The 60948-nt window shown below is 38.5% G+C and overlaps 2 protein-coding genes across 2 annotated transcripts; one reads left to right on the top strand and one right to left on the bottom strand.

The window, feature by feature from the left end:
* The first annotated feature begins 343 nt into the window (after nucleotides 1-343).
* Nucleotides 344-19937, top strand: LOC145777240 (beta-1,4-N-acetylgalactosaminyltransferase bre-4-like). Its single transcript, XM_082588569.1, has 7 exons — nucleotides 344-709; nucleotides 1111-1291; nucleotides 2785-2882; nucleotides 8694-8810; nucleotides 13648-13784; nucleotides 14470-14555; nucleotides 16810-19937. The coding sequence occupies exons 1-7, from the start codon at nucleotides 379-381 to the stop codon at nucleotides 17132-17134; spliced, it is 1275 nt and encodes a 424-aa protein (XP_082444695.1). The 5' UTR covers nucleotides 344-378; the 3' UTR covers nucleotides 17135-19937.
* Nucleotides 19938-20904: 967 nt separating this feature from the next.
* LOC145776966 (protein transport protein Sec24C-like) lies at nucleotides 20905-39700 on the bottom strand. The gene is made up of 23 exons (XM_082588219.1): nucleotides 39476-39700; nucleotides 35915-36072; nucleotides 34802-34983; nucleotides 33836-34152; nucleotides 33516-33639; nucleotides 33320-33414; nucleotides 32751-32856; nucleotides 32126-32202; nucleotides 31563-31751; nucleotides 31129-31245; nucleotides 30286-30489; nucleotides 29904-30001; nucleotides 29061-29169; nucleotides 28551-28667; nucleotides 27885-28039; nucleotides 27574-27686; nucleotides 27179-27324; nucleotides 26821-26966; nucleotides 25829-25997; nucleotides 25177-25299; nucleotides 24810-25001; nucleotides 24212-24301; nucleotides 20905-23556 (listed from the first exon to the last, which is right to left on the bottom strand). Exons 1-23 carry the CDS (start codon nucleotides 39626-39628, stop codon nucleotides 23416-23418), a joined length of 3321 nt encoding a protein of 1106 aa, XP_082444345.1. The 5' UTR covers nucleotides 39629-39700; the 3' UTR covers nucleotides 20905-23415.
* Nucleotides 39701-60948: the final 21248 nt, after the last annotated feature.

Here is a 60948-nt window from a genome sequence, read left to right as displayed (position 1 = left end):
ACAGTTAACGTTGAAGTAATCAGCAAACATAGACTTGAAGTAAGTTTTAATATGCAAAGATGAAACAAGAATAAAGTTGCAGTTTATTTTTGGTGAATAGTCTACAATAAAATTTGTATCAGTGTGTATTTCCTTGTACATTGAAGTAGCAGAAACTAATGTATACTGTAGAGATCTATGCAAACTTGCAATTTCACCTGATGTTTTTTCTAGTTTACAGCAAAACTTAAATATAGTAAGATGAGACTTCCTGTTAAAAAGCTGGTGGTTTTGTGCACAATTTTGATTTTTCCTACTTTCGTACTTAAGATGTTTCGCATCAAACCAAGAAGAATAGAAAACGTCGAAATTAAACCCACGAAAAGCACCGATAATCTCATGGTAGTCGATCAGGAGTGCTTGGTGAGATTTCGAAGTCCAAAATTGCGAAAGAGACTTTCCAGAGCATTAGTCTTAGGGGATCCAGACGTGTTCATGAGTATCATGCGAAAGCACCTTCCCATGTGTCAACTTAAAGAGACTGATTACAATTCTTACGGATTTGGATTTATCGAACCTCGAGTATCTGTAACACCCACTATAGGACAAGAAAACAGCACCACTAATTTAACTATGGAGGATGATGGATGGTACACAAATTCAACGCTAAGGCACCTTTGTCCACGCCAGTCTCCACTGCTTAAAGGCCATATTCAGGTTGATACACCAGGTGAGTGAACTAAAAATAGATCGGACAATCATGCATTGCAGTTTGATTTATTTTCATGAAATCAACGTAAAGAATGACAGATACCTTTGCTGAAACCAGAATTGGGGAAGGAGGAACATTTATTTCAGTAACACCAGTGGTTTTCTCAATGTCTCGCACTCGGCTGCTTAGAGTCAGCAAACCAGCAAACTGTTTTATTTTACTTAGAATTAAAAAATATCCAAAAAATACTGATTTTCTAGCTAAGCTACCATTTTACATTTGACATGTTAACGCGAGTGGGGTAGTCTGTTCCTTTCTCTCGTCCACCCATAGAATGCACGCATCAATCCAAATACACTTCCGATAAATTTAAATAGTTTTCTTCGAATGTCTGCAATTTAAGGTGTTTTTTAATTTAGAAATATCTGAACTGCGACGTGTCAACGGAAAATACTTGAACTGGCCAATGACATTAGAAGAACTGGCAGTTTCGTATCAAAGTCTTCAATTAGGGGGATTTTATCCCGGACCCAGTGGATGCAGATGCAGAGGGTTCAACGCGATCATTGTTCCTTTCCGAGACAGAGAAGAACATTTAAGGTAAGAACGTTTAAGACTTTTGCTTATTATCAATACTGCGATTTGCGCATTACTGCGCATTGCGCATTATCATTACTGTGAATAATTTATTGTGCACCATACGACTTTCCTTGTAAACATCAGAAAATCAATGTGTTATAATATTGTGTTTCTCGGCAGTCGAGTGTAGCAAGAACTCAGCGATAGACACTTGCTTTGCCCATGAGGCTGGGCTCATCAGTACCGCACCACTAGTTCCGCACCACTAGTTCTTGCCACATAGTTTTCAACCGCTGCTTTTGTCAGTCAATTGAATTTTTACCTTCGATGTTCTATAGTGAGTAGTCAGGTAGTGCTGACGCCAGGAAGATCGCTCCTTCTCACCGTGTTATCATATTTTTACGGCTTTTGAATAGAGCTACTGTATAAATTTTATCTCACATTTTTTTCATTAAACAGTATAATTATGTTAGGATCAATTCTGAAAAAGATCTGATTTGCTGTCAATCAGTCGTATTTGCGCAGTGCTGACCGCAGTTGGCTTGTAAATTTGTTGTAGCAACTTTATTTAATTATTATTGTAAAATAAAAACATGGTTACTTATAATATAATTACTAGGGCCATTTAAAGTCATTAAAGTCATATTTTTTTCTATGCATCAGTAAGTCGTGAAATCAAATTTAACGCAAAAACCGCATCCCTATGAGGTATATTAAAAAAGTTATGAAGTCATATAAAGTCATATTTTCCTGGTTAGGTCATATATCAGCTTTTTAAGTTATATAGTCATATTTTTGAGTTATAAAGTCATACCGTTGTATACTTTAAATTAAAAATACCAATTTAAGCGGTGAAGCAATTAAGCACTAAAAAGTAAGGCAATTTCTGATTGAACGAAGGCAAACTGTAGGATTAGCCTACATAACACTTACAGTCACAGACCTATATTTTATGAGGTCACACATTGAGGTCAACTTAATACTCAAAATGGAAAGTTGTACGTACACCATCAAAGAGGCCCATGCTGATCTAAATGCCCTTGATTTCGGAAAAGATCCGCTTGAGCTCAAAAATTACATTAAGAAGCGATTAGACAAAAACGATGTGAAACAAATTATGGAGCTACAAAGACAAGACATTTCACCAGCGCTTTATGCAAAACTGCAGAAGTGTCAACCCACGTCAGCGTCTGTGGAGCGCTCATTTTCCTTACTAAAGTCATTTTTACATCCAAATCGTAACTTCAAAGACTCTTAACATTCCACACTACATGAAACTGTACTACAACAGTGGTTTAAAATAAAAATGGATGTGTATTACTGTTATGTTGCGTATGTTTTACTCTTTAGTTCCGTGAGTGACGTTGTTCGTATGTAAAAATAAACGATTTTCACATAAAGTCATATAAAGTCATATTTTCCAAAAAATAAAGTCATATTATTGATTTTTTAAGGTCATATAAAAATGGCCCTAATAATTACTGTCTTAGAATGAGATTGTGTTTGGTTTTTAGGTATTTTCTTTATTACATTCACCAACTGCTGCACCGTCAACAGCTCTGCTACATTGTAATTGTGTCTGAGCAAGATGATGACCACGTGTTCAACAAAGGTAAGATTTTACAAAACGCTACAGAGATTTCAATTGTGCAAATACAAAATCCCTAACGAGAATTGCCTTTCTGTGGGTTTTTCTGTTTGTTTTTGTTTGTCGTATCCAGGCTTACGCCGGGTGATTGAAGATTTAGATTAAGTGGACGGGAAGGCAAGAAAGCCAATCTTCGTTAGGCATTTTGTAATGCTTCGAGATTTAAATTATGCAAATACAAAATGCCTAACGAGGATTGCCTTTTTGTGGGTTTTTCTGTCATGTCAAGAAAGGAAAAAAATTATGTGTTAACCACGAGTTAAAAACGATCACATGTTTCTGAGCTTAATTAACAACCAAATGAATGCGATAAAATTCTGATAAAAAAGAGGTCCAACTCGTGCCAAACCTTTTTTTTTTGAAATCTTGTGAGGTGCTTGGAAAAGTCGTGAAAATAGGTTTGTTTGACCTTTCACCAGACAGCGAAATCTGTCATTTCACATTAATTCACCGTCTGCAGACGTTGAATCAGTGAATAACGGATTTCGCTGTCTGGTTTGCCATTTATTTTTAACAGTATGATTTCCATATTTCCTTAATCCTTTCATGCTTATGGTATGTCTAGTTTAGTTAAATGTGTTTCTGAAGACAAAACGTGTTAAAAAGTAGCCTCAATCGGTCGCGCAAATCTAGAAATGCTTGTTCTTGGAAAAAGTTTTGGCGTTTGTTTGCGGTTTGATTACGTTGCATTATTTTAAAAGTAACGGTCCGCGTACAAGCAGGCATTAGTACAGTTACTGCCTGGGAGTGAATTTAAGAAGAAATTGTGTGCAAGGCAGGACGCATACTTCGAACACTGTACATTTTTTGTGAAACACAAAGCTGACTTTTTCGAACCTTCGTCCAGAAACAAGAATTGTATAAAATCAAATGCCAGATTAAATTTAAGTTTGTTAGCCTGAAGTATGGGAAACAACGCTTTAAATTACAAAAAAAAAATCAATACAACATGCACCAAAAGCTAATGCTTCTGTTTGCTCATCGAGATGTTCAATGTAATCTTCATAGCATTTGTTGGTTGTTTAACTTTCGTGTAAACTTGTTAATTGAGCTGTGGCAAAGTATTGAAATCCTGCTTATGTAATGCTGTGTTAAAAGAGTGTTAATAGAGCGTCATTCATGGGAACGATTATAATTAATTGCAAACGCACTGATACTATCAGTGATGATAATAATAACATTTGCAGGATATAAGTCACACTCACATCCATTGCGCATACCATTCACCTAGTTCGAGGAAACTACTAGCCTACACACGACAGTAACAAAATTTTAAATTCTTTCAAAGTTTCTGCTTTCTTAATGTGATCAGGCAAACAATTTCAGCAGCTAGCAGCCGCAGCTGGGAAGCTACACTGCTGCCATTGTACGTTTTGTATGAAGGGCTGCACAAGAGCAGTTGATGTAACAGTTGAATTACATTGCACTCGTTACTGTTTATATTGTCCCGATGAGCAGTAGCAATTAATCACAGTGTATTGTATATTGCATGATAAATTTATGGCCACACCCTGTTGTCATGCCTTTCAACAGCAATAAAAAAAATTTTGAGACAGAATTTGCCGAATTGGCAAACTTAGATGTAGGCTACACGCTGAAATCAGCATGAAGCGAGTACAAAGATCACTTCACTTGTACATTGTTCTTTGGCGTATTTGTGGTGATAGGAATTTATCACTTTAGCGCGAGAAGGCAAGACTTGAAACAATGACCGGTGTCATGGTTTTGTAGCTGCTGAACCTTAAATAGAATTTTCTTCCATTTATTTTGCACAATAACAGCACAGTTGCAACTGTATTGTGTAGCTTAGCCTATGACTAGTTTGGCACACATAAAAGTGAAACGTCAATTAATCACATGACATGGTGCCCACATCAACTCGTTAAAAGTTGTATTTTGACCAAGCTAATACATTTTTTGCATGGACTAGGAGAAACGATTTAATATAGACGAACAGACTGAAGTACATTTTTCCAAATTGTGCTTTTTCGTTGTATTTCACGAAGTGATTTTACTGTATCTCATGCAAGCATAAAGTAGCTTGGCAATGCATAGAATTTCTTGTGGAAATGGATTCCAGTGAGGAAAGTCTGTAGTGGACCTGAACGCAATTTGGAGCACCACAGTTTCGTTTCTAACGGTAACCCTATTCAAAAGCGCATTGAAGGAGCAAAACGCCAGCTTAAAACGCAGATATACGCTAAGCTCTCCGACAGGCAGTATATTTCTTATCTTTATCCAAAAATCATGTTTCTTTCACTGGCAAGATACTGGTTATTACAACATTGAAGGTCGGGGCACAAGAGGTCCAACACAATTTATCATTTTTTTAACACTTATTGAATAATGGGCACCAAGCCCACATTCACCAAATGCGCAACTTCTATTTATACGTTTCTTCCGCTGTCATATTTGCAGTTACAAACAATTGCACTGAAGCGTAGCTGATTGAGTTTGTTTGAATTACTGGAGAAATGCTCCTATACCTCAATGAATAGGGATAGGCTTTTTAAAAATTAGTCAAATTAAGGTAATTGTTTGTCGCTGAGCCGATGCTTTTTACTATTCAAGGTAACTACAGTTTGTTGTATAATTGGAACAATTAAATCGAGCTTGTTGAAGGCGTAGGAAATTGTCTGCTATTTATGAAATATATATTCAGTTGAGTAACACCTTCGATCTATGGCGCCTGGTTAGACCGAAGAATGTCATTAAGCCCCAAAGTGCCTATGTTTATATATAGGCGTACTCATTGAATGCCGTTGTTTTGTTCTTGGCCCACGCTTTTTGCTGCGTTGAATAAATGCTTGACCAAAGTCGTTTACCAAGCCATGCCAAGCACAACAAACTGTATCTAAAAATATACATTTGTTGAGTAATTTGTTGTGCACTTGTTAACGCTAAAGCTTTTGCTCAAACTGTAACTGTTAACTAACAATGACATTGGAAAGCAAGTTTGCAATAAACTCCCACCACAGTCGTTGTATGCTAGTAAGCAGTCAAACAATGTTGTCTTGTGGTTTGGGGACTGGTGATATGAAATACTGATGTGAATAATTTTGACTGTTAAAGTTTTAAACTCTTCGAATCCATCAAACGAAGAATAAGTTTCGGTTCGGTCTTTCATGCAGACCTCATGCTCAAGTAGGTGACTTAAACTGCTAATGCATTGCGCAACAAATAGAAGTCAGTATTTCTTATAATACAAAAATACTAAAAGATCAAAATCTGCATGAAAGATAAAGTTAAGAGAAAGAGAAAAAGAGGCAGACCACCAAGGCCACGGCATGATAACTTCCAGGCATGAACCGAATTCAATTTGGCGAATGGCGATGCTGGGCGAGTTAGCTAAAAAACCGTCATTCATGGAAACAGATAACCCATGATGATGCGCAATCTGCTTCAAGCGGAGACGGAGATTGATTATAGTATATTTATTAAAACAATTTTCTGATTTATGGTCAAAAACGTACGGGACATACAGTTTCTTTCAAATGGAGATAAATTGGCATTATTATTATTGATTGCTTTAAAGTAAAATTGTACACCGCCAAACGTATTCGAGAGAAAACCAATCAAAGAATTCTTTTTACTTTAGCTGTATCGCATCCTATCGCATAGTATCGCACCGCATCACAACGCAAACTGCACCCCCTACTACTTTCTTGCTCCGAAAAGCCTCCTTAGAACATCGCACGGTACGACCTGCGTTGAATGTTGCGGCATCATGATTTGTAAATTGGCTGACTCAACGTGAAGAAATTGCTTGGGTTTTGAAACAACAACGGAACTATGCGCCACTGCAAAACTTTTATCAAAAATATTTTGTTTTGAATAACGCTGAAAAGTTTCAAATGAAAGAAGTACTTTTATTTCTCAAAACGTTATAACTTCTGCTATGTCTTGTAGGTTTAATGAACATTTTTTTTAATCCACAACTTAGAATGATGCAGCCTGTTGTATTAAGTCAGTAAACAATTGTTTATACTCCAATGCAACAAATTGCGATGATAATTTATGGGTGAAGATTTGAAACGCCTTGATAGACTACACGCTGCGCTGCAGTGCACTCGTGTATTAACTGCGATGTCCGTTGATAACGCGTCCTTACTTTGCTATTTCTTTACTTCATTTTGTTCAACTAAAATAATACGAGTAGGATTAGATTACTTTGATTCTATTTAACTAATCTAAAACAAACTTGGATAGGCAACCCATGCCCTTCTCTGTGACAGACACCAATGGGCTTGGTCAGGCCCGGATTTAGGGGGGCAGAGGGGGCAGTTGCCCCGGGTCCCCCGACTTTTCAAGGGCCCCCCTATGTGGTTAAAATGTGATTTTGTGTTATTTTTTTTATTTTTGGCCTTTAAAGTTTCTGCAAAATGCTGTGCACTAGGCCTACTGGACTGATGCTACTGTACTGTAGACGTAGAGACCGTTTTTCGCGCCGTAGGCGCAAAAAATTTTTTTGCATGGGGGCCCCCCATCAGCTAAATCCGGCTCTGGGCTTGGTGATAGGACAACAGACACTTCAAGTCAATTTTATTATTCTCTGTGATAATGTTTACACGGTTTGTGCAAACCCTTTGTTAATTAACAAATTAACGTGGCAATCTAATGGTGCTGGTACGAAGCCTGATTGAACAGTTTTGTGCAATCGAAATTTATTCATCGCTCAACGCAAATTCTTGTTGTGTGATTTATTACATCATTAGGAGCCTGGTGCATGTTCTTCTAGCACAGGGGTCACCCAACTACGAATCGGGGTCACCAAGCCGGAATCGGCCCGCAAACTGATTTCATCCGGCCCGCCACGTGCTGCGGAAATAACAGCTGCACTGTTGCTGTTAGGGAAAAAAGTTAACAAACTTCTTGTAAAGGACTGACGTTGCTGTTTATTATTAGGCCACCACAAATGGGGACAGCTTAGACCAAATTTGGAAAGATGTAATGTTTTTTCAAGAGCATGATGCCCTGTAGTATATCACAGCAGGGGATAACTTTTCCAGCAACCCTTCGATTTTCATCACAACTTTGCTATTTCACCGCTGACTTTGTTATTTATTGTGCTCAATTCAAGTCAATGGAGATTCTAAATAGTTGTGTATTTGTTCTGCAATCTATAGGCTACTTAATATCGTTGCTGCAAACACTTTATTTCTGTAAAAAATCTGTAAATAGTCCTTGTTTTGATAATCCGTTACCTAATTACAATATGTGTGTATTAGTTTGTTTTTGTGATGTTGTTAGGTTCAGTCGTGTTCTCATTGCTTTAAGAATTGGCGCTCCAGTTGTTCCAGGAACGAGGAGGCGACTGATTCTTTTAAACTAATTCATCAACTTCTTTTAAAGTATCAGGTTTGGTGGCCAACTATATTTATCGATGCATATACCGCAATATTAAATCCTTTCATGCACGTCTTAAACCATTATGGTTTTGCCACCTTTTCCTTTTGATGGTTTTGTTACTGTATTTCTTTTTCACAATATCATTTCTTTTGCATTCTGACAAAGAAAAATAAATTGAATTGTATATCTTTTCGCAATTTGCATCCGGCCTGCAGCTGTTAATCTCGCAGCAATCCGGCCCTCAGAGAAAAAGTTTGGTGACCCCTGTGCTAGCACAAAGAATCGGCAAAGTACCAGTATTTGCCTAACAAGGTAATATCGGTATTAATATTGGCAGTCTCCGTCCTACCTACATTTTACATACAAGTTCCCAAAAGTTAGGTTTAAAATATAAGTGTAGATAACGTAAAGTTATTTCACACTCAGGTCAACTGATGAACACTGCGTTTGAGTATGCGCGGGAGCTGATGTCTTTTGATTGCTATATTTTTCACGATGTTGACGTCATAGCAGAAGATGACCGGATACTGTACACGTGTAGAGGTAAGCTGCAAGATTTCAACCATAGGTTAATGTTAACTGCAGCAGTTTCATTTGTAATACCTTTCTAACATCAGACTCAGGTATATAAAGTGTGCCATTCCGGTCTCAAAAACCTTCACAACATAACAACGATATGCTACATCTTACCACCAAACTTACGCAGACTCACATTTGGGCTCATGCGGTAGTACAGTGTCATGGCTGGCTGCAAAGTTGTCACTTATCACCTGGGAGTGATAAAAGTACAACAGGCAAATACCTTCAATAAATCACTTGAAAAAAGACATGTTTAACTTGGCAGGAATGCTTAAGTAGCACGCGGTAGTAGGAGATTTTAGAAGTGATATTTGTAGCTCAGTCTTTAGCTACTTTATTTGCATTTTTTAATTATACCTAGTTTTTTTGTTTTTTTTTCGCGCAACAGTTGTACCTAGTTGTACCCATTGTGTATTGTTGTATCTATTGTTGTACCTAGTTGTACCCATTGTGTATTTTCTTGATAACTTTCTACCTACGGCACGGCATTTTACTTAGAAAAGATTTTTTTCGATTGCTGCGAAGACGGGAATGTTTGTAGCAGTAATTTGATCGTTGGGAACTTATTGGAACAGCGTTTTTTAATACATGGTTGATTATAAAAATATTTATTCCTCTTGATCCTGACGATTTCGTATACTTGGAAAGGCTTTTAGCTGTGTACGCAAGCCCGGTCACCTTCTTCTTCTTTCGAGTCTTCTAAAGTTCGTTGATACACCACAGATTGACACATTCTTCCGCAACGGAGTTATACACTGACAGGTCCCACCTACTGCACCGGGTGGTAAGCCGAGGGCAAACAAGAAGGTGGTCCGCTGTTTGGAGCTCGGTGCCACAGATGCATGCAACTGGGCCCGCGTTGTAGCCCCACTCCACCATTGCCCGGTCACCGAGATTGACCGAGTGAAGTCTCTTGTCGAAGTGTTGTGGCCTGTGAATCATTCCATCCATTAGGCGCAGCTGAATGGAAAGCTGTTTTTGAGATGCGTTGCTCAAGCGCACACCCCGAGAGTCGAACCAGCGCCGCTTAATCATGAAGTTTCTTCGTTCATAAAGTTAGGCGGTCAAACAATGAGCTATCAGAGCGGACAGGAAGTGTGTGGAGAGGAAGTGGAGGTGGGAATAACTTAGCTGGTGCCATTATATCATACGGTAAATGAGTGAATTTCGTCGTCCATTGTGCAACAATGCATTGTCCAAGAGCATAGCCAACTTGCTGCGTGCAAAACTATTATGGTCGCTAATTTTTTCAAGCTGTGCGATGGTAAAGTAAAGGTGAGTTCCATACTTGATCCATCATCGGGGGATGAGAACATAATGTTCTCATTATATTAAGCCTTCGGCACTAACGAGAGTAGGGTGGCCAGTTCCTTTCTCTCGGCCGTCCTTCCTGCAGCAACTATGCCCACCCAATTTAATACACCCTGGGTAGAGGTAAGCGGTGTTTATCAACAACCAGCTGAAGCCGAGAGTCGAACCATAATTGCACGATTGGAATGCAAGAATGGAAAAAAATAACCATGTTGATACTTGCTTGGCAGTTGCTTACTGGGCGGCGGTACTGCTTCGTTTTTTTGGCTGGCAACTGATCGGGAAAGACAAGTTACGAGAACACGATTATTATCATTTGCAGATCTTTCTTCTGAAATATATTGGCATAGTTCCGTCTATTAGCTCATATTTGTAGCGTAAAGGGAAAGATTTCTTACCTGGATTATTTATGAATTTGGTGTTGCTGCTTAAAAATACACAATGAAAAATTCTTTTTTTCTGATGGCCAAAAACCTTTTTTACTCAGTAATCACTTTCATCATAAGCAAGATGGCTGTTCGTGGAACAACGATTCGACGCCCATAAAAGTCTTTTTTTTTTCTTTAAATTAATTTTTGCGGTGCAAAAGAGCTTTTAAAAAAAGTAGGGTTAGGGCAGCGTTTCTTAACCGGGGGTGCTGGAATAGACTGTTCCAAATGCATACAGTATAATATCCAAAATGCCATTTTACTTTTCTGCATTTTTTCGTCTTTCTGCCAGTATCAGCAGATGCGCAAACGGAGTGACGAATACCATATTTACTTGATTGTAAGCCGCGCTTGATTGTAAGCTGCCCTTGATTGTAAGCCGCATGTGATAGTGTTAAAAATTTAATGTAAGCCGCCCTTGAATGTAAGCCGCAAATACTGTTTACACGCAAAGCTGAAACTGTTTACTGTTAAGTACCATAAATAAAACTGACAACTCCTTTTTTTCTTTCGAATGCACGTCATAAATGCATGTGACAATTTAAACTGCACGTCACAACTTCACAATTGTCGGCATCAGACAACGCAGTACGGCAAAACATCTATGGCCAAGTCGACAAGGAAAAAGGCAAAAAAGAAAAAACGTAAGCCGCCCTTGAATTTAAGCCGCAAACATGATGGAAAAAAAAACTTTATAAGCCGCGGCTTACAATCAAGTAAATACGGTATGTCAAGTATGGCTTCACTTTATTCCAATCCTGGAGGACCAGATCGGGCACAGTGTATGACCTGCCATTTCGTCTCTTGCAACTCAAATTCGAAGTCTGCTAGACTTCGGCAACACCAGTTGAAGCATCCAACTGCAGAACGTGAACGGACTCTCGAGACCCTTTTTACATTGCTTTCCTTTCAATAATGCAGGCCAAAGTTTAATGGCGGCGACGAAATTTTGACATTCTTTTTGCTCGCTAGCGGTAGGCTATATTTTGTAGTGAAGTTTCTTGTCGTCTAACAAACTGTGCTGTCGTTTTAACAGAGTCGATTACCAAATCTTGAACCAAAACAGCAGCACAGTTTGATAGACAACAAGAGACTTCATTACAAAGTATATAGCCAGCGATCTGAAGGCATGTCAAAATTTCGGCCTCTACTAAACTTTTGGCCGGCACTGTAGTACTTGTATGTTAACGATGGTTAGGGGGTGCTAGACTGTTCAAGCCTGTTTACAGGGGTGTTAGAGTCAGAAAAAGTTAAGAAACGCTGGGTTAGGGTTAAGCTTATTTTTTATTATGATTGCAGAATTTCATTGGCAAATAGTTTTTTCTGAATCTGAATCAACCAATCTCTCAAAACACTTTCGGAAAATCTTACTTTTAGAGTGACCAGAATCAATTTCTTTTCTCAACTTTTTTAAACTGGGTGTGTCTCCAGGCTTTCTTTTTTTCAAGTTTAATCTTTAGATTTGGACCTGGAGGGCGAAAATTGGCTGCTGACTTTGAAAACCGCGCGAAAAAATGAATCGGTAAAAACAGTTACCGCGCGAGGTAACCAGTAATGGCTACAATTACAGAAATATGCAAATGAGACAGAAAGTTCGTGGGAAAAAAATTCAAGTACGGGGGGCGGTTAACACGGCCTTGTGCATAGCACATTGGCTGAGACTGGGAATCTAGCACACACAGCACGGTTGTACAATGTGGCTAGGCGGCATGGTGGTGACTTGGCAACGTTGATTATTTATAGTCGCCTGGGTGTTGCCACTGAGCTACCAACATTCCAGTTGCTGTTTACACAATGTAAAAACAATTTGTAAATTTAAGGAAATCAATCGTCTGCAGACGTTGAATCAATGTAAAAAATGATTGATTGCTGTCTGGGGTGAGACTGATGCCATCTGCAAATAGTCAAAAGGCCATCACCTTTGTTTGGAAACAGCTTTGGGCTCATGACTCATGAGTGGAATTGTGTAGGAAAATTAGGTTATTAACTTAGCTGTAACGTTGATTTTACGTAAGCTTGTGCTTCAACATGGTAGAAGAATGGTTTTGTAAATAACTTACGTACAACGTTTTTTGGAGTAACGCATGCTCGCGGAAATAACTTGGTTGCCATGTATGTACAGAAACTTTGCGCCCACGTGGCTACCACGTGATTTTAAAACCTGGATGCAATCGCAACTTGTTTTATCCCTTGTTCACTCACAGATTTAAACTTGTCCCTCGCTATACTCTGTGTCGCCATGACAAATTCAATTTAAATGAAAAAGCAACAATGACATTTTTATGTTTTGTTGCAAAATTAAATGATTCAGTAAAGTCAGAAAAGTTGCTTGTTGCATTAATTGAGGTATATTCACTTGAAACGTTGAGGTTGAAGGAAACCAGCTTTATCGATCACAAAAAATTAGTACAATGAAATTAACAACACTGAGTAATGAAAGCCATTCAAACCGGTTAATAAACCACCAACATACAGAGCAATTGTGCACACAGATACCTCTTCCCCTTGCAAATTTGCTACGTATCAAAGCATTCAATGTCTGTAGACGTTCAAACAATGTAAAAAAAACGACTGATTTGCTGTCTGGAGCATTGACCGGATATGCTGAATCTTTTACTTTGATCTGCGTTGTTCACTGCTGCCCAGCAACAATAGCATAATCTTGTGAGCTAGAAATCCGTGATAACTTCCGTAGTTTTTAATAAGTGAAAGTGCGCCAACTGGTTAATCATATCCAGTCATCACTATGGTAACAAATCCTGTTCTTTCTTACCTTAATATAACATCTGCAGACTTTAGATCAATGTAAAAATGACTGGTTTTGCTAAATGAACACTGCATTTGACCACATTAGTTTATCATATGAATTCTATGAACACAGACTCTATTCAGCTCGATACAAATTTTAATTATCTCAGTCGTTTATTATTATTATTCACAGCTGTTTTTAGGTTATTTCCTGATGAGGGCAGAGAGTTTTGCCGAACAAGTTTGAATTTAATAAGTCATTGTTAGTATCGCTTTGCTTTTTTTAATAATGTCTGTCTATGATAAATTTATAGAAGACAAAATCATGCACTACGCTCCGTACATTGACAAGTACGACTACAAGTTCGTAAATGGCCTTACAGTTGGTGCTGCTGTCGGTTTCACAGAAGAGCAATTTCTCGCAGTCAACGGATACTCGAACGAGTACGCGGTAAGCAAACCTTGTTGCTGTAAAGTAGACTGATTCAAATGCGTCGTTTTTACATTAATTCAAAGTTCGTAGAGGGCAGTTGTCAAATAAATCCGTTACCAACTTTTGTAAAGCTTCTTAATCGACACATTTCTGTATGTTGAAATAATACTCTAGCCTAGAGTCTAGAAAAGATATTATCATAGAAATCCAAGCGATCTTTTTCTCGTCTCGAACAGACCAACTGCGCAATTCTTTTGCTACAACGCATGTTTGTAGCAATTGCCAGGTAGCCTACTTGATGTCGGCCAAGGGCAGATTCCCTCACAGATTTCTAGAACTTTCTAGGCAGGCTGCCTGACTCTGAACTGGTCATACGGCTACACTCCCGCATAAGATTTTTTTTATTGATGCAAGCATTTTCAACCAAAATAAGCCAATTATCACCCCTTAAAAAGATGAAGATCTTTGTGGGAGATCGAAAATCTGGATCAACAAATTACTAATTAATTTACAAGTACATAATCAAACGGCAATTACAAATTAATAAAAACCAAATCACATCAACCTCTAGTCATTATGATACATGGCACGTTGACAAAGCCTGTGTTCATTTTTATGCTACAAAAACAATCCTCTGTAAAGTTGAACTGCTTGCATCTTTAAACATCCGTTAATGCTTTTTTCCATTTCCCATGGTTGATAGGGGTGGGGTGGAGAGGATGATGACATGGCTGCCCGAATAACTATGAAAAAAATTCCAGTTTGGAGATCAAAGGCAAATTACACAAAGTGAGTATAGTTGCTTTCGCCATAGTAGTTTGGTACCAGTAGCGGATCCACGAGAAAAACGTGTAAATTATCTTGAATTTTCTAGTTTTGTTTCTGTCGTTCTCCTAGCTAAAAAGTGTTATGGTTTTATTTTTGACGCTCTACAACAGCTGAAGTCTTTTAGCGACAGAGTTCATATTTAATTTTATATCAGGTTTACGATGTCGTCACATTATTACCCGACTGATTCCCTTTGCGTAAGCAAAAAAGAACACGATTGGTAGTTGGTACCGTTTTCAAATTCAAATTCTTCGGCTTGAGCCGACCCGGAATTGATCTCAAATCTACCAGCGTCAGAGCCGAAACCACTCGCCACTGAGCTGGTTTCTTTTCGCTTAATCTTTTACCTAACCGGTGCAGAAGCATTTAATGAATAGCACATTGCGCAGAAGAATTTAATCATGTGTCTTTCAAAAACTTGCTCATTGACCTACAGTACTGTATATTGCCTTAAGTTAGTCTATTCGAGTGTCAACAACCAGTGGTGTCGAAGTAGGGGGGATGAGGGATATATCCCCCAATATTTTGAGTTTTGACAGCATTCCCCGCAATAATTTAGAAAAAAATAGTTATGAAATTTTACTACGATTGAGCTGTTTGCAAGCATCTCGAATTGCTGTTGTTTTTCTTGTATTGATCAGTGATCACAGTTCTAAAGTATCTTGGATTTGACGCTGGACAATGAAGGACCTTCATTGAAGGTATTAAGGACGAGTTGGAGGCTCGAGACTCGATTGGGTGGAGGCTCGATGGCAGCTACTGCAGACACTCAACTGCATTATAAAATACTTTACAATCAGTTTATGGACAGAGTCTCTGAACTGACTGAACGGTTTGAAAGTAGCCTGAATTCCGATTCGGCAAAGTATAAAGAAATTGCATGAATTTTCAAGACCGGCTTAGTTCCTGAAATGGTCAAAAATTATCCAGAGCTGAATAAACAATCGATGAGTTATCAAATTGATTCATTCAGAAAGGCAACAGGAGCAAAATCTCTGTACGATGCTAAAAGAGCTTACCAGGCATTGTCCGAGTTGGAAAAACCTCTCTATTCTCAAATACTCCAGCTGATTAAGATCTTCTTAGTTTTCCCGGTAAGCTCTGCTGCTTGTGAGAGGTCGTTTACCAATCTTCGTAGATTGAAAACCTAGCTGATAAATACTTTGGGACAGAAAAGGTTGAATGCTAGCGTTGTTTGCAACATTCACCAAAATATTCTTAATGACATCAGCATAAATGACATTGCTAATGAGTTTTCACTGCTCTCTACCGTAAGACGCAATATGTTCGGTTGTAACAAGTTCTTGTGATGTGTTTGAAAGTTATTACTTTTATCATAAATTTGTAGATGTTCTTCTGTAGCTTCGATTGTTTTCAGTTTCCCGACTAGTGACTTTGTCCTAAAGTGCACTAAGTGTAGTGATTCTAGTGAAGGAGAGGACAAGAAGAAAAGTATATCTTCTATTTTTTCTTAAAAAACTAAGCATTCATTGTAAAGTCATAGGTTCGAATTCCGCTGGAGGTACCAATTTTTCTTTGTTTGTTTCTTAATCTTGCAGCAGTCATTCACAAGAGAAATGGCATCACTTTTATCTCTATAATTTCTTATTTGTATATTATGCTGTTAGCAGCTAATTTACCAAGGTCCGGTGATTGTTTACTAAACTTAATACAGGTAGGCCTACCACTAAAGTTGTGTAAGTTATAAAAATATGCATCCCCCCAATGTTCAAAATCGTCTAAAGTTTGATAAAATGTTGATTTATCCCCCCCAATCCTCAACTTACTTCGGCACCACTGTCAACAACAATATAGTGCAAAGTATGCCGTACAGTAGGCCTACATTATAAACCAGTGGTTTTCAAATTGTGGTGTTTTCCAAGAAGACCAAAGTGAGACAACATTTGTTAAAAGTGTCTGAAGACAGCGCCATGACAATTTTTGCATTGTTCATTTTCATTTACTTACAGAAAATGTTGATTCTCGAAACGTTGGCGCCCTCTAAGTTGGTGCCCCTCTAGATCCGCCAATATTTGTTACCTGCCTGGCGTAGCGTCATTGTCTGCGCGTGATAATGTAGCCTATTGGTATTTGAACTGTTTATGATAAGTAAACAGTAAAAAATACCGTTTGTTAGGTTTTTATTTTCGCATAAGCTATAAATCTTACTTTATACTTTCAACGTGAAGTCTCAATGTAATTTTATATTCCTTAGGTTTCGAATGATCAAACACGGGTCGGACCAGGGCAATGAGATAAATAGGCATCGTTACGAGCGGTTGAAAATGACCAGAGACCGTCAGAGGTTTGATGGAGTCAATAGTTTAGATACCTTACTGGTGGACAATATCCAGTATAAGACTCATACACGGCTAAAAGTGAAAACTTACCAGACTGGACTACAAAAAGAAATGGAAAGAAGCAGTTCAACCGAAGTGCATCAAAAAAATAGATTAGATGTGGGCATACCATTAGCTAAAAGAAACGGTGTTGCGATTAATTCAGTGGCTACTATTTGGAAAGTAAAGAAAAAAACGTAGTTTTTATCAGTAAAATATAAAAAATTATTTTTTGCTGTATATTTTTTTTCTTTATAAATGTGTTAATATTGCATTTTTATATTTTTGTATGGAATATTTATGAATCGTTCTAGGTGCATTATATTTTTTGCGGTAACCCAGTCGATAGCCCACGTGACTGGGCCTGCGTTAGTGATTCTAAGCCTCTACGTCTACACGAAACTTCCAGGATTAAGCTCTGCAAGAAGCTTTCCCAGTCCGAGGATAAAGATTCAATCAATGGAGACATTTTTCCGCACTTTTTAATTTTTTTTTGGGGCCTTGAATAATCCCGGCCATGATAACCAAACATTTTGAAAATGAATCCGATTAAACTTTCGTGCTGCGTAAGTGGACGAAACGGGTCAACAACGCATGAATTTACATATCTTGTTACCAGTTAATTAACATTTTTTCATTCAAATCGCTTTATCTCATTGTATCAAGTGAAATTAATGATTAATAGCTACATGATAGCTAATATTAAGAATAAGAAGATCTGCTTGTCTTGGATATTGACACCGAAAATTGGCTGCTCTTCAGCAACTTGTTGGTGTAGTCTGAGCAAACATTAACAACCTGGGTGATGTAAAAACACACGCTTGGTATCCAATGGCAAAAACCCATTTTCAGCTGGATGGCGGTTTGTAAGAACTTTGGTTTGTAACAAAACTTATATGATGTTCTTTGTACCAGACCCAAGGATCATGGCTCATTATTCTTTAGTTTCGAGTTGGAAATTTTATGTGACTGAGGTTCTTGGGATTAGAAAGCCTCTTTTGAAGCTTATTAGGCAATTAGCAGTTTTAAATAAGTAGGCCTACTTGCAGAAGAATCTAACTCACCCAAGTAATCAAGCAATTCAATGGTCAAGTAATGTGTAATAAACTTGCCCATCCACTGATTAACCACTCAAGAAAAGCACGTTTTTTGTGGGCGTTATTAATAACATCACACATTTCTTATCCTGAGATGAACAGTTGTTGCTTGTTGTAGCCTATCTATTTCTTTGAGAAATCCGATCGTTTTTGTTGTAAGGAGTAAGGGAACGTTCAAATATTACGTAACGCTTTTTTTCCGAATTTTTGACCCCCCCTCCCCCATGTAACGCTAACGTAACGCTTTTTTCAATCCCCCCTCCCCCATGTAACGCTTTTTCACTACAAATTCAGCACAAAAAACTACCATTCCGTACTCGAAAGCGTTACGTAACGTTTTGCTTGAACCCCCTCCCCCCCCGATGTGACGCTAACGTAACGCTTTGCATAACCCCCCCCCCCCCTCCCCTTCGAAGGCGTTACGTAATATTTGAACGTTCCCTAAGCTATTGAAGGCTATCAAACCTTTTTTAAATAGCGCAATTTTTTAAAGTTTTTCTATCGTAACAGTTTGCTTCCACATGTAAAAGTTTTCAATATATTGTAGGTAGCATACAGCTTCTATTGCTATGAAGTTTTGTAGATCGGAACGTTAAAAGTTTCAATGGCACAAGACTTCTTTTTCTATTTATGCCCCTTATTGCATTTGCTACGTAGTTTACCAGCAGTCCTAGAAACTAGATATTGACTGTCGAGACGCTTTTTTGCTACTAAATCACACTGATTATGGTTTGCATTCAATGTCTTCATCGTTATTGTTTTTTGAGCAAAGTTGCAAGTTATCATCAGCTGAAGCCTAACCACTTTAGACAAAATTTTATTTTTTGTATTGTCGTTGCATACCGTACTGTATTTGTTTATGTGTGCAAATCAAACGCTTCCAAAGATTACCGCAGTTTTTTCAGAAGCTACTTGAAGTTTGAGATTATTTATGAGCAAGCACAAACGAATTAACAGCACCACGTCAAAAAATCAGTATTTTGAAATTTTGTGGGATGTAGCCTAAAGTTGTCTGGTACAGGAATCGTTTCGCAAAAGGCTTTCATTGGATAATGGTGAAAATTAAGTTGAATATTATGTGGATATTGCATGTACGCTGATATTTCTCCGGAGCCGATTGCAACAAGAATTGACAGCGATAGACATGTGACTCGCCCATGAAGCTAAGCTCATCAGTATCGCACCGCCAATGCATGCCGCAGAACTTCCGATCGATACTTTTGCCGGCCAATTGAATTCTTACAGAAAAAAAACATCTAAACCAGCTGAAGCGCTTATTTTACACAGTATTTACGCTAGTTAAATTATACTTGTTCTCGTGCATTTTCCAATTTTATTTTCAGCAAACTTTGTAGGTAAAGGGTAGGCCAATTCGCATTTACACCAATTTAATTTAGAAGGTTCAATTTTGTGAAAAACTACAAAAGCAACAGCGTTGCGATTGATAAAATGCAAACGATGATAGCCATAGCTTCAAGTTCTGTTAAAGTTGCAATTTTAAAGTGGTGCAAAGACCTTCGGTTCTACATTATGGCATTTGAAGGTACAGTACTATGCAACTGGGCTGTAAAACACTTTGTGGTTTGATTTGCACGCTGGACCAGAGGTCATCAATCTCGGTTACTCTCTAGTCTAGAATCACATAAACAAGATGAAGAATTTTACGTCGATAATATGTTTGTTCTTGCAAGCAGCCTTGTAAGGTGTCATTGATACACAAGGTCATGTTTAACAAGTCAGCATTGATTGTTAATCTTTCGTGGCCTAGCAACGTTTTTGAATCATTTAGCCTACCGTATTTTTATGCCTTGTGCAGGCTTCTGCTTCAAGTAATGCTTGCGGTTTTGCGAGCACTGTGAAATTTCTTGCTTTTGCACTTGTTACGTTGTGTAATAAAAGGTCGGAAAACTTTGTATGTCGAACTTGCAATCATACACGGATTTGATCGTGTAGTCTTGCTTTTTAAGACTAAAGTTAGTTGATACGGCAGTTCAGCGTTTGCAAGAAATCAATAATTGTGCTTTGAAGTTAAAAGATGAGGTTGATTTTGAAAATTTTCTTTTTGCCAACTTAAAAAACGTGCAATGTGCTGAGGTATGTAGGCTAGAGCTTGATCCTGAACATAGTTGGCAAACATTTGATGCAAATGTGGAATCAGCACCTCTAAATCTGTAAACCCCAAAAGTCTTGCCTGGCAGTGCAAATGCACACTATTCACATTGTTTGTGCACTCGAATGAACTTTCGTTTCCGTGAAGCACAAAACTATCATGTTGTAACTTGGAATTAAAGCTCTGTAGTCGGTCATGACGTGTGTTGACGCATTGCACTAAAAACTAACCAATCACGGATGTCCATGAACAAAATATTGTAGTAAAAATTTCTGTTTACATAGTTATGTCAAGTTTTGCTAATTAGTTCATAAAATGTTATGAATCAACAATACCGGGAGTGTCCATATTGTGATCTTGAAAAGCAGGAATTCAAAATCATCAATTGTGCTTCGAAGAAGCCTGGTCTTCATCCGAAGCAACAGGTTCGACCAGTTGCAGCGACTCCTCCTTTATCGTTGGGATCTTCAATTTTCAGGTTTCTTTTTGTCATGTCATTCTTCATCACGTGATTTTGTCATGTCATCCCACGTTTTCTTTGGTCTTCCTTTTCTTATTTTTCCTGTCACAACCTTATTTTAAACGCGCTTTGTCAAATTGTTCTCATCTCTTCGTTCAAGAAACAGAAATTCCAGGTAATAAAAAAACCACTTTTCATTGCTAAACTCTGAAGAGGTTGAATCGATGTAAAAGGCACGGATTTTGTTTGCTGGAGTTAGCTGGTATGCGTGCAAAACAGGAAATTATATTCATCAGAAGTTCACTTTTATAACCAGATCAAATTTATTTTCTATACAACGAAGCGGTTGTGGCTGGGTACGATTGTCCAGCAACTACACTGACATCTAGAAAAGAAACAAAGCTCTTTGCAAGGTGACGCAACATTTATAGGCACTTGACAGGACCCCAGAGAGCAAAATCCCTCATTTTTACTTTTTTTTAAATGACGAATTTTGCTGTCTGGGAAGTGACGATAATGAACAAAACAAAATTATAAATTTTATATAGTTTCAACGTTCGCTAACGTTTGGCATCAAAGGTGTCCGATTAGTTGACAGATTCAACAAAATAGCTTGTACAAACAACAGAAGCTTATATATTGCAATACAAAGAGCGACTGTGGTTGCGTACAAGGCATTTTGCTATTAGTTGAAAGCCCACACGAAACGTCCAGAAATGTCCAAACATTAAGCGAGCTTTTCTGACATTCAATGTCGCAGGCAACAAAAAAGTCACTCCTTTTTATATTGATTTGAAGTCTGCAAACGTTAAATCAATGTAAAAAAGAAGAAAATTTGCTAGCCACTCCCCAGACAGCAAATCAACCGTTTTTACGTTGATTCAACATAAAATATAGACGTTGAATCAATGTAAAAAACGACTGATTTGCTGTCTGGGTCACTGACTTCTCGCGACATTTATTTCAATTACCCAGCAAGCAAATTTCCCGCCGCTGCATTGTTTCAACGTCTCTGGATGCAGAGCGATGTGATATCGGTTAGTTTTCAAATTTGCTTGCAAACCCAACAAAGAAACGCAATAAGCTTCAGGCAGCAGAGAGATGAAACCAGCCTCCCTCAACCAAACTACAATGGAGCAAATAAGACAACGACTCGGCGATCATGCTCGCCTATAACCTAGTTAGTCAAATCAACATTTTTACATTCCAAGGTCTAGTGATGCAAAAACGCTAACCCTAGCTGGGAAGCAATTTCACAGAGCAGGGCATCCCTGACAGCAAAATCTGTCATTTTCATCAACGTCTGCAGATCAATGTCAAATGACCGATTTTTCTTTCTGGGATGGCAGCACTGGAAGTCACAGCGTCCATTTTTAGATGGTACGTCATTGCCACTCACTTGAACGCAAGATTGTTGATGCAACAAAGATATTTGAGCTTATTAAAGTAGACAAAAAAGTTTTCACAACGTTGTTCAGAGCCAGGTTAGTGTTGCACAGAAGTCACACATCTCGGTTCATCACCTTCATTCTCAAGTTGACTTGAAAACGTTACATTGGTGGAATGCATTGAGTATGTTTGTGATTTTAGTAGTTATACAGACAACTGAGTATGAGAGAGTTAGTAGCAAACGTAAAAAAAAGTCAGTCAAACAACAATAACACGAGCAGCATATGTACAAAGTGAAAGCAAGCATTCGCAAAGGACAAGATGATGAATTGAGTTGTTTTCCCAAATTTTCATTGAGAGACCTTTGACCAAACATTTGAAGCAAAACATCGACTGCTCAACCTACCCTTGATTTTTTTTTCTATCGATAAATCGTCTACAGACGATGAATCAATGCAGACAGTTTTTCTTATTTTGTCAGCTCGTTAACCGCTCGCTGTTTAGTTTCTGTTGCCGAAAGGTTTCTCGATCAACGCAACAAGAACCGAAACACACAAAGTTGCCCTTTTTACATCGCCAGACGTTGAAACGACGTAAAAACGGGAACCTTTTTCTTGCAGGGAATGACTTTCATCACCTCGTCTTTGTCAGGTATTGCACAATATACGTGTTTACTTCCCTACAATGTGACACACCGGGCAATATTCCCCAGACAAAAAATCAACCGTTTTTTACATTGATTCAACGGTTGATCCACTGGTGGGTCCTTCGAAATATGATTACATGGCACACGCAATCATCGACAGAAAAGAGAGTCTCCTCCCCCATCAAGAGGTTGAGCCACAATAAAAAACCCTCCCAGACAGCAAAATCGGTCATTTTTACGTTGATTCAACTTTTGCAGACGTTGAATTAATGTAAAAATGACGGATTTTGCTGTCTGGGCTAAGAGAAAGAGCGTGATGGTTGAATGAACCCAAACAACAAAAAAACATCATTTTTACATTGATTTAACGTCTGCAGACTGTAAAAATGACGAATTTTGTTGTCTGAGAAGAGTATAGCCTATAGCGGATATGGCACTTATGCGACGTAACAAAGGTATAGCTAAATTTTTACCAAAACCGAATTAAGCGTTTTTGAAAAAACGATAACAACAACTCTGTGGATCGCACACACTTCCTATCAGTTTCACAAACGTCACTGTTTTGTTTAGATCCACCACTGTATTAACCGTTGCTGTGACGTCATAGCATGTTGCGGAAACAAGAAAATTTTGGATTGAGTTCCAAAAACTAAACATAAGTTTCTTAGCGGCGAAAAACACAGAAGCTTTAAATAAAAACAACGAAGCTGAAAACGGCTCTTGTCTGACCCCACGTGACGAAATCAAGGAAACAGCACGACCACGTGCGGAGACACGAGGCTAACTGAGTAACTCCCGTATCTCCTTGTGCATGTGGCACAGGAAGTCCACATAAGATGCAGCAGTTCCAGAGCCCCGATCTTCCACAAGGAAATGCTTGAACCAAGGCTCCAGCTTGTCCCTCTGACGAACGATGGTGAGCTGTAAAACACGACCTAGTTAAAGCAACCAGGAATTAAGACGGCACAGTGGCTAGCTAACTATGTCCTAACAAATGCCTCGTTTTTCGTGGCCACATGTCACTCAAAACCTTTATACAAACAGACTCTTTGTCGCGATCAGGCTCATGCTGTTGATTAAGGTAAAATCACGTGACTAAAAAAGCCGATTGTCATCGAGCGTCATGTCGCGTGCTCTCGATAGGGGCGCACCGAGGTCATGTTAGCGTCGATTCGGCGCTCACGACTGACACCATGAACTTCAAACACACCTAGACTTAGGCAGCTTGTCAGTTAGTCAATCAGTGCTTTATTACATCAATTCAACGCCATCGGACTTTGAATCACAGTAAAATAAAACTAATTTGCTAAATGTGCTATTAATCAACACCTGCGATTGTTGAATGTAACAATTGAGTGGTTTACTGGCTACGTTATCGCATAAACACACGTCATATCATACACGCTGTGACAAAATAAACTTAAGAAAATGCTGTATCATGAGAACATCCTCATAACCGTTGTCGTAGGATCAGGTAACATTGGTTTTGAAAACGAGATAAAAATGCGAAACTTGTCATTAAATTGTTGAGCAACTTGCAGAATGCTTGAAAGGCCAGTCTCTGTATCAATGTTACCTTCATTTGTCGCGTTCTTCCAGCTTGCAACTTGGAAACGACATCTCGAATATGTCTTGAATCTTCGTTGTCGAACACAAGCAGGTTGCCCTGAATGAAATGGGACAAAAATCAAAACAAGCCATTTTGAATGCACGAGTTCTGTTAAATAAACCTCTCTTTCTTCACGTTAACTTGGACTTTGGTTTGTTAAAAAAGGGCGGCTGTGTTTAAAACAAAGTTGTAAATTTTGGCACTTCCTTTGATTTAAGCACACGCTGCAAAGAACGCTCTAGTGCTACGACCACTATAAAATCGTTTCCAGACTGATTTTCATAGTTGGTCGTATCTGCAAATTTGCTCAGTTGGTTGTTGTAAAGTCACGAACCCAAAAAACACCATCCAATCTACAAAACATTTTTTGCATTGATTTAACGTCGGCAGACGTTGATTCCATTTAAAAAAGAACTGATTTGCAGGCTGGGTTGGGTATGCCCATGAATGTGGATCATCAGCAACAAATCATTCTATTGATTCAACGTCTACAGACGCCAGTACAGACATTGAATCAATGTAATAAACGACTGATCTGTTGTCTAGGACGGCACTGATCACTTACCGAGTCAATGTCTATCTGGGCAGCGCTTTGGACATCGAAGATGTTTTGTATCCAGGTTGGCTCCACTGCCTGGCCGATCCAGAGGAACATGCTGACGCCGTTCTCAAGAAGATAAACCTCATTATCCTTAAGTCGATCTTCCGAGCACCGCACTGCCACTGGTAAGCCGTTATCAGAAGTGGGAGAAAATAACTGGGATACAAAAAAACAAACAGATTTTTGAATAACGTTGTCGTAATGTAACATTGAAACGACCTAAAAACGCCATGTTGGTAAAAAAATCGATTTGGGCAAAAACGAACAAAACTTTTTACCAAACGCGTGCATTCGTGCAACCGTCTATGTTTCTGAAAGAAGAATTGCTCACCAAAGGCATCAGTTTAGGATAGAAGAAGATCTGGCTCTCAGCAACATCCATAGACATAATGAGTTGGCGAAGGTAGGCCCGGTCATCAGTGGATATGTCGTGAGAGGAATGAATGGCGTCGCTCTGAAATAATTTAGCAAATTCAGCGAAAAATACTTCACAATGTAGATATTAACGACCTGTTTTAGCCTAATGCTGCGAGTTCGCTGTGGTAATAGCGAATTGCAATAGCTTTCGGAACACAGTTCCCTGGTCATGTGCTATGAAAATCAATGTTTTAGTAAAAATGTTTTCCGTAGGGGGAACTCCACAGCATGAGTACTACCTTCATCAGAGAAACAGCATGAGTATCCTCATCAGAACAACAGCATAATCACCACCCTCATCAAAACAGCATGAGCATCCTCATCAGAACAACAGCATAAGTACCACCCTCATCAAAACAGCATGAGCATCCTCATCAGAATAACAGCATTACCACCCTCATCAAAACAGCATGAACATTGAACATCATCATCAGAACAACAGCATGAGCACCACCTTCATCAAAACAGCTTGAGCATCCTCATCAGAACAACACCATGAACAATGAACACCTTCAACAGAACAACAGCTTCCGAATGGCTACTTGTTAGATCTTACAAAGACGTACCTTCAATAAGCAGTTTAGATATACAGGAACAAGCTTCATGCATTCAGGAAGAATCAGCTGGCCTGGTGAGGACGGGGATGCGACATGTTTGCGGTACATCGCCAAGATCACTGATGCCTGAGAGATCAGCTCTTCCCGGATCTTCGTCGCTGGATGCTGGAGTCCGGCTCTAGACGTAACATTGGATATTTAAATGAAATATATTTGCACCATACCCTTTTGTTTAACTCCGAAAAGGTGGCATTTGAAAACGCAGCCTGCAAAAGTTGTTTTTTTGCATAGCGATGTTGAAACAATGTAAAAACAGTAAAAAGGTAAAGGTGGTCCCATAGTTAATTCAAATATCGGGTACGAGAAGATGAGGTTCTCATTGTACTAAGGTATCAGCACTTAGGAGAGTACGGTGGCAAGTTCCTTTCTCTCGGCCGCCTTTCCTACAGCAACCATGCCCACCCAATTTATTACACCCTAGGTAGAGGTGAGCGGTGTTTTCAACAACCAGCTGAAGCCGGGAATCGAACCAGGATTGCATTATTGGAAAGCCAACGCCTTATCCGTTGCGCCATCCCACGCTTACAAAGTGCAACTTCTGTTAATTGGGAAAAATCAACAATGACTTTTTGATTGCTCCACGCGAACTATGATAAAGCAACGCTTTTTACAAACAACAAATCAGGCGACACTGTACTGCCACCACGCGGTAACAATAAATCTCTGTTATGGATCTTAATTTCACAACACGAACGGTCGAGTCCACAATACGGCAACAACAACTCACTATCGCATTGTTGTTAAATATCCAAAATATCCAATATATATCAATATATATCCAATATCCAATATATATCAATATATAAATATCCAAAATATCATTAAATATCCAAACGTACAATGTAAAGAATGTTCATTATAAAACGTTTTACAAAATCAGGGACTTCAACCACAGCTGTGACACTTGACAACATGAAATGGGATGAAAATATCAAGCTTACTTGACGGCCTTCTTGGCAAGGTAATTGATCAGCACGTCGGTTTCACAACTCCTGTACAGGTCGGCGTATTGCGTACACACGCTCAGGTTGATGTTGTGGAGCCGCAACCTACGCTGCCCGCTCACTGACGTGAACAGAAGTGCAACCTGAAAACATCAGTAAAACGTTACTGCCAATCGTCGCGTGTTCTGGATTTTAATGTTACATCCCAGACTGCAAATCAGTTGCTTTTACTTTGACTAAACGCAGAAAACAGTAAATCAATGTAGAAAAACGACTGATCTGTTGTCTGGGACTGAATATTGATGACACATTCTCAGCTATTCAGTTTAAAGGGTAGATTTTCTTAGCAATGTACCTGCACGTAGGCGCCGTATTCTTCCGCAATCTTGTCGTCATGTTTCAACTCAACATGAATGGACTTGTCGCAGTCGATGGCGGCCAGTTCCACATCGGTGGTATTGCCCATGTACAGCGCACCCATGAAATCAACGGCACGAATACCTGGCAAGAATCGCTTTAAAATGAGCTTGAAAAACTAGCAGTGCATTTCATTGAGAATAAGAATGCTGAAGGTAAAGTGCTTTGAATATCGTTTGTTATGTAATATTAATAGCAATGAAAATGGTGATGTTACTTTTTGACTTGAATTACCAAAGATCTGGAAGTGTTTAGTCGAACAAGATCCACAACAACCTTAAGAGCCTGAGGTCTCTAGAAAAAAAAAAAAAGTCAAGGGATTGCTAGCTTTACCTGTGCTAGTTCTGACACGCATGACTGCATCGAATACAATATCTCGCTGCAAAGCATGAGCCAGATCCTTGATAAATCTGTCGCCGTCAACCTCGGCGCGGAAGAAGTTGTACCTGGACAATAGAAAGGTTCAATGCTATTGGTGTATCAAGTACGATAGGCTTCAAACTCAAAACGTTAAAAACGGTTTGACGTTTAATACGTCACAAGCGTGATGCGTTATGACGCGTAAAAAACGTAAACATAACGTAAGGACGTGAAAAAGTTGCAGTTGTGCAAGATGAGACAATAGAATGAAGTTAAAAACTCACTTGAACAGTTGACCTCCAGTTAAGGACGGGACCTGGCCAAGCGTAGCAACATCCACATATTGATTCGGAAACAAGAAAAGATCAACCGAAAGTGCTTGCGCGACGCAATCCTTCCCTAACTTCTCGTAGAAATTTGACGCAGGAGCGAAAATCGTCTGAAATGCATCAAAAGATCTTTCCATGATGCGACTTGCAACATTAACAGGAAGAAATGTTCAGACCTTCAATTCACTTATCGTAAACAAGAACGATTCAAGTTTGAAGCGTGGCCACGGTTTGAAATAATACTTACACGCAAAGTGAAAACAAGATAGAATGCAGTCAAAAAGACAACCAAACTAGCATATGGTCTAGAAATAGAATATTTAAACACTCAGCTTTTCAAACTTTTCAATTGCATTGCAGGAACATAAACAAATGTACAAGAAAACCAACAGATAGTTAAGGAAATTCAGTTCACGATTTTGTTTTAACTTGAGAAGCTATCATCAGTTCATCACGTACAAAAATTTAAATACTCAGCTTTTCAATTGCATTGCAGTAGCATAAACATTAAACAAGTACAAAAAAGCCAACAGATAGTTAATGAAATTCACTTCACGATTTTGTTTTAACTTGAGAAGCTATCATCACGTATAAAAATGGTGACACAAAATCAACAAGTACCTTTTCCTTGTCCGTGCCAATTAATTTACGATCGTCCCTGTTCTTCAACTTGCCAGGAGCTTCGCCAATAGGAAGGCTGGTGTGGAACATGAAGAGCTTACCAGCGCATTCAGCAGACTAGAATGATATGCGATGTTTAAGATTGTAGCATCAAGTTTCAAACACACGCAGCAGTTGCACTTAAGGACCAAATACTCTCAAACAAAGCGCAAAGTGGTCGTTTTAAACGACAGGGTATAATCCTAATGATCAGTGTTAAAAAAGTATAACGTAAAAACTCTTTCATTAAATTATGCACGCCGAGTGCAGAACTTTCAAATCCCAATTGTGGAAATGCAGTAAATTGTGACAGCTTCATTAAAAGTAAAAATGGTCGAGCATGACAAGGTTTGCTCGAAGTGCTACGTAGAACAGAAGAAAGTGTATTTAATTTTCGTTTCCGTTGGACACAAATGTATTAGCACCCACCTGAGTGAGGGCATGTTAACATAATGTCAATTCTGTTCGTACCTGCACTGCTTGCATGGCCGCTTGGATGACTGGAGCAAACACCAACTCAGTCTCCCGTGTGTCGCGGAACATCTCAGGGATCTGTTCCAACAGACTCTCAATCACGTGCCTGGAAAGAAAGCCCGTTGATGATTGCGGCTACAAGCTTGCCTCCGGTGAACTTTCGTGTACATTGGACATTGCTAACTCCAACTAATAAAATCAAACCTTGTCTGCAAATATGCCCTTTATTGCAAAAGTTGTGGATGGTTGTGTGAAAAAATCGTGGTTTTTCAATGATTCAACGTTGCAGTGATTAAAATAAGACGGAAAATAAAGTTTTGAATCGGATTACCGTAAGCTGGTGAGGTAATTCAAGTACAAATAAGCAAATGGTCCTCTTTAGTTTGAAGCTCACTTACTTCTACCAGCAAACATAGCCAAGCAACCTTAATAGCGTTTCTAAACCGATAGGTAAAAAACGGACAAAATTTTACAGCACGAAAGCACAGTAATGTTATAAGCGTGCTACACATTGTCAAGAATTTTACGCTTGAAAGTCATCGTTGCTGAACCATCAGCTGATTTGTGGTCGCGATGCAAATATTCTACAAATGGATTTGCCATCACACGTTCTTCGTCGACTTTATTTATAGACATCAATTTAACGTCATACTTCGCAGCATATTGATGTTCGCATGCTAACAATGTCAATATTTTAACCACGAATTTCTAAAATAAAGTTATAGCAAGCTTTTTGGCTGAACTATTTTGCAATTCATTTCGTCGGCTGTGACTGTAACAAAAAAGTAACAATCGACGAAATAGGATTAGGCGAAAGTGGTATAAGAAATTGCAAGCCACCTTGATTCTTCCAAGTTGACAAGGAATCCATCTTGCAATGGAACAAACACGTCACTCACATCTGACACCACCATCATTTGCGGCTGGGCGAGAGAACTCTGAAGAGTGAAGTTTGGTACGTCAGCTTAGGACGTTAAAGTCGCATGCTTTGACATTATGTCAACGCTTTTATATGACGCCTAAGATAGCAAATCAGTCGTTTTTTACACGTCTGTGTTGAATCAATGTAAAAAACGACAGATTTTCTGTCTGGGGCAACCTAAACGTTCAAGCCGTAACCACTTTAATCCCAACATTAAACACATTCCAATCTTCAAAGCAGTTCAACGTGATGCTACGCCACAATAACGTAAACTTCCAACAAAACAAGCGAGAGACTCACATTTATATTGTAGAAATGAAGGACATTGCTGTAGGTTATAAATCCGACTTTAATCGACGACTTTTCTTGATTGAATTCCCGAGGCAGCGTGTCGAGTAGGTCGCGCATTTGCCGACACAACAAGTCGACAAATCCGGATTTAACCGCATTGTACGAGACGTCGATGGCAAATACGAAGGCAGGAGGGTTAGGAAACTTGTCATTCTGTGAAGAGATTTAGCATGGACGTGTGAAATGTAAATACAAATGAAGATTGAGTGCTGCAAAACTTCCTTAGTGTTATGTTGGTTTCGCTTTTAATGACGTTTTGTACAACATCATTTAACCCAATAACTTCGCTGACATTTTTCATCTATCGAATACTGAAAGTTTTGGGTGTTCATCGGAATAATTATCGTTTCTAGCACGAGTTGCAACGTTCATCTGATGAAAGTGAAAGGAAAAGCCAGGAATTCATCCCTGGAAAAAGCACTTTTACTTTCATTAGATGAACGTCGCAACTAGTGCTAAAAACGATCGTCATCTAGTGGTGGTGCAGGAAAATTGCTTTTCGTTTATAGCAATTTAGTTTTGAAAAAAATAAAATAAATAACGAATCTTGTGGCAGAATCAAAACTTTTGCAAAAACAAAAAAACAAACTATAACGCCATAAGATTAGTTACTTTAAATTGAGATAGACAGCAGAAGTTACAGTTTCGTTGTACCAATCTACAGAAGAACTGCTCACAGGAAAGTATTTCCAGGTAGCCAAGCATCAAATTTTGAAGCGTTTATACTTTAGTTTATAGTCTAATCGTAGTTGAGCTGGGTAACTTGATAATCTAGATGCGTGAAAGACATACTCGGCAGTAATCCTTGGTGGCGATATATTCGTAGGAACCCCGGCAGAGCTCCGGTCGTCGGTACTTATCGACACGTTGATTCATGTGGTCGATGTGATCGAAGTACAAATGAGGAGTCTGTAACGTTGTGAAACATTGAATGATTCGTGTGCTTAATGATTTCAAATGTTTTTTTACACTAGTTACCGGCAGAACTAAGCTATTGCTTTAAAGCAGATTATAAACGGGCGAAACCTGAACTGTAACATTTTTATGGTAAAGGTAAATGATGAAAACTCTTCTATGATTACAATACGAATACATGCTGTAATTTTTGTGAGTTGGTGTCTGTAGTGGAACATACAAAAAACACTAATGGTAACCACTAAACTAAGTGTATCCTAGACAGCAACAAATTTATCTCAAAATATTTAAAGAATAACGAACACACGCACTTCGGTGATGGCGTTGCAGAAGACACACTGGAACCTTCTTCCTCCGTCGGTGAAAGCGAACTGGGGACACATGTAGGCTTTGCAACGCTTGCATCTGATTGGTCCATCAGGGCCTGGATCGACAATAAGGGGCGGGGCTTCTCCGTTTGGAAGACTAGCAAGCGGCTTGATTATGATGCTCATTGGAATCTGCATTGAAATTCATGCATCATGTCTCAATTTCTTATTTTCAATTTTTATTTTACCTTACTTTTTTGCACAAATATAAACTTGGTTTCTCGCTGTTGTTTGTGGTTCGCATAGTTTTAGAAGTAACGCACGGCGCGACTTCAACTGGCACAATTCAATTTTAAAGTGGAGCTGAAGACTTTAGGTTTTGTGCCTGGTACTTTGGTTGGTATTGATTCGCAACAAGAAAGCTAACTGATTACAAACATCGTAATCGCAACGTGAAACTCAGTTACCGAGCCATCATGATGTAAAGGTAAACAAAAATTATTTCATACAGACTTATTTTCAGCGTACAGCATTATATAGTGGATCTGAAGCAGGTGAAATATTACCTGGCAGGTTTTAGCCATATCCGAAGTAGAAGGAAGGTTGTAGGTGGTGCACCGCAGGAATCGTGGACTGGCGCTTCCTGTAACATACCCAACAATGAAGCAAAGTAACCCAATAATACAGCCCTGGGCATTGTACACTCGTGTGTCGCCATTAAAGCAAGACGACATTGCATCAAGTAGTTATGATCAACCTTTAGCAGTACATCACGTAGAAATGCCCTTTGTTTAAAACAACAACAGAGTATTGCCATGTCCTGGTGCATTGCTTCGAAACTGCATGTGGAAACATGTTAATGCTGAAATGTGTTTTACAAACGAGTTTCGAAATCAAAGGCATGAAAACAGCGTTAATAACTTTCATGGTGTCGTTTCGTTCACCCACTGAAAAGATTCAGCTTCTAGATAGCAATGATTTGGGCTTGTCACCATAAGCTGTTCGCAAACAATGAGTTTTCGGCGTCAGCACGGTTCAAATATATCAAAAAATTATTCACACTGTAAATTACTGCTGTTGCGTGCATGCAGTGAAGGGAAAAATGACTACACAAAGACACAATCAAGGTGATGGATTCAATTTCATTTCGGAGAAAGCACTGCAGCTGTTGATTGTGAAACAAGAACGAACCCATATCTTCCACAGTGAAGTTGGTGGTTACGAAAGGTGGCACGAGTCCTCTGCCTTCGGTTCGAAACGCTTCGGTCGTTCGGTTGATCTTGTCTTCGCTGATCACCTGTTGGGAAAGATCGCATGATATTTGGACCAACTCAAAAACGTGGCGTTTATTCCTCACAAAGGCCCTCTCTGGCATTTACGTTCTGTAGTAGCAGTCCAGTTTTAATCTGGTGATGTCCCCGTTACCGAGGGTGGCCGGATTCACCTCCAAGTGTCGCAATCGCCTTGATCATGTGTTTTTAATGTACAGTACGAGACAAAGTATTAACTATTTTTGAAAAAAAAAATAGCCGGAGCCATGAAAAAGCTAATTTTGTCCAGTACTGTACAGTAGGTATTGATAAAACAAAATTTTTCTCAAATTTTCCACTAGAAATCAATTAGGTTATCAAGAACACTTTGGCACACCGTACGGCGATGCTAGTAACATTAAAGAGCTCAAAATCTAGTTCACAAAAGGTCGCACCGGACATATGACAACCATTAATAATAGGAAATCAATCAAACAACATGTACGGTACCTGTACTGGGCTTGGCATCGCATCGGGATCCAATCGTTTGGCAGGAGCTGATTGTTGGTTCGGATAAGGATGCATCCCGCCCGGACCAGCTAGACCTGAAACAGTGAGCAACACCTATAACTCTTAAATCGTTTCACAGAAAACAGTACCAGTAGCACAAGTAGATACGAAAAGTAACAACAAAAATTGAACTTACCTGGTTGAGGCTGAGGGGGATACCCTGAAGGGGAAACCCCAGGTGGTGGAGGCTGAGAGGAAGGGGGCATACCAGGGGCAGTTGATTGAATCCCAGATGTTGGTGGTGGCATCCCTCCAGGGGGCTGGAAGCAGCACAATAAACGTTGACATTTTGCATGTATGTGATAATGTAGTTTTTGAAAACAAGGTGATTGGTTTTGCGCTACGTATTTACAACGTTATTTACATGATATATCATATCGGACTATCGGAGTTTGGTAAGTGAAGTAAAACCATCACTTTAAAATATTTCACTTTCAAAACTTTCTAATGACATACTGGGTATTGACCAGCAGCGCTGCCAATCTGCATATTTTGCATCTGTTGCACAGGAGCCTGCATTTGCCGTGGTGGTTGTTGCATATGTTGTGGCTGCTGTAACTGCGGTGGTTGTTGCATTTGGCGTGTTTGTTGCATCTGCGGTGGTTGTTGCATCTGCGATGGTTGTTGCATCTGCGGTGGTTGTTGCATTTGCAGTGGTTGTTGCAACTGTTGAGGTTGTTGCATTTGCGGTGGTTGTTGCATTTGTGCAGGTTGTTGCACTTGTGGTAGTTGTTGCAACTGTTGTGCAGCCGGTGGACGATTGGACTGGGCTCCTGTGAGTAAAGATAAGAAAAATTTATAAATATATCTTTGTACCAATCTCGATGGTGCTGTTGAAATGCGTGTGCTTTTTCTGAAATATTTATGATATATCAAGATTCTCAGATTTTTTAGCTGAGAAAGACACCTCGGAAGTGGTTGGCCTGAAATATTTCAATACATTTTATCAAAAAAACATGTAAAAACAAATGTTGTTAGTTCGAAGACGCATTATAAAAGTTATCCTACCGATATGCCTACCAACCTGTAAGTTTTATATAACCAACCTGTAAGTTTTATTTAATTTAAGTTTTGTAGATAAAATTCACATTGTTATTGCAAAGTAACGCAACTGCAAATTGCTTTAACTCAATCTTGTGCAACTTTAAACTTCAGGTTAGTTTTAAATGGACAAGCTTTGGGCGAGTCCCACTACTTTAAAAATGCCAAAAAACATTTCTTCTAAAAATTTAAGAAATATCTGGCAGCACTTTTACCTCTACTTGTCAGATATCGTAGCCGAGTTGGTCATCCCGTTATTCTATGAATCCCTGATACAGGGGCACCAAACAACATTCCAATATTCATATATACAATTACATTATCTTTAATATATACCATATTAAGTAGATTCAACAAGTTTACTTGAATATGATGGCCTACCTGTTGGGGGAGGGGGGCCAGCAAGGTAACTTGGAGGCCTATATCCCCCTCCTGCTGATGTAGCTGGTGGAGGTCCGTAATTCATGCCTGGTCTTGGAGCTTGCTGGGAGACATTTGTAGGAGACTGTGTGGAAGTGGGATGCCCACTAGTTGCACCCGGTGAAGGGTAGGTTGAGGTTTGTCTAAACAAAAGAGAATTTTTGCAGTGCCTCTGGAGTGTCATTGGTTAAGTTACTGTGAAGTTTACTTTTTGTCAATAGTAATTGTTTCTTTTTTATGCGTGTTTCCAGAATCTCCAGATGTTCAAGAGTGAAATAGTCTATGAAAGTTTTTTGGACAGTGGTGATTTTGTTTGCAAGAGAGGTTTTGGATAGTAGGGTTACTATAAACTATTGTATCTTTACGCTTGATGCAATGATTTGCTTTCCCAAATATATGCACAATTGCACATCGGGTGAAGTCATTATTAATTATTGTTAAAAAGTAGAGAGCTGCCAATCTTACTGCTGTTCTATGGTATGAAGAGAAACACAGCAAGCTATGCAAATGCTAAATTTGCTCAGTTTAATCAGCATGACTGAAGTTTGAAGTGCTAAAACATTATTGTACAGTACACTGCTGCATATTCAAAGCACGCCTGGCAAACATTTTGCAAACTAGTATGGTACATTCGTTTACTAAATCATGCATTTATCCTTAGTTTATCATTGATATAACTTATAATATATATAACTGAATGGTCTAGTAATTTTACAGAAGATGCATGTGCTGTTGGTTGAATTAAAGTATGTAGGCTAAGTCACTGTAATACTTAGGTCCCCGTACATGTACTATTGTACTGCTACTGGACAATTGGGTAATGGGTGTGTGGCAGATGAGTGTGATCAAAATTTATTGTGGTACCGTATGCTTAAAAATCAAAATAGATATTTTTAGTGTACATACTTTTACAAATTAAATGATAGTGACACTAACTATGCAAAAACTAGTACACTACTAACTACAAATCTCATCATGTTGCATGCAATACCTGATCAAGTAGAGAACAAAGCCAACATCTAATATGCTACCACACTACAATACCATGCAAGTGAATACTTTGTATTCACTTACTGTGTAAAAGAGTTAAGAGGAGGTGGTTGGTATTGGTTTGGTTGCTGATAGTTCATTTGGTTATAGTTATACCCGTTCATAGAAGGTTGCTGTGATGGCATTGTACCACTTGTGGCGGGAGGCATGGGTTTTGTTGTTTGCAGTGCACCAGTTTGAGACTGAAAATAAAAAACAGTATTAAATATAACAGGCCTCTAAGCTACTTTATTATTCTGGCAACCAAGTATGGCCTACCAAAACTTCTTTCCAGCGGCCAAATTTTCATGCTCAACAGCGACAATAAAAAGTCTGTTAAAAATCCATTAATTGATATCGTGTTTTTGCATTCACTCAGGTAAGAACAACACAACCTAGGCTCCTAAACAGATTTGCAGTTGCATTTAAATACACTGCATCCCAAGTAGATGTAGAGCTAGCCCTCCAGTTTTTATAGGTTGACAGTCAGAATTTTTGTGAAACTTTCATCAGCATATTTCTCATCGGCATGAGAGATTTTGCCTTGTTTGTGAAAAATGCTTGCAAATGCCAGTGAAGAGAAAAAAGTTTCACGTTCGAACGCAAGTGGAGAAAAAAGTTTCAAACATCAACAGAGTGAAAGAAATATTGGTTTGTGGAAGCCTGCGATTAAACAAACATGGCCTACCAGCGCGGTGCCGCGATACTTTTGGAGGCCATTTAACGATTTCTCGGCGACCATGGCCACCAGGAACTTAGAGGCCTGTATAACTACAACATCTTAGTAATTTAGATAAAACTGCAAGCTGTAAAACGTTGGTCAACTTTAGCAGTTATATACCTTTCATAATTGTCTAGAAACTTCTATCAATAAAGAACAGGAATGAGTTAATCACAAAAGTTCACTAATGTGTAGTTTATGCATATTTAAACTACTTCCTACACTAGTTCTTTTAAAATTGTCATATGATAGTAGTATGGTTGCCAAAGGAACAATGCATTTGAGACACTTTTTTCAACAACAAACAAAGCGAATGAATGTTTTGTTGCATCGTTGCAACATCAATTTTAGTAATCTAATTGACATTTCCCCTCCTAAGGAATATGAACATAGACCACTTATTGGCATCATGCTTCAATGATGTTGGACATGCTCAAATAAACATTAACCTTTTTTCTCTCCAATCTCGTAGTTAAAAAGTGTCTCAATATAATATTACAACACTTACTTAGCAACCTCATAGCGATAGGTCAACTTTCAGTCAATACAATAGGATCAATTTCACTTTCAGTCAATCCATCTGGCCCAACTTACAAGGTTTTACTTTCTGACAGAATCTCTTGGTGTTTGTTTTGAATTAGTATTTTCATTGCAAGAAAAAATAATTTTCTACACTTCTAGTTACCAGGCAGTTTTTTTTAAAAGATTAGCTAATAAAAAAAGTCTTTTTCAATTGCTGCAATGCTGCATATTGCAAAACATGAATAGCCTACAGAAGATTAGGCCTAAACAGTCTTTAATTATTGCTATTCCCAGTAAAGTCTATTTAAGTAGGTGCTTGATGGAAATACTGACAGACAGTGGCATACGCAAGATTTTTTCAAAGGGTCAATACAATATTTAAGGGGGGGCATTTGAAATGCTTTTCAAAGTGAAACAAAAACAAATTAACAAAAATGCCTATTTGCTAATTATAACTAGAAAGTTATATTGTATAAAGGTTAGCCTACCATACTCAAATATTTTGATAGTTTACAACAGCTAGGTTACTCATTTTTAAAGATATTGTATTTACAACAAACAATATGATACAACACCCTATGTATTTTGTATGTAAATGACGTAATTGGCTTAATCAACCCAGCAAACCACTATTGAGGGTATGGTATGTTCGGGTCTGCTAATATTCGGCTAGTCCGATTTGGCTAGTTCCCCATTCGGCTACGGCTACTACAATAAAACAAACAATATTGTGGAATAAAATACAACATTCTCTAAATAAACAGAAGTAGAGCTGGGCGATATTACGATACGATATTTTTTCGGCAGCGATATTTATTCACAAAGCTCCGATTTTATCGTTTATAAATGTACTGAAATTATAGCAACATTTTCGCATGCGCAGTGACACAGACATCGCATGCGCAGACAACCCAGTGTGTGTGCATTATTTACGCATTGCGAGCAGTTTGACATCGCATGCGCAGACAACCCTCAAGCGTGTGTGCATTGTTTACGCATTTACAAGCAGTCTTTGTGATCACGCAATCCTGTTTATTGATTCCCACGTGTTGCGTTGTTGCGAAGGATGATGTCCGGTAAATACGATAAGAAACTTGCAAGCTGGCTGAATTTACGTAGCATAGCGTAGCGGCCGTAGCATAGTGTTGCGGCCGTAGCCTACGGTAGCTACAGCTAGGTAGATACTTTATTTTGTTTTGCTACTCACAGCTGCATCTCTATTTTGCATCAAAAACTATCAACAAGGATAGCTGCATCTGTACATGGTGGCGAGCTAATGCACTGACTTTTCCTACACTTGCAAAAGTTGCAAGAAAACTTCTGTGCATTCAAGTCACCAGTGTTAGTAGTGAAAGGGTGTTTTCACTTAGGGGCTCAATTGTTTCCAAGAAGAGATCGTGCCTAAAACCCTGCAATGTCAACATGCTGACATTTTTGTCCAAAAAGCTTTAGTTTGCGACAGTTAAATCACAGCATTGTTTGCAATAAATGTTGTTCATTTCAGTACCAGTGCTCAGTATGTTTTTCATGCAGTGATAGAAAGCCGTGCTTTGCGATTCGCCGTAAAATATCGAAACTTAGATAATATCTTTTTATTTTTGGTAATATCATATCAAAATTATTTTACCAATATCGCCCAGCTCTAAACAGAAGGCGTCGTTGGATTTGGAATTTTGTAATAGTTGAGGATTCTAATATATTCCAAGTTTGCATACAGACGGTGACGTAGGATACATGTCGATTTTATGTGAGCAAACATTTCAATTTAATAGTTCAAACATTTGCACTAAATTTCATTTCAATTTATTTTTCTTTGTCGGAATGCAAAAGAAACGATATTGTGGAATAAAATACAAAATGCAATTCAAAACTGTAGCAGAATAGGGAACTAGCCGAATCGGACTAGCCGAATCAGGCTAGCTGAATCGGACTAGCTGAATCGGATTGTAGCCGAATAGGGAACTAGGCCTAGCTGAATTGGACTAGCCAAAATGGGCCATTCCGGGTATGTTCTGTGGCGTACGAAAGATTTTGTTGCTATTTTGTAACAATTTCTGATAAATGATTATAATTATGAGTGTATTCCATGCTCATTCTGAACCATAGTGAAACTGTTACGTGAAACGCACCACTCGTAGCAGTGTAGGCTGGCACACTGTTTTGGTAGCTTATAGTGAAGTCAGAGCGTTTTTGATTTGTTGTCTGTTATTTATCCAAAAGCAAAATAAATGAGGTAGTTTGGCAAAGTAAAATCACGAGACAAAATCACAACTTTTTGAAAAATAATATTAACCGCTCAATAAGCAAATAGAGCTGTTTCAAGTGATGAATTTTCGTAGTGTAGGTGCAGTTGTGTTACTTACATATGTAACACTTCCACCATTGTAGACATTAGTATTAGGAGGTGCCACAGATGCCTGGTTATATCCTGCAGAAGACTGGGGTGAAGGATAACCACTACGACCAATTCCTTGTGGGCCAGATTGAGCCTGATTTGGAAAACCAGTCGGCTGCATTTTCTTGCAGATTTGGCAACTTTAATAACTCTGGTGTGACATGTAGTACACCAAAGCAGCAGAACAGATACCGTATCAGTCTAATCTATATACCTAATAACATAACAGTTTAATGTAGCCTACTTAAAGCGAAAGAAATATGATATACTATACATTGTCAGTGTGCTGTCCTTTACACTGGTATTATCTGTATTGTACAAAAAAAGATAAGTTTTTCTGCAAGCTTTTTTATTTCATGACTTGTTAGTTATGATAAGCACCCAACTCAAAATTGTGCGGTGCGGGTTCAGCTCTTACTATCAGCATCAGGGCGTGCGCTTGAGCATTTCAGGACTGCTCTCCACTCAGTGGCTCCTAGTGGATGGAATAATTGCCTGGCAACAACATTTCAACAATCAGAAATTATCAAACTTCACTCTGCCAATTTCAGTAACTGACCCTGGGTCAAAAGCCTCAAGTACAGTATGCGAAACTACCAGGATAAACCTACCTATCACGGCTTTGTCAGTCCAAGGATAATGATTCAAAACCATCAAACCGTTGACTGCTTTGAACACCTACTACTAAGGGTACAGTAGTACCCTTTTTTACGATAAACATCAATGTTGGGTAACACTGAAAGAAACCACATCTGTATTGGTTCCATGGCTGGACTGGTAAATGAAGGTTCTATTTTAAATCAATTTTGTAGTCACCTAATAACCCACCAACCATGTAATGTCATTGTCAGACCTTGCTATGTTCAAAATAAACAAGGCAAAAACGTTCAAAAGCGAATAACGCAAACTTTAGACTTTCCAAATCCAGCGACTTTCAACTCGAACCCCTCTCCCCTCATCCTCATTCCCTCAAATAATCAATCAGCTGGCAGTAAATGCATGTTTGTAAGCCACGTCATAAATATTTTTAGTCTCGCAGCAGACAAATCATAACACGAACGCTTGTGCTTGCTGCTTGGACCAGCCTGGACTATTTTGAGCTAATTAATAATAATAATCGTGTTTTTATTTGCGCCCATTGCGATAAAATGCAGTACACTGCGATCACAGATGTGATACAACAGACGACAGGAAGCAGCGAAGTGACATATAGTCTTCGAGTCAGCTGCTCCCCTTAGTTTGGCTTGCTATTAAGTGTCTTTGCCCAGACACAGCCGCGTGCTCTGGAGCGGTGTCGAACAGAGTTGCATTCCTGGGGGGCTCGGGGGAGCTCAGCCCCCCTAAATATAAAAAAGCTTGATGTAAGGGGGGCTCAGGGGAGGCTCGTTCAAGGTTCTACTTTTACGCTCTTCTAGCTGAACAACAACTTATCGACTGAACAAGTAGGCCTAACACTTTAACAGCTTTCTCACAACAGAACTGCAAAATACACAAACATAAGTTGGTAGCAATCGCCGTTTTCCGTGATTAGGTCCCGTGGATTAGCTTAAGTCTATCATGCAATCTACATGTAGGTAAATTAAACTTTTTGCGAATAGGGCAATAAAGAATGACATAACAATTTTGTGGCTCTTTTGACATTCTAGATGTCTGCGTGTGATGTGACTCTTGCATTGAATAGCCTTTCCTATCCATGTGCCTTAACGTTTAGGAAAGTACGTAGATAAAATTTTCAGTGTGCGTTGTGCTGCAGTCGTCGCCCAGGCCCAGACTTCAACAACGCTAAGTGATCATTTTAGCATTGTTGCAAGTTTAATTCTATTTAGCCTACTTGTGCTATCGTTATTTTTATTTTGTATTTTGGCCTCCAAGCACGCAGATTTGGCCGCCGAGAAGGAGCTCCAGGTAGGCCACGATGGCTGCCGAAAAAAAAACGAGTTTTAAGGCCTGTAGGGGGAAGGGAAGGTAATTTGATACGGAAGGTAATTTGATACACCCCCCCTACAGAAATGTACAAAAAATATTGGTCAAAAATATTGTCATTAGGTGGAAGATCTGTGAAAATAATGCCTACAAAAATTGCACCATGCAGCTAACTCGTGCTTTTATGGCATAAAATTGTGAAAGTGTGTTTTTTGAGTATTTTCGTAAAAATTTTAACTCATGATTATTTTCGTCTGGAAAATTAAAGAAAAGTTCCTGAAAGATGAAACCAAACTCATTTGACAGTTCATTGATAAGGCTTCAAGGGCATGACACGTTTTTTCTGCAATGTGCATCCAAGCATACAAAAATCAATATTTTATAATTTTTTTTGAAAAAGGTAAATTGATACATGTGGAGAAGGTAAATTGATACAGTATATTAAATTCTTTTTTGTGACTGTAATAAATGTTGACATAGATCTACTTGATTTAAATAAGTTATTCTTTAATAACAAGACCTGCTACTTTGGGAAACAACTATTATATAGGCTTTCGTAGGCCTACACGCTATCTGCTGTCAAAAAATGAGAAAAGTGCAAAGCACCCCCCTTGAATAAGAACTCCAGCCAATGATCCTTCCCATGACCATCCCGCTGCAGAAGATTCAACGCACACATGGGCTTCAACAGTCATCTTTGCACCCAAGCACGCCAACTACATATTAAATTTTCATTTATTGCTTTGCTGTCACAGGGGATTTCTGTATTATAGTTTTACTGTATCAAATTACCTGCCGGGTGTATCAATTTACCTTCCGTGGAAGGTAATTTGATACATTTGAGTGATGTTTTTAAAATTTCAATTAAAAAAAAAGTAACAAAAATAAAAAAGTGAAAATGTTTTTAAAAAGTGTGTAAGGGATCAGACTTTCATTTCAGCTTAAAATCAATAGTTTGTGTCAAATAATTTTCAGTTAACAGGCAAAAATGTTAAAAGTGTATCAAATTACCTTCCCTTCCCCCTGTGTTGCAAAATTTTGTGCCGTAAATAGTATTTTGAGACAAAAATGAAAGATTATAATAAGGCTAAAAGCGAACGGCAGAAATTGTTATATTGCAAAATGTGCAGTAGCTTACATGACTTTAAAAGGGCACCATTGCCCCCCCCTGCCCCTCCATCTGCAGAAAAATTGAGGGCAGGGGGGGCATCCGCCCCCCCCCCCTGCCCCCCCGCTTTCGGCGCCCCTGGCTGCATTCTCACATCGTGCTATCAAGGCTTTGTGGAATACTTTCCCCAGACATGAAAAACACTTCACAGCCCTCTCAGAAAGGAAAAATATTAGAGAAACAGATCGGCCCATGTTCAGAGATCTCTGCATCAAAATGACCACCAAGGAATTCGTAGAAGATCTGGCGCTTTTAAAAGATTGTCTTCGGCAATTATCACTTTTGTCAGAAACTCTCCAGACTGAGAATATCAACTTCGTAGTAGCTAACCGTCACTTAAAATCGACTTTTAATTCTCTATTTCAAATCAAAAAAGCTGTTCAAGAAGGAAAGTATTCGTTGATGAAGTTGACTCCTGGAAGTACAAAAACTACTCCTTTTTTAAAGGCATAACGTTGGACCAGTTCAAAGCTCGACGTAGAGACTATCCTTTTTTTGGTCGTTATCGGTTTATTCAAGCTTCAGCTGACAACGTTGGAAGCAGGATGGTGGACACCAACAATGAAAATTCTGTGAAGAGCTTGGAAATTATTGTAGCCTACCAGAGTTATGGACTGCTGCAACCGAAGTTCCATGGCAAAAAGTGGAGCAGATATCACGGTAAAAAGAGGAGAGATTTCATGTCACCACTCTTATTTCCGATTTTCGATTGTACGTTGACAATCCTTGCCTTATACCACACACGATAAAGTTGCTCAAGAATGTTGTAGGCTACTAAACATGATTGCTTTAAAGAGATAGTAAAGGAAAAACCTGACTTGGCGATTTTCCACGTTCTTTGTGTTTAACATGCTACCATAAAACGATTTTCAATAAAATTTTGCCCCATTGCGGTCTGATCAGCATTCCGCGCCCGCTTTTGTCAGAGCTTTCAAAACTAGAATGGGCGTGAGCAGCGAAGCGTGCGACTGTACACTGTACAGTCTACGTCACTATAGGCGAGAAATCAGTTGATCGCGCAATAGTTGTTACTGCGGGCGATTTAACTGTAGGCTATGTATGTATGTAGGCTACATCAAAACAGCAGATTTCAACATCAAAACATCAAATCTGATGTTAGTGTTAACGTGGCTTTTGTTATTGCTGTCGATAGTGACGTATTTTCGAGCAGTGTTTGCACTTTTTGGTCATTTTGAAAAAAAATATAAATAAATGAAACATTGAACTTTGGGCCTAATTGCCAGTGCCATTGAAAACATTTTTTTTTCAGTAATTTTTTTTGAAATGTATTCTTGAATGTTCAGTTTACGCATTTTAATGCTTAATTCTCGTTTGAAAATTTCATTTACTATGCCTTTAAGTTCTGCTGAAGCCGAACGTGGATTTTCGCAAATGAACTTGGTCATCACACCGCTACGATCAGGGCTGACGAAATCACTTGTTTCAGTAATGTTGTTCATCAGCATCAATGGAGCACTTCCTCATATAGGCTATGGAATGGCACCGCGGCAACTCAGAAGTGGTTGCAAACTCATCGATCGGTTGTGAATACTAAGGTTAAGCTGCCCACATTGAATGAACTCAGATATATCCCTGTCAGATGTGTGCAAAAACTGTTTGCTGGCTAAAATCAAAGACTGTCGTGGTGCTTATAACTTAACCCATAAAACCAAAGACCTGGCAGACAGGCTATTTGTTTTGTATAGCCTAATCTCGTTTGCAATAACTTGGAATATGCTTTTGCTGTATTTGTTAAACTGTTCGTTAATAACTAAATGAGATTTTAGTATAACTGTCACATTGGCGACTTATTGGTTCTTACTCGCAAAGCTGCAAACACAAGCTCTCATTTCAGGAGATGCATTTCCTCACTTTCCTACAGTCAATTTTTTGCAAGAATTTTGTGCTTAGAATTGTAGCAAATAAGTAGCCTACAATTGAGTTGAGATTGGAATTAGCTCATGCCATGCGATTTTCAAGTGTAAGCCTACGCAGTAAAGAAAAAGCAAAGGAGATTGCACTGCAGGGGCTCTATCCACTTTTAGAATTCGGGGGGGGGGTGATTTTTGGACAGTGTGCTAAAATCGTCATAGTCATTTCAACTTCTGGGGGGCTGCGCCCCCAGACCCCCCATTGCAGCATCAGCTTCATTCTGATCGAAGCATAGGGTTTCCAAGTCGTTTCACAAAGTATGTTTCGGAAAGGGCATTTTTGGGTAAGCAAACTGGTAGTCACTTAACAAGAAATAATTCTGGCACTGCAAATGAAAACTCGAACCAATCATAAACTACCTTTTCCGTGACGTGAAAAAGGGCGAAAAGAAGATGATACAAAGCAAATCAAGTGCTGGATTTCCTATCAGCTGTTTGTTTGTTTGTTTATTTGTTTTTCATATTTTTACCCTGCATTGCGAGAAAGCGGACTTGAGCGCTATGCATCGGTGTACGCCTTCTGACGTACACCTGACCCACGCTGCAGCCGACGGCAATGTCTGTTTCCGGTTGTCTACTCTACTTATGACTTAAATTTGGTACTACCCATTACTCGATATCGATCACTGGGTAGAGGAAATTATACTTATAATGAAGTTTCTTCCCCAGAGAAACAACAGCAAGTGCGGGGGGGTGGAGTCGAACATGCAGGCTCTCGACTGCGAGCCCAACGCGCTAACCACTCGGCTACTGCTGCCGACTAAGTTGGCAGCTGGTTGGCTTTTTAGGGGTTAGGGTTAGAAAGTAGTCATTTCATTGACGTGGGTTCGATTCTCACAACTGCTATCTTCTGTATTATAATTCCCAAATAAAGTTCAAAACAAAGATTAACTCTCTGGCTCAGTGCGAGAAAGGTCACAATTGGACGGTAGCCTCTTATAACATGTTCTGATTGGTTGGCAGTGTCATTCTAGTCATTTGCAGTGGCAGAATTGTTTCTTGTTAAAGTGGCTACCAAGCAAACTAAGTTAAAACACAGTGTAAACGCCTGGCTCGTAGTTTAGTTCAAAAAATCATATTGAAATGAAATATATATTCATATTGATAAAAAATTCAAAATGTGCTAACAGCGAAAATATATTTTTCAAAATTTGATCAATAAAATATCACAAAACCTTTTCAAAGCCAAATGAGTGGGGGGTGATTCTGCATTGATCACCCCTCCACTCCAATTAGTGGGGGGGTGATCACCCCCTCACCCCCCCCCCTTAGATAGAGCCCATGGATTGCAGTCTAGCAACCAAGCCAAATTTCAAACTTATAATTTTATTTTGGATTCGACCACGTTTTCACGTTTTGTTTCTTCAAGCTATGTTTTAGCAAGGGTTGTTTTTCGACATGATGTTCAGAAATAAAAACAAACTGAACAGTGTTTCTTTTCAAAAAAGGTAAAGATTGTTGGCTCACCTACACCGATTACTTATACATAGTTTGTCTATAACAGCACAGCTAGGTGTTAATAGAGCCCCCCCAAATAAAATTATAGGAATGCACCCCTGGTGTCGAACCCACGTCCTTTCGAACGTCGCGCAGACGGTTTGAGGAATTCCGTTCTGTTTTTACAGATAGATATCACTTACGGTATGATAATAAAATGTTGAGTAAGATGCTATGATAGCACCAAAAAAAAAGCAATGATATTAAAGCTTTATTGCAACTGCAAGCAAGGATAAGATCACAGAGGTCGTGAAGAGTCCAATCACCGAAACATATAGCCTACTGTGGTGTTTACTGTTTAACTCAAACCTTTGTACTAGGCCTACAATAAATAATTTTCAGGTGGATAAGGGAACGTTCAAATATTACGTAACGCTTTTTTTTCCGAATTTTTGACCCCCCCCCTCCCCCATGTAACGCCAACGTAACGCTTTTTTCAATCCCCCCTTCCCCATGTAACGCTTTTTCACTACAAATTCAGCACAAAAAACTACCATTCCGTACTCGAAAGCGTTACGTAACGTTTTGCTTGAACCCCCTCTCCCCGATGTGACGCTAACGTAACGCTTTGTATAACTCCCCCTCCCCCTCGAAGGCGTTACGTAATATTTGAACGTCCCCTAAAGCATTGGTCATCCTACCGTAGATCAAGATTACTGATGGAGGAAATCTTGACTTAATCCAAGCCCGGATTAAGGGTGGCAGAGGGTGCAGGTGACCCAGGCCCCCCCTTTTGAAGGGCCCCTGACGTGGAAAATGTGATTTTGTGTTAGGCTATTATTTTTTTTCTTTCAGATCCCTACTTTCAGCCTTTGAAGTTTCTGCTAAATGCTCTGCACTGTGCAGTGCCAGTGCAGTGATGGATTAATGCTAATGTAGACGTAGAGGTCTTTTGCCTATGGCGCAAAAAAAAATTTTGCATGGGGGCCCCCCGATCTAAAAGTGCCCCAAGCTCCCCATCAGCTAAATCCGGCCCTGGCTTAATCATGACATTTTCGCATACTTGAAGGCATGGTACGGGATAGCAGACGTGTTATTTCATCTTCCATCCTGAGATATTTTTTTCATTCCATTATAGAAATCTATTTGGTTTGATTTTTGAATCTTTATCCTCGGACCGACAAAGTCTTGATAGGTTATTCCTGCTAGTTTCGCATACTTGTAGAGGCTCTTGACGCAGGGCCGGTTACCGAAATTGACAGAGTGAAATTTTCCGATTTTTGAAGCGTTGTTGCCAGGGAATTATTCCATCTAGGCCTAGTAGGTGCCGCTGAATGGAGAGCAATCCTTAGAATGCTTTGCTCAAGCGCACACTCCGAGAGTCGAACCAGCACCGCTTGATCTTAAAGCTTCTCCGTTCCAGAAATCATGCGCTAACTAACTGAGCTATCGGGCGGACGATCCATCTTCTGTTCCATCTCAAAAATTTCTTCCATATGCAAATTTCATGATTTTTGCGTATCCTGCAATAGCATTTCATTAGCAACACTTCTTCGTTCCATCAAGTTTTTTAGCTGAGGTTAGCTTGAACATTTAATCACAAAAGTTTCCCATTTTATTCTAAGCACACCAGACAATCATCTAATCTTATTACCGTTATCAGTGTTTTCCAGGCGTCTGCATGGGTACACATAATGTTATTGTTTCAGACTGTTTAATGGATTGTTCAAATGATTCACAAATGAAATAATTCAAGAACAATAAAGTGCATTTGAATGACTGAAGTTAAACTATGCTCCTTGCGTGGTGTGAATGCTGTTGACTTTTCGATCTCGAACAATTGTCCGGGCAACAATCGAGTTGGTTCATATACTACGAACGGAAAATCGAATTATTCCAGTTAAGTTAAAGAAACGCAATCAAATTAAATCTGAGCCCGTCGATGCCTGGTTCAGGTAAGGCAATTGAAGAAGAAGAATCACATTAAAACTTTCACGCAACTTTGTAGGTTATGTCTTAAAACGATCTAATAAAGTTTATGGTAGAAGACCCAAGACTGTCATTTATCCCATCATTCAAATCTTCCATCTACTAACTTACATTTTCCATTCCAAAATCTGCCTTCAATCACATTGCCTATCCTGCTTATAGAATAGGTTACACTGCTTAAAGGCCATGTTTTTAACAACACATGCAGGCTTTGAACCACCTAAGTGTCTAAATGATTTGATAACTTAGCCTACTAAGTTCAATTTTATATAAAACCTTGCAACTGAAATCTGGGCCATAGTTTTAATTTGATGCATTTACACAAATAGTTACCGTGCGGTACACAAAGAGTGCGTATTCATTTATTCAACAAAAAAATCATTTCTTTTCAACTGTTGCTTGAACAGCTGAGAACTCTCTCCACTTTGCTCTATTGTTATTACGGTAAGCCAAAAGCTACTTCTTCAATTGCTTTGCCTGAACCAGACATCGACGGTCTCGGATGAATAATTGTTAAATTGTTTCAGATCAGTTTGTCTTTGTCTGTAAGGTGCCGGCTTTTCAAAAATTTTACCAGTCACAAAGAGATGCTCCAGTTTTTGCTTTCTTATTAGATGGCCTAGAAATTTATACTGTCTTGTTTTAATATTTTTGAACAGAGATTTGGTTTGGTTCACTTGTTGTAAACTTTTTTGCTGTCTTTGCAAGCCATGAAATATGTTGCATTCTACGAAAGCACCACATCTCAAAAGCATTAATTTTTTTCAGCCATTTTTGTTGAAATATTCCAGGTTTCAGAGTTGTTTGACTGACAGCATAAATATAGCAATCGAAAACTCTAAACCTTGTTTTAATGGAAATATTTCTATTGCAAATTGATTTCATTTTTTGGAAGCTTGCTTTTGCTTGAGCTGTTCTTAGGCTATGGTGGGTTCCGTTCCTTGCATCCCAATTCACTGTGATCTTATCCTTCCAGTTGCAATAAAGCTTTCAAATCAGTGATACCAATGATAAACAAACCGGTAAACATAGTTAATTGCAAAAGATGTATTACTTCAGCACAATAAATTAATATTGACAAATCAGCAGCCTAAGTAAAAAACGCTTTTCACACTCGAAACAGTAGGCTAATGCATCAATGGAAGCAATTGCACGAAAAACTAGTTATAACAAAAACGAAATGTTATACGAAGTGTTTTTCTCAGGTTTAAATACCACTGCGTAGGCCTAGGATCAACAGGTTTGTTTTTTGTTTTTTTATGAAAAAAAGGCTAATAACACTGGTAACATATATCAAATATAGGCCTAACACCATGAGTTTTTCAAAGCATACTAAAGTAGCCTCACCAAAAAGAGCAAAATCGCAAAACAATAGTAGCCTACAGACGTAAACACGTGACGCAAGATAGGATTAAGGTATGAATTCGTTGAAATTCATCAATCCTTGTTAAAAATAGGTTATTTGATGACAGAAATGTGTTGAATGGATAACTGTGGGATAATGCAAGTGAAAACAACTCGTAAATAAAAGAAATATTTTCTCGGGGGCATTGTAGGCTATACCTAACCATGGTAAATACTCAACAAGACCATTCTTTTTTTTTTTTGTAAAAAAGAGTTGCTCCTGCAAACACCTGTTGGGTTGCCCGATACTTCAAAAAAATGAACCGCAAAAGATACAAGGTGACTCATATTATTAACGAAAATAAAAAATTAGCAACTTCAAAAAAATGACGTCACTTCACTTCTTCGTTTTCAAAATAGTCAATGCCTCCCCAGAAAAACTTTATTTGCTACAAACAGAAGCGAAATTCGAACTAAAAATTCTCATTAGTTCAGTAATATTATACAGTAAATACAAGGTAAAGGTGAGTCCCATGCTTGATCCAAGCATCCGGGGATGAGAAGATAATGTTCTCATTATACTAAGCCATCGGCACTAACGAAAGTAGGGTGGCCAGTTCCTTTCTCTCGACCGCCTTTCCCTCAGCAACTACGTCCACCCAATTTATTACACCTTGGGTAGAGGTAAGCGATGTTTTTCAACAACCAGCTTAATCCGAGTGTCGAACCAGGATTGTATGATTGGAAAGCAAACGCCTTATCCGCTGCGCCATCACACCTCATATTATAGAGTAGAAACTTGATTTGACAATTTTTTGGCATTTTATATTCTTAAAATGAAAAAGTGATGTGAAGTCTACAGTATATGCACCGACAATATAACTGACACGGCTTTTTTAAAAACACGCATAACAACAATATAATTTCAGTTTGATTGAACATTTTCGCTGCAATGATAACGTCTTACTATTACAAAATTTTAAATTGGAAAACTTTCCTAAAAATCTCATACACCTAAACAAATACATAATTGTTCAAAAAAGCACTTTGATTGCCAAGCCATTTTTGTAAAAATTCCCCTGGAGGCCACGTGAAAAACTGCAATTTTTGTGGCTTTCATAAATGAAAGCCGCGGTCTCACACGTAAATATAAGGCTTTTTTTTACACCAGAGGCCATGGGATTACCGGTTATTGAAGTAGCCTATTTGCTAAATTGCCATTTTTCTGCAACGTTACCATAATGAGGTTACCACAGCCACAGAAATGCAAGTCATATGATCAATATCAATGATCAGCTAAGCCTCGTGCTGTACGAGTTTTCGTAGGAATATTTGCCTGTAGCATTATTGTATCAGCTTTAATCAAAGAAATAGCTTTGAAGATTTTGCTAATAAGAGTAGTTTTGCTTGATTTCAGGTTATTAGTATTAAAATATAATGGCTAAGCGAAGGTTAACTGATGAAAATATTATAAATACTTTGATGTTTGAAAGCGATTCAGATTTTGATTCTGATGATTCTGCAGCTGATCGTAACTGGTTGCCTAGGGGTTCAACAGACGAAGAAACGTCAGAAGATGAGGATGTAAATGTTTATGCCGCTCTTCAAGCGCTTGCAGTTGAATAAGAAGATGAAACTGAACCAGAGGATCGAACTGACGAACTGATGATAATCGTTGGAATGAGTACGAAAGCAAGCACAAAACGTTTCAGTTACTGACCGAACAGGCGCACAGAGAGCAGTAGCGTCAAACAGTAATCCATTGGATATCTTTCTTGTATTGGTTAACGATGAAGTTATAAATCACATCGTTAGTGAAATAAATAGAATTTGCAGCACAAAGTATAACCTCCAAATCACAAACAAGACATGGAAAATTAAAACAGTGGCCGGATACTGACGCTGAAGAAATTAAAAAGTTTTTAGGCTTGCTGCTATGGATGGGACTTGTGCGACTGGGTAGTCTTGCTAATAACTGGGAAAAAATTGGCATTTACAAGGAGTGTGTTCCCCGACATATCATGTCAAGGAACAAATTTCAGTTACTGCTTGGCAGGATAGGGTGGAGAGTGAGGTAAGTTGAACCACCCCCGATTCTTGCCAAAACTAAAACTCTAGAAAATCATTAGCACCACCGTTTGGTATCTACAGTAAGCATATCGTCGGCACTTTTTCCTTCGTGTCAGATTGAAAAACTCTGCTGTCAAGAAGTAATGATGAAATGTAGTCAACTGGTTATTTCTCCTATGTTCTCCTGAGAACAGATTTATATAATATAGCTGTTATAAAAAGAGGAGTGTGTCAGGAATATTTACAAGGGTTGAGGTTGAAACGTAACTAATTTTTACTTTAACACCTCTGTGGCTTTTGTGCTTACCCTTGGGGTAAATTGAACCAGTAGCTTTTGGCAAGTTGAACCACGGTTAAACTTACCCCACTACTTAATTCAATAACTACATATGGGCTACTGCCTTCATTTTTACAACAGAATTGCTGAAGATATGATAGTTAAAATAAAAGCATTTTTTTTTTATTCATGGTAGATTCATTGTCATTGGTTCAGAGTCAAAATGCCCAAAAACTCCTCTACAAAAACAAGTAGAGGAAATGAACCTGAAGCAGTTATGGAGGGTGTTGCATCTGCTATTGAAAGTGGTGAATCTTTAAGGTCAGCTTCTAAAAAATATAATATTGGTAGAAATACTCTGAAAAGGTATATGGACAGAAAGCAAATGGTGCTGGTTTCAATTCATATGGTTATGGAGCAGTAAAAGAAAAAAAGCAAGTGGTTGGAGAGGCTATGGAACATATCAAAATATGAAACTTAGCAGAACATGTGAAAGATCTTTCCAAAAAAATTCATGGAATTACTCCAATAAAGTACCTTAAACTGGCATATGAATTAGCTACGCAAAATGGTATAAATGTTCCGAAAAATTGGACAGAAAAAGAGCTGGAAAATAATGGTTTTATTCTTTCATGAAAAGGCACCACATTTCTTGCAGAAAAACAGAGGCTACATCGATTGCAAGAGCAACCGCTTTCAATCGCCACACAATGCAGGAATTCTTTGATAATTTGGCTTCTGTCATGGACAGATATAAATTTAGCCCTGATCGTATTTTTAACACTGACGAGACAGGGGTGACTACTGTCTAAAATCCGAAACAAGCATTAGTTGCAAAAGAGACTAAGCAAGTTAGGTCGATTACGGAGGGTGAGGAATTAGTCATAGCAGTGTGGACAATCAGTGCCACTACATCGGATGCAGCCTTTGGACTGCACAGTATTTGGCAGCTTCAAGACAAAATACAACCAAGCGATGGATTGGATTTATGGATGCGATCGAATCCCGACAAACCAGTGTCAATCTACAATATTCCTTCGCTTGTAAACAAAGCATATTTGGCTTCATTTTCACCCAGTAATGTTCAATCTGGTTTTAAAACAACAGGGTTTTTCCCATTTGATAGAGATATTTTTGATGATAGCTGTTTTGCCCCTTCAGATTTAACGGATTGCCCTCTGCTTCCTGAAACCTCCTGAAAATGTCCCACAGTCAAGCAATTCATTGCTGGTTGTTGACATCAATCAACCAAACACTCCATCGCATTCTGATAAGGAACTCACAGGTATTATAGGGTAGGTGTCCCCTAGCTATAATATTTTACCACTACCACGTACTGGACCTCGAAAGCAAATCCAGGTTCTCGCAAAAGAGGATGAACCAGAGTATTGACCGATACACCAGAGCATGGCGCCCTCTAGTAGAGGCCAGGTCATCGCGCGTACTTCAAACGTGACTGACGGCCTATTCTTAACTTAATCAGTTGTGAGGAAGATGTTTCATCTATAGTCTATACTTTATGCTAAGGTTCTAGTTTTACTGAACTTATTTTTTATATTTTCCTTAACTTGTTCACTAACTATGCATCTTTGCCAGAAAGTAGAAGTTTAGTTACAAACTTTATGAAAAGCTGAAGCAGTTGCAGTTATGCAGCTTAGTTTAACAAAATTAGGTATAAGCTACAATGTTTTTGTTTCAAGGAGCTTTTATCTGTTCATGAAGTCATTGGTTACACAGAAAATTCACAACAAACTGCCATTACCAATCTATGTTTTCTTTAATAATAAGTTTCTGCCCAGTTTCCTTGTAGCATGTTGTGGGTAAAGTAGGCAGAAAATTGTATTTCTTCCAGGTTTATTAAAGTTAGCAAATAGAGTAGGCCTATTTAATAAATCTCCATTTATATGTTCAGTTGTATGCAATGTTACTCACTACTGGTAAGTTAGTTTAACAGCTTCAGTCAATTTTGAATGTTGATACTAAATGTTTACCTGTACTTTATATTACAAATCTTCATGTACCGTATTTTTTTGCTTGCCAGCAACATGTCTTCTGTCCACTCACCATTTTCTTATAGATAACATATCAATATTCACAAAAAGTATTTCACTGATATTACATTTATTTTCTTAAATACCAGTACCAAAGCTAATCTTTGTAGAATGTAATGTTATTAATTTGTGTGGATTACCGTACTTACTGTATAGAGTTCTAACAAATCTTAACTAACTTAAATAGTAACTTTCAATAGGCTATACTGGTAGTACAACAATTTTTAATAGATTGACTGCCCAGTTTCAACAACTGTTTAGTTTTGTAGCATCTTCATTTAATACATGCATGATGGGGGATCTTTATTTGTTATGCTTTCATTTATTTCTCGAGATGTTTTGATTTTTGCAATACATACATCTTGAGAATTCATGATCTGCATGTCAGTAGAAAGTAGTTAACATGCATGGTTTGATATTATTTAGATTTACTAATCTGATTAATTTGCATGAAAGATAATTCCTCTGTTTTAAAAAATGCCTTTAAAGTGTTGCGTACCAAACTGCAATTCAAATTATAAGTCTACTGGGATTGTTGTGTCCATATATAAGTTACCACAGGATGAGGAAGACAGAAAGAAATGGATAGCCATGATACCGCGTTCAAATTTAGTAGTAACGAAACACACAGCAATTTGTCGCAAACATTGGCCAGATGATTGCAAGATGGTTGCTTGTCATGGAAAACTGCGCCCCAGTGAACCCCCAAGTGTCTTTCCCAATATTCCAAGAAGCTGTTTGTCCTCACCTCCTCCCAAATGCAGAAAAACAATACAATCTTCTGTCAGTGTTCGAAGTGTTTTGCCAGATGAGATCGCAGAGTTTGAAAAGGCTGATATGCTTACATTGAATGAGGTTGAGAAGAAGTTACATGATTCAGAATTATTTGTGTACAGTGATGATGAAAGTAAAATTATTCAGTCAAAAAAAATGACGCAAGGTGTACCACATTTCATAATCAAAATAAAAAGTGATTTAACCTATGAATCATTTCACTGTGGATCCTCATGTACAGTTAACACACTTTCAGCAAACAGAGTCACTTCTTGCAATCGTTGGTCTACTCTTCATGAAATTATTCGATTTTTAAAACATAAAGAGCAAAACCACAAAACCCAAATCATTTTTGAGCAACTGAGTGCCATGGGAAAAGAGAAAGCTGGGGAAGCTATTTATTCACCAGATTCAGTCACTAGAGCATTTGAATATTTCGCATTGTCAAGATCATTATACAACCGATTTCGTGAAGATTACAAGCTCCCGAGTGTTAGTACACTGAAACGTATTACTTTGAAAGTGGATAACATAACTGATTTGGCTTTCTTAAAAAATGTTTTAGATGGTTTACCTGCGCGTCAACGTAACTGTGTTTTGTTGTGGGATGAAGTATATATTAAATCTATGATCACATACCATGGTGGCCATAGGCGCCTAACTATTTTTTTGGCCGTGGGGGCGAAAGCGTGTTTCATCAGCAGCAACGTAAATTCAGCGAAATGTCACGCAGATAAATGACGTAATTATGTCGTCACACTAGGATTGCTTTTATTGCCACACTCGAACTTATCGCTACGTTCGACCTACCGTTAATTATTATAAACAAAATTCGACCAAAACACATGCTATGCGTCTGCGTTGGCTAGCGGTTGATGGACTGCGATTCTTTAAGCTAAGCACAACATAAAGTTTAGCAACGAACTAGATTTGTTAGCATGAAACAAGAGACGAAAAGGTTTACTAAAAGGTATTGTCTGTAAATGGAATGAAAATACTAACTTGATCATACGCTTGAAAATATACCTGTTGAAAGTAAAATCATTCATGTTTACATCAATTCAACAGCGAACAGCACGTCACCTTGAATACATTTAAAAGTTTCTGACATCCGTAAACAGCCCTTGAAAAATAGTCACGGAGAGACGTTTGATTAAGTTTTCGACTTAACATTGCTCCCTTTTCACTACAATATCGCAACTTATCGCTGACCAGCTTTCAAGTTTCAATTCGCTGTAATACGCCCGTTTTCGGGTTGCAGATGAAACAAAAAATGCGCATATTCCCCGCCTTTGATCGGGTTTCTATGGCAACGGTCGTGTGTGCGCCATGCAGTTTGCGCGAGTCCGTTGTTTGTTTGTTTGTTTGTTTGTTTATCTTTATCCTGCATTGCGGGAAAGCGGACTTGAGCGCTATGCATCGGTGTACGCCTTCCGACGTACACCTGACCCACGCTGCAGCCGACGACAATGTCTGTTTCCGGTTGTCTACTCTGCTTATGACTTTAATTTGGAACTACCCATTACTCGAAATCGATCACTGGGTAGAGGCAATTATCGTAAAGTTTCTTGCCCAGAGAAACAACAGCAGGTGCGGGTGGCTGGAGTCGAACACGCAGGCTCTCGACTGTGAGCCCAAAGCGCTAACCACGTGTTGATTATGCCGCGTGTGCGCAATGCGGTTTGTACCAGCCCTTGTTGCGTTGGTTAGTGGTTACCTCGGGCCGAGACTTCAAGTTCATTTTCACAGCAAGCGATTCACTGCCGCGACAATTCTCTGCAGAGGTTTCGACTTTCGAAAGCGACATCGAGTCTGTTTGCAAGCGCATTAAGCTAAACGCACGCTGCGTCAACGTAGCAAATTATGTTGTTTTTGGGTGCATTCAACATCTGATGACATTGAATCGACGCAAAATGGTAGATTTTTGATATGTCTCAGGCAGCAAAATCAGTCATTTTTACATTAATTCAACGTCTGCAGACGTTAAATCAATGTAAAATTGACAGATTTGTTTGTCTGGGGTGGGATTGTAGCATCGCTACTCGTTCTAGTGATTATTTAGCGCAAAGCTGTTGTGGTTTGCTTTTAAAAATGTTTTCCTGCTGCCGATCGCTAGTTCATCTATTGTTTTATGTATCAATGCAGCATAAAAGGTTGCTCCCATGCATAAATATGCGTGGGGGCCTGGCCCCCACGCCCCCACGGGTTAGGCGCCTATGATGGTGGCACACTATTCGGCAAAGCTGCAGATCATCCAGAATGCTTAGCAAAAACTGTTTTGGGGATGATGGTAAAGTGCTTGTTTGGTGGTCCGGAGTTCCTGGCAAAAGTTCTACCAGTGAGTAATTTGACATCAGATTTTTTAATCAGTCAAAGTGAACCTATTTTGCAATGTATCAATCAGTCTGGTGGAAACATTTTAGCAATTATTGCAGATGGGCATCAAACCAACCAAAAATGTTTTAGGAAACTTAACACGGTTAAGGGGAAACCATGGCTCAAAGATGAAGGAACATTTTTGCTGTATGATTATGTTCATGTTATGAAATGTATTCGAAATAACTGGCTCACTGAAAAGTGTGGCGAGCTGGAATTTGAATTTGATGGTAAGCGTCAGGTTGCAAAGTGGAGTGATCTAAAGCAGTTACATGAAATGGAAACAAATCATCTACTGAAGCTTTCGAAGTTAACAAATATGGCTGTTTCTCCAAAACCAATTGAGAGGCTAAAGATGTCAACCTGTCTGAAGGTGTTTTGTGATGAAACTGTCGCCGCTTTACAAACTCATCCGAAACTGAAACATCTTCTTGTTGCAGGTACAGCAAATTTTATCAAAATTTTCATTAAATTATGGAAGATTCTTAATGTCAGAAGACTTGGTACTGATGTGAGATTTAACGATCCAACTAGGGCAGTGATTCGGTCACCCGATGACCCAAGGCTACAGTTTTTGCTAGATGTTGCAAGCATGGCAGAAAAAATGAAGAAAACTGGCTCAGTCAGAATTCGTCAGTTAACGGCAGATACTGCCAACTTCTTGTATCATATATGCCATGGTTTTGTAGATCTAGCAAATTATTTACTTTCATGTGAAAATGATTTTGTAATCTTTGGCTGGTTTACAACAGACCCATTAGAAAAGTGCTTCAGTAAACTTCGACAAGGGTCTGGAGGTACCTATTTCATTACTGCTCAGTCAGTTTTGGAAAAGGTAAGAATTCAACATGCGAAGCTCTCACTGCAATTAGATTTAAAGTTTGATGTTGCCGAAGGTCATGCTTGTGCCGCTTGTAATCGTGATCTTGTAGAAAGTGAGCTTGAAATTTTGGATAGCTTATGTGCTTTGGAAGGGAAAGTTTCAGAAGAGGTTTTAATTGCAATGGTTTATATTGCTGGGTATGTTGAGTTGAAGAATGGATGTGCTATTGCAGAAGACACATACTTCTATTATGAAAGATTTGGTTCATATGTTGATAAATTAAATCGAGGTGGTCTGACACGTCCTAAGGATAGTGTTGTACAGTGGTGTGTATTTTGTTACATCTTTTTTACAAGTGTTGTTGGCGAAATGTGTCGAAAACTTATTTCCTGTAACTTTCTATCCATATCTGAACGACATTGCTTTTTCATGACATTGTCTCATTGTCGCACATTGGCTAATGTATTTTTAAAGAACTATGCCCTGTTGCAGTCTCCCAGATGCTCAAAAGAAAGTGCATTGAAAGTGCTAAAACTTTCGTAGAATATAGTCTATACATGCTGATAGCTAAAGGCATAATCTTTCTTTGAATCTTTATTTAGCTGATCTGATGTTATAAAAATGCCTGGTAGTTTATTTGTATATTTTTCCAGGTAAGCTTTTACTTTCCATGCAACTTTTAATGTTTTTAAACAACATTTCTACTGTATTTATTTAGTAAGTATTTTCTACTTCGTTATATGGCTGCATTTATCAGTAGTAATCATTCACCATCTACAATTAACCACTTCTATAGTTCTATTGTAGTAAATCACAATATAATTGTGACTCATTTGACTTTCTCTTCTACTCGTTCATTTTGTAAAATTACAGCTTTATATTTTGTTTAACCTTATTGTTTTTGCATTTTAGGCAGTCACTCTAGGGCTAGGCAGACTGGCTTCATTGATTAATTTATTGACTGTTGATATTTGAAGAGTTGAGCTTAAAGTTTTGAAGTATAGCTCTGTCTGTCAGATGAATATGAAAACAGAATTTCACCATTTATAAGTGACTATATGGCAGAAGAACATCGCACTATCAATGGTATGAACCACAGAGACCAACGCTGATCCTGATCAACCAACACCAGGTGCCTCTCCCTCCATCAACTGATGACTCAGAGATAACCATACAATATCAGATTCAGAGGGTGAACACTGACTCATTTTGATGTGGCCAGAACTGCTTACATGCTTATTGTTTTGTGTATATGTCTATTGTCTAAACTCAAAACTATTCTTGGATAAAATTACCAGCAGGCATATTTTTGTTTACTAGTTTCTACTGCTCTAATCTCACTGTATTTTCTGATTGTATAGGAGAGTTGGATGTAATATCTGTCTAGAAGGCCAACACATAAGATCTTTTGCAGCGCGATCTAACGAACGATATAGTTTGAGCAACGTCCGGCTCACCTGCATTATACTGTGAAGGCATGATTCAATTGAAAACTATTGATCAGCACGATTTTGTTTAAATTGCTATTAATGTTGCATGGAAATTAGTTGCAGATATGTATGATGCTCAGTACTTTATTTCTACCATGTTTAAGTTTTTCTGTGCTTTTAAACTGTTAATGGTTTTATATTTTATGCATCCAGTAGGCTACTTGAATTTTTTGAATTACAGTACGTACTGTTTAAAGTCAATAGGGGAAATGCAGAAAACTGATTCGTAGAAATTGTGGTCTATCAACATTATGCAGCGATTCCACTGTCATTTGCTTACCTAAACTACTAAAACTGCTGTTATTACTAAATGCTATTTGTAATACAGTAAAACATATGGTGATCAAGTTATATCCATGTGATATTGTTTGTATATTAATTACAATAATTAATAAATTTTGACGAAACATCACCTAACTATTAATAACGTTCCAGGAAAGTGACAAAATCGTGTTTTTTTACATAAAGCATATCGGCCGTCAGTCAGATCTCGTGCGTGCACGATGCGCTGGCCTCTATTATAGCTCGCCGTGCACCAGAGTAAGAAACATTAGAAGCTGAACATGCTGCAAGGCTGAGTAAGAAAATAAAGAAAGTGAAAAGAAAACTTGTAAACAAGCAAAAACAATATAAATCAGCAAGATTGGTGGAATCAAGTGATAAAGAAATTGAACTGCAAAATCATTGTGTTGACAATGATAGCAATGAAGAGTTGCCAATGGTACATCCAGCTGAAGGGGATTACGTCTTAGTAAAATTTACAGAAAAAACAAAAGATCATTATTTTATTGGCACGGTTGAATCTGTCGATGACTCGACTGGTGATTGTGAAAGCAAGTTTCTGAAAAAGGACGGTGTGGATCCTGTGACGGAACAACCCACATATCTTTAAAATAAACATGGTGATAAGTGTTCCTTTTCAACTAGTGATGTTGTACAAATACTCCCTTTCCCATGCACCACTGGAAGAACAAGTAGATGAAAGAAGTTGGTATTTCCAATTGACTTGAACAAAAAGACTGCTGAATGATATTTCTTTGCAACAGCCATTGCTGCGGACAAGCCGGACATGTTTTCATTTTGTTTGTTACGCCTCTGGAAATGCGAATGAAATAGTCCTTTGTGCATAAAACATCACTTTTGTATGTTGGACTAAACTGTTAATGTCTACCAGCTTGCTGATTTGACATGGTGTTGTATATAACTGTAAGGCCTTTTCTGCTTTCGTTTCACTTTTGGCTGTTTAACGCATTGGCAGTAACATACTTGTTAATGGTGCTTGTGGGTGCTTAGTTGCTGTGTTAGATAATAATTTCTAAGCTATAGCTCCTGTATTTTCTTTTACTTGTGCCGAATCATAGACTGTTTTCTAACTTTTAATTGATGACATGCTGCGCAATAGCCTATAATGCTAAATTTTTGCCATCAATCATTGATGTTTGTCAACAAGTACCTTCAATAAATAACACCTTCGCTTTTACCACTGTTTAACATGAAATCCAGATAAAAAAAATTGAAACTACATCATAAGCTGACACCTTGGTTCAACTTACCCCATGAAGTGGTTCAAATTGACTCTCTAATAGGAAAGTTAAACCAAAAATATGTCTTAATTTAAATGTAAATTATCAGAAAATCTTAAGTTGCACCAACAAGCAAATGAGATTAGAAGATAGCTAATAGCAGTAAGTATAATGTCTAAAGATATTTAGAAGATCGTTCGTAAACTCTGGAAGATATACTTGATTATTTAAATTTTGGTTCAACTTACCTCACTCTCCCCTACAC

Source organism: Aplidium turbinatum, chromosome 9 (assembly GCF_918807975.1).
Source record: "Aplidium turbinatum chromosome 9, kaAplTurb1.1, whole genome shotgun sequence".
NCBI lineage: Eukaryota > Metazoa > Chordata > Ascidiacea > Aplousobranchia > Polyclinidae > Aplidium > Aplidium turbinatum.
This window is presented reverse-complemented; position numbering and strand designations above follow the sequence as displayed.

Excerpts from the sequence above, each read along its gene's own strand:
- LOC145777240 (XM_082588569.1), top strand. The coding sequence starts at position 379 with ATGGTAGTCGATCAGGAGTGCTTGGTGAGATTTCGAAGTCCAAAATTG. Across the intron at positions 710-1,110 it reads TATTCAGGTTGATACACCAG|AAATATCTGAACTGCGACGT; the intron begins GTGAGTGAACTA and ends TTTTTAATTTAG. Across the intron at positions 14,556-16,809 it reads TCAAAGGCAAATTACACAAA|GTTTCGAATGATCAAACACG; the intron begins GTGAGTATAGTT and ends TATATTCCTTAG.
- LOC145776966 (XM_082588219.1), bottom strand. The coding sequence starts at position 39,628 with ATGCAGCCGACTGGTTTTCCAAATCAGGCTCAATCTGGCCCACAAGGA. Across the intron at positions 27,325-27,573 it reads GCGTGTCAGAACTAGCACAG|GTATTCGTGCCGTTGATTTC; the intron begins GTAAAGCTAGCA and ends GATTCTTGCCAG. Across the intron at positions 23,557-24,211 it reads GAAGAACGCGACAAATGAAG|CTCACCATCGTTCGTCAGAG; the intron begins GTAACATTGATA and ends CGTGTTTTACAG.